This window comes from Balaenoptera musculus, chromosome 2 (assembly GCF_009873245.2).
Source record: "Balaenoptera musculus isolate JJ_BM4_2016_0621 chromosome 2, mBalMus1.pri.v3, whole genome shotgun sequence".
NCBI classification, from domain to species: domain Eukaryota; kingdom Metazoa; phylum Chordata; class Mammalia; order Artiodactyla; family Balaenopteridae; genus Balaenoptera; species Balaenoptera musculus.
In genome coordinates, this window is record NC_045786.1 from 113,724,351 (window position 1) to 113,796,439 (window position 72,089).

The 72,089-nt window shown below is 42.3% G+C and overlaps 1 protein-coding gene and 1 long non-coding RNA gene across 2 annotated transcripts; both read right to left on the reverse strand.

The window, feature by feature from the left end:
- Positions 1-6,742: 6,742 nt before the first annotated feature.
- On the reverse strand, positions 6,743-42,813 carry LOC118890756. The gene is made up of 4 exons (XR_005018822.1): positions 42,530-42,813; positions 21,153-21,250; positions 20,699-20,987; positions 6,743-7,064 (listed from the first exon to the last, which is right to left on the reverse strand). It is a non-coding gene; the product is annotated as an uncharacterized LOC118890756 (long non-coding RNA).
- A 2,994-nt stretch (positions 42,814-45,807) lies between these two features.
- On the reverse strand, positions 45,808-48,983 carry NKX2-1 (NK2 homeobox 1). The gene is made up of 3 exons (XM_036843470.1): positions 48,872-48,983; positions 48,388-48,773; positions 45,808-47,430 (listed from the first exon to the last, which is right to left on the reverse strand). The coding sequence occupies exons 2-3, from the start codon at positions 48,758-48,760 to the stop codon at positions 46,703-46,705; spliced, it is 1,101 nt and encodes a 366-aa protein (XP_036699365.1). The 5' UTR covers positions 48,761-48,773; positions 48,872-48,983; the 3' UTR covers positions 45,808-46,702.
- Between the last annotated feature and the right edge of the window lie 23,106 nt (positions 48,984-72,089).

The following is a 72,089-nucleotide window of genomic DNA, read 5'->3' on the forward strand; positions in this document are numbered from 1 at the left end:
CTGCACACTGCTTCCAGGCGCACATGAAATGATCAATGGGAAAGCAGGGTCAGTCCAGGCAGACTGTGAGTGAAATTAAAATAATAAAATGTCTAAACATTTAACTGCAAATAGGAAATCTTTATACCCACCCACACCCTATTCTGTAGCATAAAGCTAAGGCACAATTATTCATATACCTCAAGTAATTTGCAGGCTCCATACAAAATCTCATTTAAAATAAGAAATTGCTATTTCTGCACATTTATTCTACCAAATGCCAGCTAATTGCTGCAATGGCCATTATAAAGAATAATTTTCGCTTAGTGAAAAAAAAAAAGGAATGAAGAGAACATTTTCTGGTTTTGTTCCACTGCGAAGGCTCTATTCAGTGAATACTGAATGCACAGCGTTTCACTGCTACATTTATTATGCTGAGAGGTCAAGTATTACACAGCATCTTGTATTACGCTTTGCATGCTAAGTATTTCACTTCACAAATTGACCCTCCGGTGTACTTACTACATAATGCTTTAAAAACCCAGCTAAAACGCAGAACAATTAGCAATACTTTCACTCCCAGTTAACAATGGGAACACCAATGTAGGTGATTGCATTTACAGTGTAGCTTTCTTCACAAAACATTTTTGACACATTAAGGTACTTTGGAATTGTGCAGTACCAGTCCTCTCTTGTGAATGGCTTTCCACCATTTGCAGAGAGAAACCGTTACTGTATGTTAGCGCTTAATTGAAAAGAATTCAGCCACGGCCTATGAAGCACCAATTAGGGTGATATTATATCATAAAAAGCTGTAATATCCATTTTCAGACCTGTGCATCAGCCAATACAAAGTAGGACACAATTAAAAAGGTATACAGTTTAAACTCTTGAAACTGTTAAATTTAATTAGGAGTTCAGTATGGGGGGAAAAAAGTGGGAGCATGGTACAGAGAAAAGGAAGTTTGATGCAGAGCTGGAGGACCCGAACACCCTAGACACCCAGGAGGACCACAGAAGATGGTCTTTCCTGTTTAAAACACCTTTCGTTTATAAGTAGAAGGTCTTTGCTTTGCCCCAGCGACCAGTTTCTGAGGTCCGATGAATATTCATGCTGGTCATCAGGAAGTGCTGCTTTCCAGTAATTCTGGTGTCTGCCGATGCCTGCGAGGGAGAGAGGCAAAACCTGCTCTGGGCCAGGGAAGGGGGAACACGGTATTGATGGTCTCTTGCCCGCACAGATCAAACACAATTAAAAGGGAGTTAACTGCATTGCTTTTCACGAAGAAAGTCACAGGTAATTGTGAAATAAAACGGACATGGCCAGATCGGTATAAGTGTCTTGGCAGGCTGGGCTCCAAATGTAATGTTTAAATACAGGAACCTGCATGAAATCCCACTTTGAGGTGACAGCCGGCAGGTAATTATCAGTAAAACAACATTATCAAAGTTCTCGTGCATAGCATGTTTGACTGACTGGAGTGCTTCTCCTTACAAATCCCACTAATATCCATTTCAATCTGCTTTAATATGTTCACAAGCTGGGGCTTATTCTGAATTCCACTGGGTAAATGAGGACAGCACACTGAATTTGCATACTATACATATTTCTTTCATTTATAGAGGGTTTCCAGAGTAATTTTTAAAGGAGACTGCTAACATCCAGAATCCAAAAAAATTCCTCCCCTGTAACTAGAATGAAAATAGAAAGCAGGTCATTTATCTATTTATTCCATTTGAAGCTATACAACAGGTCTATGAAAATGGTCTTTATTATGTCTGAAAAAGAAAAAAGTTATTTTAATAATTTATCAGTGATAATGCAATTTTCTAAGGTTTCAAGGTGTTGAAATGAAAAGTTAATTTATTATTTTTTTTAAGTTTGTGTTTGAGAAATGCAGGTGAAAAAGTCCTCATCTCTGATTTGAGAAGGTCTCTCTTCAATCCACGAAGTTACTCCAGGCCTTTTTAAAGTTCCACCTCTTTCCCGTCAAACAAATAAGCAGACCTGAAGTGACATTTTATTGATGAGATAAGTTTGGGATGATCTAAAACCAGATATTCCATGTTCCCTTCTTTCTCAACCAACTCTTCATGACCTTTAAAAAATCAGCAAACAGAAAAGAGATGTCTCATTAGAAATCCAAGGGTGCCTCCCCCTCCCAAATCCACTGTTAGTCCCAGATAATTCAGAAGACACAGTATTGGATATTGGAGCAATATCTGATACTCACCTTGGTTTCTAATGCTTTGAATTAAATTAAGACATTAATAAAATAGTGATAGGTATTGTGGAAGTCTGCAGTAAGGTTACATTAAATTGTACAAGCTAGTTTTGTTTTATTGGTTGTACATGTAACAAGAGACATATTTTTACTAGAAGATACTGCCTTTGAAAGCTGGGTCAGTCAGCAGATTCTAAGGTAGTACTAGTATGAAGATGTTTTCTCCTTTAATGAAAATGGAACCAAAATGATGAATGTGATTAACATAAGAGAAATTTTAAGGGATATGATAATGCTCAAGCAATTGCATAGCAATTATACACTGAACAATCTAGATTCTAGACCTTTCTATCCAATCCATCTTCTGTGTTAGATCCCCCTTCCTAAGTGAACAAGATGGGGAGGTTCAGTTTGTATGTTTTACTGACAATTCAGTAGTTTGTTGTATTAAGATTCGTCTGAGATGACAAGAGATTTTACAAATGTTTTCCTAAGTTCATTTCTGACTAATGGTATTTCTGAAATTCTCACCCTCTGAGGGGGCTGAAAGAATTAATCATCCCATGTGGTCTGGAACTGATTTGATGATGAAAATTGCTGCTGAGGTATTGAAGATCTATTTTTATTTTTTTCTTCAGGAAGAGAAATATCTCTTCCTCCACTAATCAGTTCTATCAAAAAGATACCAAATGGTTTAGGCATCTGTACCTCACTTTTCCTTTCATTGTAGTGTTTTATCTTCTTTGTACCCAGAGTTCACTACGCCCTACTGCTCAAGAAATAATCAAATTTTCATTCACTATAAATACCCATCGATACTACAGAAGTAGTAGAAGAAGTAGAACTATACCAGTTGACTTGGAGACATCTTCCTGAGGCATTTCCCAGTGAAAGGGGTATATAATATGATCTATTTTTCAAAAAACATGGCCCCCAAAACCCATTCATGGGAATTTATATATATTATTGTGTACATACATATGCTTACACAGGATTATATGAACATAGATTAAAAATATGCAAAGATAGAAGCTAGTTTGATAACAAGGATTGTGGTACAGGTGGGGGTAGAAGGAAGAGAGATGAGGAGGGAGGAAGTTTGCAAAACGAGACTCAAGGAAGCTGCTGAACCTGGTTGCAGCCTAGAAATTTTAATAATAATACAGGAGTCTTGCTGTAGCTACTAAGTGACTGCTTTTCTTTAATTGCAGACTTTGTTACCACTGCAAACCATTTTCAGCCTCTTGTCAACCATATTGGAAACAGAGATACCTTAAAACAATTATTTTTAAAAATTGTTAAAAAACTATTTTCCAAAATTTGAAGCTTCCATTCTTAAGTGCAGATATTTAGGTGTCTCTCAAGGTTGCCCAACACTTCAAAGTAGTGGAGATGCCAGAAAAGGAACTCATAGATTTCTGATTTCCATCACTTAGCCCTTACTATTGGCCTAAACTTCCACAGCCAAAGTGGTGAGATGGAGGGAACACATGACTGAGACTAGTGTCAGCTCCTCAGTGCGCAGCTTAGAGACTTGAGGCCACTTTCTCTCCCTACAGCCTGGTGTTCTCATGTATTCTCTAATATATGATCTCAGAGAAGCATACTCTTGTACTTAATAGCACTTCTAAAAATTTGTAGTTATATTCTTATGTGTTTGATTATTTGTTTAATTGACTGTGTCCTCCACTAAAACATAATCTCTATACAGATAGGACAATATATATTACCCCAACACCCAGCATAGTAGCTGACACATTTCATAAAAATTTACTGATTTAATTGATGAGTGAACACATAAAATGAGGAAAGTGATCTCAAAGTACCCCCCCGACTTTTGTAGTATATGATCCTCTAAACGCAAGAGACTTTGATTTTTAAAATTAGGCCGTAACTCTGTCATTCTGTCCAAACATCACCTAGTAGATTAACTGCCTAAGTGAGCTTGGCTCTGTCCTGCATACTTGCTCTGAAAAAAGAAAAAATTAGACCTATTCACCATAGCCCCAATCTCTGTCGGGGTCTGCAAGATGCCATTTTATCCACAGCTTTGCATCTTAGCAGAACTACAATTCATACAAGATAGATATTTGTTGTGTGTCCTAAAAAATCTTCAACCTCCCTTGCTATTTTGTTTCTGGATCTTAAAATCCTAACAGTAATCAAAGAATTACTAGAAGGAAGGAATTCATAGAAGGAAGAGGACTTAGAATTGTCTAGTTTGGTGATTTTCAAACTACATTTTAGCAGTGGGACCCTATTTTTCAAAAAGAAATTGTCTACAGAAACTCAGTATTTCTATGTGTTAATTTATATCTATGTAAGTAGATATAAATTTTAGAATGAAGGAAGAGAGAGAGAGAGAAAGAAAGAGAGAGAGAGAGAAAAGAAAGAAGGAAAAGAGGAAGGAAGGGGAAAAAATGCTCTGTCCAGGTGGAAGTGAGAAAAGGAAGTGCAGAGCCCTCCCCTCCAGCTTCGCCTCCACCTTCACGTTTGGGCTCCCGCTCCACGACCCTCTCTGCCCTCTCCACCTGCCCTGCTGGTCCACAGTGACCCTTAGGTACCATTAAGACCAGACATTACAAATAGTTTGAAAGTCACCAGTTTGAACGAACATCTCCTTTTAACAAATAAGGAAACTAAGACTTGATGACCAAGTCACATTCCTCTTTAGTATTCCAAATCCTTCCTTCTAAAAGTAAACCCACATATACAGTGGAGAAAAGACAGCCTCTTCAATAAGTGGTGCTGGGAAAACTGGACAGCTACATGTAAAAGTATGAAATTAGAACACTCCCTAACACCATATACAAAAGTAAACTCAAAATGGATTAAAGACATAAATGTAAGGCCAGACACTATCAAACTCTTAGAGGAAAACATAGGCAGAACACTCTATGACATACATCACAGCAAGATCCTTTTTGACCCAGCTCCTAGAGATATGGAAATAAAAACAAAAATAAACAAATGGGACCTAACGAAACTTAAAAGCTTTTGCACAGCAAAGGAAACCATAAACAAGACCAAAAGACAACCCTCAGAATGGGAGAAAATATTTGCAAGTGAAGCAACTGACAAAGGATTAATCTCCAAGATTTACAAGCAGCTCATGCAGCTCAATAACAAAAAAACAAACAACCCAATCCAAAAATGGCCAGAAGACCTAAATAGACATTTCTCCAAAGAAGATATACAGATTGCCAACAAACACATGAAAGAATGCTCAACATCATTAATCATTAGAGAAATGCAAATCAAAACTACAATGAGATATCATCTCACACCAGTCAGAATGACCATCATCAAAAAATCTACAAACAATAAATGCTGGAGAGGGTGTGGAGAAAAGGGAACACTCTTGCACTGTTGGTGGGAATGTAAATTGATACAGCCACTATGGAAAACAGTATGGAGGTTCCTTAAAAAACTAAAAATAGAAATACCATACGACCCAGCAATCCCACTACTGGGAATATACCCTGAGAAAACCATAATTCAAAGAGTCATGTACCAAAATGTTCATTGCAGCTCTATTTACAATAGCCAGGACATGGAAGCAACCTAAATATCCATCATCGGATGAATGGATAAAGAAAATGTGGCACATATATACAATGGAATATTACTCAGCCATAAAAAAAACAAAATGGAGGTATTTGTAGTGAGGTGGATGGAGTTAGAGTCTGTCATACAGAGTGAAGTAAGTCAGAAAGAGAAAAACAAATACAGTATGCTAACACATATATATGGAATCTAAGGAAAAAAAAAAAAACGTCATGAAGAACCTAGTGGCAAGACGGGAATAAAGACACAGACCTACTAGAGAATGGACTTGAGGATATGGGGAGGGGAAAGGGTAAGATGTGACAGGGTGAGAGAGTGGCATGGACATATATACACTACCAAATGTAAAATAGATAGCTAGTGGGAAGCAGCGCATAGCACAGGGAGATCAGCTCGGTGCTTTGTGACCACCTAGAGGGGTGGGATAGGGAGGGTGGGAGGGAGGGAGACGCAAGAGGGAAGAGATATGGGAACATATGTATATGTATAACTGATTCACTTTGTTATAAAGCAGAAACTAACACACCATTGTATAGCAATTATACTCCAATAAAGATGTTAAAAAATAAATAAATAAATAAATAAAAGTAAACCCATTTTTTTGTTTCTTGTTAGTAGATTACTCTGTACGGTTTTCTCCAAGATAATTTTACATGACTCCAGATCATCATTGCTCAGCATATTCTTCCTTTACTTAAACCACCATAATTTAATTTTACTCATATAATTTTTATTTCAATGAAACAATTTTTGACAATATAAAAACCTCATAAGCACTGCTTTCCTGTTACAAAAATATAAAATTTGTTTTAAAATAAAAAACAATATTGACCATTATAATCACAAGTCTAAATTTTTCTCATGTTTATTATGAAGATACAGAGGAGAATTAAAAGAATTAACATTGTCAAATGAAACAAAGATCTCCTTATCCAAATGGAGAGGATGTAGATATGGTTACTTAACATAAAGCAAAAGCAATGTCTACCAAAGCACAGACGTGAAGTTATTGATCTGGAATTGGCACAATGACAAACTACTCTCAAATATTCCTCTTCCCAATTAAGGTGTCTCTCTTGAACTGATTGAAAGCTGTTTGATAAGTATACTTTTTTCAAGATGGTGTGCTCAGTTGGGGGTCTTTTTATTAAACTGAAATTCCATCATTAGCTTTGACTAGCACCAGCTGCTGTATAAATTCTGCATTGATGTAGACCTCCACTGGTATTCCAAATATTGCAGGTGAATCTCTGACTCCAAAATCCTCAGTCGTGCAGTATGAATAATTAACATCTGATAAATGCGGAATAGAAAGAGCTCTCATTAGAAGACACAGTAGTAGGTTCATAATCCCATCTCAGCTCCTCAGAACACTGAACCAAACAGGACTTTAGGTGTGGGGGAAAAAGGGCATTTCAACATCTCTCCACTTCCTAATATTTCCCTATGCCTGATCAGAAATTAGGACACAAGATGATATGTTTTAATTTTGCTGCAAAGTTAAAGACAGAATCCAAGATTTAGCATGGTCCAACTAATGTTTACTTGAGCATTCTAACTGCAGACAAATTCCCAAGGATTTTGGGCTCATACCAGCCATAATTGTTCACCCTTCTGAATAGTTTACAGTTCATCATTACTTTAACACAGAAGAGAAACTTTTGTATTCATGAATCTAATATTATATCTATGAGATCTATGGTAATAATGCAGCACAAAAGAGTTTTAGGAAAGTTCCTTGTAATGTTGAATTTTTAAAAATATCTACTTTATATACCAGGTGTGCCTAGTAAGACTTTTCCTAAAAATAGTTGGTATGTTCAGGAGATAAGTTTTAAATCATGATAAACTTGAATCCATGAAATAATAAAATATATTAAAATGAAACATGCCATCACAGTACAGTGGTTGAGAGCAGAATGTTCTGGAGTTCAATTTCTGAGCCTCAGTTTCCTCATCAATAAAATGGGAATAATATTAGTATCAGGCTCATGGGGTTACTTCAAGCACTGAGAGAGTACATGCATGGTAGTTAGCATAGCACAGTATATTCATGATTATGTGATTCATGCACAGGAAACATAATTAGTAAAATAAAGTTGAAAAAAGTTTAGATCTAATATGGATGGACAGAAGACTTACAAACAAAATAATTTTAAGTACCAATCCATAATTTGTGGGGTTTTTTGATGTCTAATTTCTTTTTTCTTTTTACTGAAATATACTTCATTTACAATATTAGTTTCAGATGTACTGCATAGGGATGCAGTATTTTTATAGATTATACTCTATTAAAAGTTATTACAAGATAACGGCTATAATTCCCTGTGCTGTACAATATATCCTTGTTGCTATAATTTGTGTTTTACTAGCTGATCATTCTGAGAGTGAACAGTAAAATAAATTGCATTACTATTATTCACCAAACACCTGCCATAACTTGTAGCTCCCCCTCAGCGGATGAATATTTGGTGATAATTACCTCTTAGTTAGTCAGTGGTAAGGACGACTGCACACCCAGATGAACAAAAAATTTATTTTCAGACCATAAGTTCGTATTAGCATGAAGCCAACATGGGGCGGGGGGAAGCTTTTCAAAGTTCTTTCTAATTTACTTCTACTATACTCGTAGCTGAAACACAGTAAAAACAGATACAGATTAGACTCAGGAAGAACAAGAAAACTAGGTAAAGGGATCACTTGATTCACAGGAAGAGGATCTGCCCAAGAATGAAGTCAGTGCCTTTCTTTTAGTGAATATTCTTCTTAACAACACGTTGGCTTCTGATGACCTCCTTCGTTGTGACTAGTCACTGGAAGCAGCAGTCAAGTCCATTCCTGGACTTGGCACAGAAGCAGTGAGACAGGTAGGGGTTTTCTCTCCCTTGGGCCTGTTCTGGGTAGACTGGCATATTAGCTTTGATGCCAGTGATACTGTGCTAATACATTTGTCCACATGTGTCACCAGATCTCTTCAGGAGTAACTTACAGCATGTCTCTTGTCATGGCCAGGAATGGAAGGACCAAAACAATTAAAGGAATAATAATAAGCACTCACTAAATGTTTTTTGTTGCTATTAGTGTTACTTTTATCTTCGGTGGGAATGAGGCAGACAAGGGAGGATTTGTTCTTAGAATCTAGAACGGGCTCTCTCGTGTCAGGGAGGGCGGCACTCACAGGACACGTGCAGCAGAGGGTGGTAAGAGGAGGCCCAGACCCGTGAGCACAGTACCTGAAGCTGATGATGACAGACAGGCAGCAGGTGGTGTCTGGGAGGGCTGACAGCCACGGTCAGGGCCTGTGCTTTCCAAACACAACTCCAGGCTGACAGGAGAACCGGTAAGCTCTTCAAACCAGTGCCACCCATCACCCCTGCTGATAAAGGGACCTGAGGCTGAGTCCTGAGGCTGGGACCTCAGGCTGGGAGAGAGAAAGGTGACATGGGAAAGGTAGGTCAAGAGGGAAAGGGGAGAGGAAGTTAAAGGCCAAGCAGGTGGTGGTTACAGTACATTTCTGAGAGCAGCCACTTGGTATTATGCACTGGAAGAGAGGAGGAAGTAGGTTACAACAGAGACTTTTAGAGGGAATGAGCAGGCTACACATGTGGTCCAGGTGAGCGCTGGGTGTCCCAGCCCATCCCCACTGATCTCTTCCCCCTAAGTCTATGTAATAAATGTCCTTTGGTCCTGGTCCTTTAAATGTGATTGTCCTAGACACACTTGGAGGTCCATCCATGATGTAGTTTTAACAGTTTCTGTCTGATTGTGGTGAATCTTAAGAATGCCTGCCTGCATGGGTATTTCTCGCTTAGACTGTCAACTTTTAGAATGTAGGGATCAAATCTATACAATTCCCTCTGAACAGTGTGTAACACTATAGACAAACAGATGATTAATATTTTTAAGATGAAGAAGATGATGCTACTAACAAAATATAAAAGATGAATGAGATTCATAAAGCCCCCTTTTTTTGTGATAATATCAACAGGACTTGCAAAGATAGTACTTTTCAAGTACTAAAAAGATAGTCCTGTGAGAAAACAGCAGTATCACTTCCAATCCTTAATATGAAACTAGCTTTCCATTCCCCTTAAAATGTTTACTGTTGTAATCCCACTTCTAGAAGCCTAGTGTAGAGAAATAGTCAGCAATATGAACAAAGATTTGTTTGTAAACACATGAGCACCTAGATGCTAACTATAGAAAAATGGCCAAGTGAAGCTTGGTACATCTGTAAGATGGGAATATCTAGCAGTCATCAAAATCATAGTTAATAATAATAACAGAAAAACGCTCACATTAAAATAGCAAGTGAAAAGAGTACATACAGTACGTTTTCAACTGTGTTTTTCTAAAGCATGGAAATATTGGAGAGAAATACACCAAAATGCTAAAAAAAAAAAAAAAAAAAGTAGAGAATTCCCTGGCAGTCCAGTGGTTAGGACATGGCACTTTCACTGCCGGGACCTGGGTTCAATCTCTGGTTGGGGAACTAAAATCCCACAAGCCACCTGGCGCAGCCAAAAAAAAAAAAGTAGGAGACTGAGAGGAGAGGAGGTGACAGCAGAGAAATGGCTTGAGGGCAAGCAGTGAGGAAACAGATACTAGGTAAAGGGAAACTAAGTTTTTTAACACCTACTCTGTGCTGATCCAGCTTTAGAGTCACATGTCTAGCCACTCAATGGACATCCCACAGCTTCTTTGAACCTCAAATTCAATATGTTCAAAGATGTACTCATCTTCCCCCAAAACTACTCTAGTTTCATGTGCTCTATGTTGGTAAACGGCACCACCACCAAAGCCAGAAACATTTGAACTTTAACCAGGTCTTTCCTCTCTCCCTCACCCCCAAAGCACTCTCCCTTGCCCCCTATAGCACTACATTCAGTTGAGATCCTACCCTCGCTCACCTGTATCTCCATCCCTCTGCTGCCCCACCACCATCTCTAATCTATCCTTTGGAATGCAGTCCAAGGAATCTTTCTAATATGCAAGTCTAGTTATGTCAGTCCTCCTTAAGACTTTTCCATGGATTTCTGCTGTCCCTAAAATAAAGTCTAAACTTCTTAATGTGGCTTGCAAGATCCTCTTCAAGCTTCATTTTCAACACGTCCCCTTCTGCACACCACAGCCCAGCCATACTTCCTGCTCTTCCTCTACTGTAGGTGCTCTCTTTTCTCTCTGGGTGTTCAGTGCTTGAAACACCATCTCCTAGCTTTCTGGTTAGATCATTCCAAACCTTTAGATCTCAGCTTATAATCACTTCCCCAAGTTCAGGTTAACATCCTTCTTACGGGCATCCATGTATTATAAATGCTCTCAGAACTGACCTCCACTTAACCAACTCACTTGATACACATCATTTCCCCTGTAAAACATAGTGACTATAGCCCTGGCCTCACCACTGATCAAACATGGTAAACTACTCTCTAGTACAACCCATCTAACTCTGCTGCCACTAGTTGAATTGAATTGTATGCCTAACAAGAGCCAGATGTGTTTGTTCCAAACTTATACCTGTTTTATTTGTTGTTATATTATTCAACAAAATATTATGTAAATTTATAAAATATGAGTACAGAAGGAAAGTTGTTTTTCTATGAAAAATAATGTAGGAAAGTTGTTTTTCTATGAAAAATAATGTAGAAAGACACAAATGTGAGATGCTAAAAAAATGCTGTCACTTTATATGTGTATGTAAAAGCTGTAAATGAGAAAAATCATAAATCTAAACAGACTCTCAGAGAGATTTTCAGGTATTTAAGTTCTTTTTTTATTTTTATTTTATATTGGAGTATAGTTGATTAACAATATTGTCAGGTATTTAAGTTCTTGTCCCAACTTAAAGAAACTAAAACTGGAAATCAAAATATATATGTTATGGGAGTAGTTTATGCCAGGAAGCTGACCTGGGACTTCAGTTATTGGACATATACCTAAAGAAAAGTCCTTAGCCCTATATCAAAAGGTTGGCAAAAATAAGGTACATTTATATGCTTTTTTTAAATTGAGGTGAAATTCACATAACATACAATTAACCATTTTAAAGTATACAATTCAGTGGCATTTAGTGCATTCACAATGTTGTACAACCACCACCTCTCTCTCGTTTCAAAACTTTCTCATCACCCCAGAAAAACCCTGTACCCTTTCAGTAATCACTCCCTGATCCCCTTCTCCTGTCCCCTGGCAACCCCTAATCTGCTTAAGTTGAAATAGAACATTTAATGCACGTAGATAATATTTTTTATAATTCTCTACTTTACTGACTTGTTGGATTAATCTATTAACTATTGATCCAACTCAAGTTGGACAAATGTGCTTTCCTTACAGTTCTGTATTATTATTTATCTAGCTGCCTGTCCCCACTCCCCAGGCACTGAGTGCTTGGCAGGCAGTATCCATGTTTGAGCTGTTCTCCATGGGTCTGCAGCACCTGGCACAATGTCTGGCACAAAACGTACTCCAGATTTGTGGGGCTAATTCACATTACCAAGAAGTTAAATAATTTGTCCAAGAACATATAGCTAGTAAATGGTGAGACACAATTTAAGCCTAAGTCTCTCACGGCGCACCAAGCAGAAAATGGGGCCTGTTTGGGAGGTGAATTTAGACAGCAATCATGCTAGAGTTGATACTGAGGAGGGCTTACCATGTGCGCAGTGCTGTTCTAAGCCCTTTCCAAGTATTACATTGTCTAATCCTCCAACAACCCTACAAGATAAATAGTACCATTAGCCCAGAAATTCTGGAGTGGGAGACAGAGAGGCCTAAGCCCAATCCAAGAATCACAGAAAACTAGAGGAAGGTTGTGAGTCCAGGAGTAGTTTAGTCAAATGCCAGGAAAGGACCATCATTTTATCACTTTAGTAACAAGTTTTAGGACTGGTTTTAGGGAAGAAGAAGTTAGGTAAGATGGCTGAGATGAAGCCTTCTCTAGAGTTTGCCCTCCTACACACATATACACTCACACACACACACATACATGCACAGGTCTTGGGTTGTGTCTCACATGTGCTTGGTTAAATAATTCTTGTGGAAGATGCCACTTTTATGCTTTTTGCTCTGTTGAGTACCACTGCATCTTGCAGGTATAATCATATCTACTGTACAGTGGAGGATAGAATTAGGGATGATTGTCTCCTTTTTGCTTATCCACATTCTCTAGTTTTCTGTAACACATATATATTGGTCATGTAGTTAAAAATGAAGTAAAATTAAGCAAGGGTAAATATTCTTCAATCAGAGTCGGTACCCACTGCCCTGATGGCTCAGTCCTCCTGAAATGTTCACCCTTCTTGAGCATAGGATGGAAGTGCTAAAAGGGAACCAGGGGACCTCTGGTCCCATCTGTTCTTTTGCTCTCTCTGCTTTATCTCTGAACAGATGGATACACTCAACACCTCATGAAAGATTCCTCTGTGCATCAAAGACTCCAACCTGTAATGTTAAATAGTAATAACAATAACAACAGCAACAACAACAATAATAATGTGCCTGAGGCTTGTACAAAATAAATAGGTTGGTTGTTGAATGAGTATTGACAAAAAATAGAAGGCTTTAAACAAAATGTTTCTTAGACTGCCGCTCCGTTATCCATTTTTCAATGTGACCCCACATAAATAAATTATACTCTAAAAATCCCACTTTTCACCATATACAAAAATAAACTAAAAATGAATTAAATACCTAAATGTAAGACCTGCAACCATAAAACTCCTAGAAGAGAACATAAGTGGAACACTCTTTGACATAAATCGTAGCAATATTTTTTTGGCTGTGTCTCCTCAGTCAAGGGACAGAAAAGCAAAAATAAACAAATGGGACCTAATTAAACCTAAAAGCTTTTGCACAGCAAAGGGAACCATTGACAGAACAAAAAGACAGCCTACAGAATGGGAGAAAACATTTGCAAATGATATGACTAACAAGGGGTTAATATCCAAAATACATAAACAGCTCATACAACTCAGTATTTAAAAAAAAACCCAATTAAAAAATGGGCAGAAGACCTGAATAGACATTTTTCCAAAGAAGATATACAGATGGCCAATAGGCACATGAAAAGATGCTCAACATTGCTAACTATTAGAGAAATGCAAATCAGAACAAAAATATCACCTCACACCTGTAAGAATGGCTATCATCAAAAAATCTACAGATAACAAATGTTAGAGAGGATGTGAAGAAAAGGGAACCCTCCTACACTGTTGGTGGGGATATAAATTGGTGCAGCTACTATGGAAAACAGTATGGAGGCTCCTCAAAAAACAAAAAAAAAGAGCTACCATATGATCCAGCAATTCTACTCCTGGATATATATCTGGAAAAAATGAAAACTCTAATTTGAAAAGATACATGCACCCCAATATTCATAGCAGCACTATTTACAATAGCCAAGATATAGAAGCAACCCAAATTCCCATCAACAGATGAATGGATAAAGAAGATGTGGTATATGTACTTGCAATAGACTATTACTCTGCCATAAAAAAAAAAAATGAAATTCTGCCATTTGCAACAACATGGATGGACCTAGAGAATATTATGCTTAGTGAAATAAGTTAGAGAAAAACAAATACTGTTTGATATCACATATATGTGGAATCTAAAAAATAATACAAATGAATGTATATGCAAAACAGAAACAGACTCACAGATACAGAAAACAAGCTAATGTTTACCAAAGAGGAGAGGGAAGGGGGAGGGACAGGTTAGAGGTATGGGATTAAGATATACAAACTAGTATGTATAAAATAGATAAGCAACGAGGATATATTGTATAGCACAGGGGATTACACCTATTATCTTGTAATAACTTTTAATGGAGTATAATTTTAAAAATACTGAATCACTATGCTATACACCTGAAACTAATATATATTTTAAATCGACTATACTTCAATTTTTTTAAATCCCGTTTTTTGACATGAAAGATTTTAGTAAGCTTTCTTCTAAAAGCATATGGAATTGGGTTGTTTTTTTTTTTCTTTCCCAAACCATATAAGAACAATACTCTTGTGCATATAAATCCTGTGAACCGAGTAGGTATTAAAATTTTTAGGGTCTGAATTAAAATATCTCTTTAATAAATGACTTCCTGTAATGTCTCTTTATGTCTTGGCCGTCATCTTCATCATCATCATCACTACAAACATCTAGATTGGACTTGAAGTTTACAAATCATTTCTATACACAGTATCTCTCTCCATAGTTCACCATCTCTCCTTCCATTCATCCATTTATTTAATTGCTCCCCTGCCCCCCGCCCCGACCCATATCATTTAGTCTCTCAGTTGGTCTCAAATCAGTCCTGTGGCAAAGGATCTGAAAAATCCTGGTGACTTGGGAACAACGATTATGGTCACTTCATCTCTCCACTATCCCCATTTTTATTGAGAAGGAAACTGAGGTTCATGGAGGCTGAAGGACTTGCTTAGGATCTCACAGCTGGTTCAGGTACAGAGCCAGGCCTCAATCTCAAATCTGACAGCTCTACATCTGTTGTTCTTTATTCTACCACACTGCTGTTCATTTCCTTAGTTGCTGGATTTTAATAGTGGTGGCACTTGGCTTGACCTAGAAATTTTAAAATTAAGCCTTTGAGTAGCTACCTTTACCACAAGCCCTAGAAACCCACCCAGGTGTACAAACTTAGTCTGAAAGGAACCCTCCTATCTTACTCCATATCTGCCCACCCTTTTAAATCTAGCACTAAAGCTTAAGGACATGCCTTTGAAAAATCAAAATTGGCAGAGAGAGAGAAAGGAAAGTAGGTTTTAGTGTTTTCTCTGTATTACAACTGGTGGGAAGGCAACTATGTCTCTCTCCAATCACTAATGTTTAAAAAATTCTTTGAAAATATGCAGTATGAACAAAATGCTCTATTAGGAAGAGGCAAGGTTAGGCAATAGAGGGTGAGGGCAGTACACAGTAAGAGAACCAAGACTATGGTGCTAGACTGAAGTTCTGGATTTGGGGGTTTCAAACCTGTGAGGCATCTTGCCTCAGAGAGTAAGCACATCAGAGCTACAGTATATGTCTGTCTAAGTATGTCGCGTGCAATGTTTGGGACATATTTATACTAAAAATTATTCATTGTTTACCTGAAATTAAATGTAACTGGGCATCTTGTATTTATCTAGCCACCCTACCCAGGCGCTGATCCCTAGGGCAGCCTTGGGCCAGGTGCAGAGAATGCTTGTTTGGAGACGTTCCTGAAAAGCCAAGAGCTAGAGCTGAGCTGATATGAGATGTCTGAATTAAGTCCTTGGTTGTATATGTACATCTATTTTGTGTGTTTCATCATCCTCTTGGGTCTTTTGTCTTTGATTGAAAGTCTCTATAAACTGTGCCTGAATACCGTGGCGTTAATCACAACCTCCTGAAGTATTTTCATATTGTGTGTAATAAATGCCCATATACTTAGGATTTCAAGTAAGAAATACTCACCACAATATTTAGTTAAAATTACAAAGGGAGTATAAATTAAGCATCGTTTTGTTAAAGTGTATATTGTAAGTCTTATTTAATTTCCCCATGTTCTTACATGTGTGTTTGTATAACTGTCGTGTCAAGACTTTCACTGATAAAGTATTTCAATTAGCTGCTAAAAGAAATACGTTTACGGAGTTACAACTGATGTACATTTGGGCTAAATACCTATAATCAGAGTTGTTTCTCACCTGAGTCCCTCTTACTGGTGCTATGTAACAAGTAGCCCTGATTGCTGGCAATAGCTGCTTAACGTGTTCACATTTGTGTGGTAATCGCATAAAAATGGTGAGTCACTAGTACTTTGAAAAAGAACCTGATACCAGGTTTAGGTTGAATAAGTTATATGGTCACTTTATCCTATCTGGAAGCCTTGTTCCCAAGTCACCAGGATTTTTCAGATCCTTTACCACAGGACTGATTTGAGACCAGCTGAGAGACTAAATGATATGGGTCGGGGCAGAGGGCGGGGGAGCAATTAAAAAAACTGGTGAATGGAAGGTGCTGAGTCACCTACCTTCATGCTCACCCACCTCCATGTTTCCAGCCTTGCCACTAGCTCCCTGGGTAACCAGGGGTTATCACTTGGGTGTAGTCTTATGGACAAAAATGGCTAAAATGAGCCGAAAAGGTAGGAGCAGCAGCTGTTAGTAGTAGCAGTAGCAGTAGTAGCAGTAGCAGTAGTAGCAGTAGTAGCAGTAGTAGTAGTAGTAGCAGTAGTAGTAGTAGTAGTAGTAGTAGTAGTAGTAGTAGTAGTAGTAGTAGTAGTAGTAGTAATAGTAGCAGTAGTAGTGAGGAGATTCAGTGCAGAAACGTACAAGGAAGTAAAATCCCCCTCATCATCCAGCAGTCTTTTCTGTCCCTGTGTGGTTTGTGTGATGCTTATATCACTCTTCAACAATCCCCTAACACTGTCTTTTATTATTATGAAATTATCATCAACATTTTTTTTCTCACAAGCTATTTATTCTCTACCTCCTTTTTTCATAACCTCATAATCTCAGTTCATGGACATGACCAAAGAATTCTCAAGATCTAATTCTATCCTACTATTTTTCCCCAAATCACCTTAATGTGGTGTTCTGGGAAATTTAGGGAACACATCCTTGTCAAAGAAAAGTAGCATTTCTGCATAAGACCTTTATTTAAAAGTTAAAGAAGAAAATTTCCACATTGCTCAATTTCATGACTTAAGCAGGTCAACTCAAGATATGGGCAAATCATGCCTTTCCTACAAAGCCATCACGGGAAACCTGAGGTGGCCACTCTGAACCGCCTGCCCTACGTTTAGTGAATGAAATCTACTCCACATCTTACATATGTCCTGTTTATAAGAAATTTCATCTCTGAGAGCTTTGCAGAGAACCTTCCTCCTAGCTCTGCTGAAAATAATTTCAGTGAGATAGTGGGTCTAAGAATATGGTATGAAAAACTCAGTGGTCTCTAAAAAGGTTTCTTTCTCTTGTTCAGTCTCCTTGTCCAGTCCCATGTAATGATCTTTATCCCAAATCAATGCAGCTAAGCACTCCCAAATACCTCAGAGAATACAGAGCTTTGAGAGGGGGGAGTTTTATCTTACAGTGTAAATTTACTTAATATAATTTTTGAATAGACAATACATTCACATTGTTCAAAAATTAAAATGACATAAAAAGGCATGCATTGAGGGACTTCCCTGGTGGCGCAGTGGTTAAGAATCCGCCTGCGAATGCGGGGCACACGGGTTCGGGCGCTGGTCTGGGAGGATCCCACATGCTGCGGAGCGGCTGGGCCCATGCGCCGCAACTGCTGAGCCCGAGAGACGCAGTACTGAAGCCCACACGCCTAGAGCCTGTGCTCTGCAACGGGAGAGGCCACTGCAGTGAGGAGCATGCGCACCGCGGCAGAGAGTGGCCCCCGCTCGCTGCAACTGTAGAGGGCCCACGCGCGGCACCGAAGACCCAACGCAGCCAAAAATAAGTAAATAAATAAATATATTAAAAAAAAAAAAAAAGGCATGCATTGAGAAGCTGTGCTTCACCCCCTTTTCCCATCCACCCCACTAATCCCTGATGCCCCCTAGAGGTGAGCACTTGCATTAGTTTCTTTTGGGGTCTTACAATGTTTTTATGCATATACAAGCAAACATTAATTTTCCTATATTTCCTATCTCATTTTCCTATATTTCATATACAAAAGGCAACATATGCTATACATGTTCTGCAGCTTGCTTCTTTCATAGAGAAATATATCCTGGAGATCACTTCCTATCAATACATAGAGAGCGTTTATTAAAACCACATAAAGTGTCCTTGTCGACAGACACTCAAAATGTTCCTTAACATCACAAACAACACTGCAGTGAACAATCGGTCTATGTGTCCTTTTGTACATATACAGATATATCTGCAGGATACATTTCCAGAAGTGGGACTTCATAGAACTTTTAGTAAATACCTCAGTCTTAACACTTATCAAAGAGTAGCCTGTACTTTAGTTTGTGCTGTCTCTTCACTATTTTATGAGCTTCTGGAAGGCATGACCGCTGTTTCATTCATCTTTGCATCCACAGCCCCTACATAGCACCTAGCATGTTAATGCTGAATACAAACTAAACTTCCTTGTGTGACTATAACCTTGAGAAGATTAAAGTAACCCTCAACTTAAAAGGCCGAAATCTAGGGTGGAAATTAAGAGGCACTTCCAAGTTTCTATTTAAGGATAAAAATGGGACTCATAAGATACCAGGCCAAATGAAATATTGAATAAGGAGTAGAAGTTTCAAGGATGAGGACGCCTCTTCAAATCCAGTGACTGGGACATGTCATGTAAAAGTTCTGGGTTTTTTGAACACGGAGAAGCTGAAGAGTAAAATGCAGAGGAAGCCTGGAGGACTCCTACCTGATGAGGATTAGCCACGAGTGACTGAGAACAGCACTTCCTTGAAGCCTGGCCCAAGTTGGGAAAAAATCGTTAACCACACACCTGGATAAGAATCTGAGCAGATAAAGAAACTATACTCCAATAAAAATTAATTAAAAAAAAAAAAAAGAATCTGAGCAGAAAGAGAGGTTGTGCGAGAATGTGTGTGTGTGTGCGTGTCTCACATGGTCCTAATTCTCCTCCATCTCTGTTCTCATAATAGCCTGTGGGAATGACTCCTGATTCTGTTTTGCAGCCCTCACATTTGCCAGGAAGACTGCTAGCAAGTCGTGGGGAAAACTCAGACCCGGTCCTAAACTGAGGGCAGCTGTACTTCCCAGCTCGTTCCCTCACCATCCCAGGGCTGCCCCCAACCAGCCATCGCTGCTACCCTAGCACATAGGCCACAGAAGGGTTCTCTTTCTCCACTAAGCCATCAGAAATCACCTCAGCTGCCACTGAACTATGTTAAGCCAAGCCTGAAGAGATAGAACGGCAGGCGGATGTGTCACACACAGAACTCACCTCAGCGCCTGTTGAAATACCTGCCTCTCAATAGTAAAGTAAATTGATACAACCTCTTTGGTTGTATCAATAATACGACAGTATCATTCAAAAATTGTAAATGTGTTTTTACCTAGCAATTTCACTTCAAGCAATTAATTCTACAAATACATTTATAAAAGTACACAAAATACATGTTTGTTGAAGTATTATTTGAAAAAGCAAAAAGTCTTAAAAAACTCTAAATATTCATCAATATGGGGATCATTATATCCATAATATCTTATTACCTGATACCCTGTGCAGCTGCTAGAAGAATGAAATAGACCCATGTATAAGGCAATATATAGCCAAAATATATTGCTAAGTGAATAAAAATAAGTTCAGAATAGTAAATATATTGTGTGATGTTATTTGAGATTTAAAAGAGGATGCACTTGCTTATGAATAAAAATGTCTGTTAAAATATATGAGAGGGAGTTCTCTAGTGGTCCAGTGGTTAGGAATCAGCGTTTTCACTCCTGGGGACGGGTTCAATCCCTGGTCGCGGAACTAAGATCCCACAAGACGCCAGCGTGGCCAAAAAATATTTATATATATATATGGGATTGAGGGGGCTAGGGGAAAAGAAAGGAAGGTTTTTTAACTTTATATCCTGTTTGTATTGCTTTTATAATTAAAAAGTTCACTCACAGCCAATCTATTATTTCTTAGGTTTCTATGGTGTATAGATTATATGGGGTTTAGTGATTATTTTTGACATTTTGGTTATAGTGAATAACCACCACTTTAAAGATCCTCCAAAAGAGTTCGTTATGGCTGAGGGAAGAGCTATGGTTGATCTTGTGGATCACAAACTCTACTGCAACTTTATGGACATACACTCAAAACCCAACTCATGCAGAGAGGTTAATAAAATTTCCTGTGATTACAAAAATCAGTGTGTTGAGCCTTCAGACTGTTGGTGAGGTTATTGATAATTTTAATATCACTCTTGATCACCCCCAAACTTAACACTTGACACTTACCTGCACACATCTTTCAAGGAATGAATTTTAGTTTTTATATTGTATTTGCAGCAAGATTTCCCATGAAGTAGACTTTAAAAATTATGAAAAAAGTTGTATCACATTTTACAAGATCAGGGAGAAGTGAAGAAGAAAAGATGCTCCCATATTACGCAAGTGTCCTGTTGCTAAAGAATAGATTGCTCAGGGCAGACTTAAACCAAGTGGTAGATTCTGATTTTAGGTTTTCAAATCCTGATGGGCAGAGCCACTCCATCAGTTACTGTGTCTGATCCTGAAGAAAGAAAACCTGAGACAAGAAGCAAGAAAAAGAGAAAATGTCAAAGCAAGAAAAAAACATTGGCAATATAATTGGCAGTAGACCCAAATATAGGTTCCCTTGAGGCAAGGCTTTAATCAAGAAGTTTGAAAGTAGCAAAATTTCATTTGGAACATCAATTTCTGAGTCACCTACCTTTTCCAAGATTTCCTGTTGCTAAGATGATGATATCTTTGGTTACTAATCTAACCAAGTTTTCCAGTGTCAAAAGTTTTAGCAATTAGCCTTTCTCTCTGCAACACAGAAAAAAAAAAGTTGTGGGGTGTACAACATTAATTTTAATGCCTTATATGATTCCTCTTCTCTCTGGAATAGTATTTTGTGTTTGCAAATGTAGAGAAACCTACATTCTCTTGGTACTAAGATGGTAGGTCTATACTAGAAGCTAATAGACAAACATACCAAGCAAATAGACAATTCATCTTGCTGTAATTATAACCGGGTCTTGTTTATGGAAGTAATCCAAGCCTGAAATTCATAAACAATCTTAAGAGATCTTCAGAACCAAAGCATACTTTTGAGGTTAGCCCCAAAACTTTTGAGAACTTCCATTTTACGACTGAATGCTAAAGCACAATAACCACTGAGATAAGGAAAAGAGAGGTTAAAAGATCAGCAATTGAGGAAGAAATAACAGAAATTAAGAGAAAAATAAAGAAAGCAGTAAATGTATGAATAATTGTACCTTTATTTGCCTAATTCACTTATTACCAAGCAATTAATCCTCAATTACAAAAATGAGTGTAACTGTTTAAGAAATGTTTGCTTCCACAAAGTAAATAGGTTCTAAGCATGTTTGGTAATTTTAAATATATGTTGTTGTATTTTGTGGTTTTAAGGCACTGGCCTCCAATATTTAGATCCAGGAATCTAGAAATGAATTATCTTGTCAACTGATATTAAGTCCAAATGCACATTGCCCCAATTTTTGGAATGATATGGGTGAAAGCATATTTTGGAACTCAATTAGCCAGATAACTTGCACATAAATATCCAACCAAAGTCCACAGAGTTGGGAATACCTCTCCAAATTCATTTTGGTATACAGTGTTTTCTCCTTTGAACCACTAATCACGTTTATTATGTGCAGTTTCTATAATACAAGTCTATTTGCCCCAAAGCCTTAGCATCATAGAACCCTCTCATCAGAATATTGGTTGGGTTCCCTAGTGTGAATCACTTATCCAGTTGCTTGCCTGATTATTCATATGTTTTTGAGATTTGTGAAATGTGGCAGATAAACAGGTTTATGCTGTGTGCAGCTTGGAGGGCAGCCAATGTCTGTCTGACTATACAGTGTATTGACTCTCCTGTCTCAAATCTCTCTCCCATACAGAGAAGCTGTATTTTAAGACTCAAATCAGTGTAAAATGCAATCCAGTAATGTCACTGCGGAAAACAGCAGGTGCTCATCCACTCATTTGTGGTGATTCTTGCAGCGAAGAAAGTTAATCAATGATTCACCCAATGGACAAAGAAACGTCACAGCGAATATTTGAAAAAGTCAAATGCAGGAAAGGAACAATCTCATCTCAAAATGTGCTCTTATTTTCGAAAGGAGAACCTTCCACAAGAAAATCAGGAATTTTGTTGAAGTGCTCTGATTGTACCTGCAGTAAGCAATAGCATGTTCCCTTCTCCCTGCTTTTCCTGTTTTATTGCTTTTGTGTTGTACTTCTAAAATAAATATCAATAAATCATTGCAGTTAGATACTCTAATATAGAGAGAAATGTACTTGACTCCCTACAGTCATTACAATTGGAGGGGACTCTGATTAGGATGCTTTACTTAATTAAGTGATATCGTCTAAAGAGAGTTCTTCCCTCCATTTTCTGTTTAACAGTCTTATAAAACACCAACACAGGAAATTCATTCTGTTGTTTGCTTTCCTTATTGTAAATGGTTTCTTCTCATTCATAGTTTACAGAAGATGTTGTGTTAATGAAATGGCTAATAAGCCAAAGACTGTGGTTCAGCTACACACAGAGCCTTGTTCAAATCAGCCCAAACCACACTCGACTTGAGAACGTTTTCTCTCTCGGCCCTAGAAATGTATTTTTAAATTTATTTTTACAACATCTGTAACCTAAAATTAAGACGATCCAAAAGGAATTTTTTTTCTGAGAAATCGTGCTTCATCTAGTTTATGTATGGTTCAGCAGAGACCTTAAAAATCTGTTTCTTTGGGAAAATAGAGAAAAATAGGCAAAGAATAAGCAATCCTTATGCATAAGATGCTATTTGTGAGGCACTTTAATTTTACTGAAAGAAGTCATTAAATTTGGATTGCCAATACAAATATGATTATATATGTTTTCTAAATAAAATGTTATTATGTTGCAACTGAACTCATCCATTTATTGTTTGTTTACCTAATGCTCAAACACATGTTTTATTCATAGATGTCTGGGAGAAAAAAATTTTGCTTGATAATCACACCAAGCATATTTAACAAAAGCGATTCTCCTTTTATTAGTGAACAAGTTTAAGCAGAATGATTTCATTTTTTTTTCCATTTGGTTAATTCAGACTTGCAGAATCCTCGGTATACAGCTTTTGTTTCTCCCCCTGCTGCCTTTTATGCCTTTAATGTATGCATGCCTATCCACTGATGGGAAAATATCATTTCCTGCAAGTCTTCCTTTTTCCTTCTTGACTATCCTCTCAGTTGATTTCTGGTTTTGGTTAGTTAGTTTTCACTAGTTAGTTCTGTCAAATCAGGTACATGACAGACAAACTGAAGCCAAGTAAATAGTTCACTATCCTGTTGGAGATTTTAAACTCTCTTTCATTAAAGTGAATTTGAATTCTAAATATATTTACTCATTCCTTTGAAGATAAATATTTTTATTTTAAAATAAATTAAAAATTGATAGAAAGTCAAGAAAGGGAAGATTTATTAATATCTATGGAATTGTTTTCATTAACAAATAAAACATTTTAACAAATGTTTTTACATTTAGCAACTTTCCATTAAAAAGCAACATAAATGTAAACACTCTCTTAAATGAACTCAATCAGTTTACAATAGATTTTTTTTGCCTTAACACAACATGCAGCTAAAATCATTTAATGATCTTAAATTTTTAAATTCATTTGAGTCTCAAAATATAAATATGAATACTAATGAGTCACATGTAAGGGGCTTTTAATTAACTGCTAACCTATCAAAAGAACTTTAAACCATTGCTAGGAACATGAAATTCCTGGCTTGTATAGCTTGGTCGTTTTTCAAGCAAAATAATAATAGCAGTAATAATAATCCATAATTGATAAATGAGTTAATTAATGTTATATGATTCTAAGGTTTTTGTTTCTGTTTTTAATTGCATAAAACTAGTCCTTCATAAAACCAGTCCAGCATAAAACCACTACCTGAAAACATTCTGAAGTTACATAGGTTTTCTTAACTCCCAAATTAAATCAGCTCTACCATAGAAAACCATAGAAAAACAGTAAATGTGCCCCCTGGACGTTACCCAAAATGCACTCCAGAAGTTGCTTGTAATTGCTTTTATTTTTTTTAAGGATGTTCTTTATTAAAGATTAACTTTATATTAGTTCTAAAGATCATTAGATATTAGTTATTTTCTAATCTGTAATGTAGATAATTTTTATAACCAAAAGCTTAGTTAGCCTACTTCTTATTAAACGAACTTCTTTATAGATTTTCTTTAAGCTCTTCATTTAAAAAGGTGTCTTTGTCCTGAAACTAAACATATAACATTCCTGTCCCCTAGGAAAATGTTTAAAGAATTGAATAACAGCAAGTAAAGAGATTTTATTCCATTCTCCTGCATTTGTTTACTTCTTTAAAAATAATTTTTAAAAATAAAGAACGTGGCTTTTTTCTTAAGACTTCAAGATGAATGAGAATTGCATCTAATGAAGTACCACTGAAGTTAGAGTAGCTGCTGAATCATTATCTGGCAGAAGAATGTGAGTCCCATTTTGCGCGAACCAATTATTTTTATCAAATGACTTTTCTATTTAAATTGTTTGCTTTAAAAAATAGTGATGTTAGAGATATGCAGAGTTATTTTAATATGAATTTTAGAGCATTATTACTCTAATTCTTATAAACCAAACTAACTGCAACACAGCCCATTTCAGGCTGTTATTTATTGAAACTGCTTTTCATGGAGCAGTGAACATTTGTAGCCACTGCTCCAATCCTGACAGGCAAATGGATCAGATTTTTAAAATGTTACAAATATTACTATGCATTTAATAGGCTCTATAGTCAGAAAAAAAATTTACATCCTAACATAGTCTTTTCTGTACTTGTAAGATGAGCGTTCTAAAGTATTTGCCATAAAAGCTATTTGTCTCCGTAAAGCAGTAGAAAGAGTAAATTTCCTAGAGAGAACCCAGCTAAGAGACACCCTCCTGCAATGAAGTAGATCAAATCTGTGACAAGAAGAGTACAAAGAAAAAAAAGTTTGGTTCTAAAGAGAAGATAGTTCTTTGAAACTATTATTTTTTTCTTTCTACAGAAATATACAATGAGTGCTCAAGAAATAAACTATTCAGCAGAAAGCTTTTTTGGGGAGCGGAGAGAGAAAAAAACATCTTGTGTGATGTGATAGGAGAAAACATAGAGATTAAAACAAAACAAACAAACAAAACCCAAAAATGGTCAAAAGCGGGCTGTATTTGTTTTCTTCTAAAGCACGTCTCCTTTCCGCAAGAGATGATTGCAGTCTGAAGGGTAAATTACTGCCGTCAGCGAGTTGTACTTTATAAATATAGGAGACCGGATCATCTACTCGTTTGGAAGACAATTCTCTTATTAATAGCACCAGTTTCAGAGCTATTTTTGCCTCTAAAAAAGGCACCTGCTAGACATTCACAAATTAACTTTTATAAGGGAGAAAAACTTATAAGCTATTGTCAAGATGTATATATTTCTGATTCAAGTTAACCATTTTTAACAAGCCGTCTTATGAATCTGTTTTGAAGCACCTCAGTGGCCCAGAGGGAGCTCTACCTTTAATGTGAGAAGACAACAAAGAATCTGTCTCACTCACACACACCCACACACACACACAATAAAATTATAAAATCAAATATAGGATGCAGGGGGCAAAGAAAAGGAAAACAAATGTTGTTCATAATGAACAAACTATGAACTTCATGGAAATATGGCAAAAGCCATATTTTTGTCCTCATAGAACAATTCCTGATGTATAAATAAATGAAACTAAAGTAAAACTTCTGAGTAGAACCAAGCATTGAATAAACTGTAGAAATATAATAGTGTTAAGTATTGTGTATTCTTTTAAGACATATATGATATAAATGTTAATGCAATTAACTTAGTTCAGTATCCTGTTAATGATGTAGTACTTCATTATTTGTAATTAATCACTCAGAATATAATGGCTCAACAGTCCAGGAAAAGCCCGGTTATCTTTCAAAAGTACAGTAATCATACCTAAATAATATAAAAACTCAAATTCATGCTTTAAGTTTTATTTTCAAAATTTGATATTTTTTTCTCATGTTCAAACACATATAAAATTACAACCAAAAAATTGTAACTAAGATTATCCCCCTAAAACACATACAGAAAAACATGTGGGGATTTTCAAAATCTTATTTTCATAACAATGACCTAAAAATAATTATTGAAAAAAGCAATTGAAATACATCATATATTTTAATGACTCAAATATTTATTTCCAGTCCTTTTTGCATCAAGGCTGTGGGAAATTTGTATTATGAAGATCAGATGGTGCACTGATGTGAGAAATGTTGCAAAGCATCCTGTTGATTGGTTCTAATTAACTGCAATGCTCTTGTATTCTCAGTTTTAGCCAGCACACACTACACAATGCCTTTTATTTTGCTTTGAATGGATTTTTACTTTAAAACAGCTGATCTCAATATCAAAAGCATTTTGGCTTTTTTTATCTCTTAAAATTTTCTTGCAATATTTTCTTTTCAATTTTAAAAGATAAGTTTGAAAATATTTCTAAAGCATAAAGTATAATCAGTTAAATTAACAGCACTCGTGTGGTCTTTCACATGTATTTTGCATGTTCTATAGTACGTGATTACATTCTCAAACCACATTTCAATTCCTCTTTAAAAGTTATACATCTGAGTGATGGTTTAAGCAGGAAATTCTGAAAAGCAATTTAGAGCATGCTGCTAATTTTTTGTTTTGTTTTGTTTTCGTAATCAGTCTACTAAATAGAACAGAACTAAAACGTGGGAGCACAAGGAATGGGAAGGATTCCAGAATTAAAAGTATTAAATAAAATTCTTTATACTCACCTTTCTCTGATGACTTAAGCTCAAGCAGTCCTGGCAGAGAGAATTCATGAATTTTCATCAACTGCACACATGTCATACATTTAAAAACATTTTGATTTGCCCTGGGACCCCTGCATGTCTCTGAAGCACAGAAACAGTGCTGTGCTGTTTTGTAGGTACAAACCCTATGAACTCCCAGAGCTCTGGAAGATATATTACTAATGTAAACAGGCCCTTAAGTGAAAAAAAAAAGAGCATTAAATAACAGAAAGTTTCCAAGGAAATGAGGAATTTAAAATAAGGAAATTATTATTAGAAGCAGTACATTTTCTATAATTTTAAGGGCCACGATTTTATCCATACATTAGCTTTCTGAGAATATACAATTATCTGACCTGAGAAACAAATCATTTTGGAAAGGAAAATCCACAACCTAAAAATTAGAGCTAAATTATCAACTTAACCTAATAGACTTTGAAAGTGATTAAATAGTCATCTTTTTGTTCATATGAGGATAAAAAGTGACTCATTTGAGCAGAAAGGCCACAGTTTCAAAACGGCTACCAATATCCTGCTACTTCCAGGAGGAAGGCTAATTGTGTTAAAAGTACTGCAATAAAAACAGAATTTTGCCCTAAATAACACATCTGGGATTATCTTCCAAACATTTCTGTCCCTCTTAAAATTGTGAAAAATCATTCAGATGAAGTAAGAAATAAACATTAGGAGAGGTTAGTAAGTGCAAACAAAGTCACAAGTCATAGAACAATACAAATAAAGTGGCATTACAAATAACTTATGCTGTGCCACTCACTTTATGACTAAGAAAACTGAGGCCCAAAGAGGTAAAGTGACACCCCCAAGGTCTTACAAAGACTAGGAGGTAAAGCTAAACTAGAGACACAATTGGTAGCACAATTTCTACAACCCCACCCAGTCTTCCAACACAGTAACAGAAATGGCAGCTCAGGTGGATGTCAATCATACAACTAAGTAAAACAATGAGCAACGCATCCTTGACCCTAAAAGGTATACGCAGGGCATACAAAATTAACCAACGACCTTTACTCAGTGTCAATAGTCATTTTTCTTTAAAAGATGCCTCTTTGGAAGCTATCTTTATGCCTTTATTCTTGCCAGGGTTTGAGAATTTGTATCTATTTAGTGAAAGGTAGTTCTCTTTAGCATTCTTATACCAAGCAGGCAGGTAGAAACAACCACCATATAGTCTCACTGTTGCCAATTTGTCCCCACTTCCAATCCATTGTCCAGTCTGCTGACAACATGGTCTTTCTAAAATGCACATCTGATTATGTTTGAATTTTTTCTATGGCTTTCCATGTGCTACAAGATAATTCTACAGTTCTTAGTCTGGCCTTCAAGGGTCTTCAAAACACTTAGCCAGTACCACCCCTTCAGTTTTACTCCTAACCCTCTCTTTACACTTTCTGCTTCGAGAATACAAACTGGGTATGACTCCCTAAACACAGTATGCTCCTCATTGCCTCCAGACCTTTGCACATGCTGTTTCCTCCACCTGGAATGCCTGACAAACTCTGCTCTTCCTTCAATAGTCAACACATTACTTTTTCTCCTCCTGCCAAATACACATGCTTCTTCCCATGGGATTCCGCTGCATTTTGCACAGAGCTCACATTACTCCACTCATTGCATTGAACTCTGCCTATATACATGACTGTTTCCCCAAACACATTGTTTCTGAAGTCAGAGGCACTGCTTTTTCTCCATGCCTAGTACTTTGCCTGGTGTAAGCGCTCAGTGACTGTTTACTGACTGAATGAAAAAAATCAATAAATAGACCACCATATTTTTTTCTTATCACAAAATCTTTAAGTCTTAGCGTGATATCCCCTAGTTCTTCTATATAATGTCTAAACTGGATGTACACTGACAACAGGATATTTGTGTCAACCTCTGTTTTTGGTTTCTCTCAACTGTTTGCGCTAAGCAAATTTATAATCACCCTCTCACCGTAGAAAGTTGACTTTGGCATGAAGGTGGTGACGAAATTCCAACTCCTATCTAACTGGGAATCAAGAGGAGAATTCTTGGGTAAAGAGTGGGTCACCATTATTCCAGACATGGTATAGAACAGTTGGTAAAGAACGGTTCCTTTTGTGACTCCATTTCTTATTAGAAACACAGGTTGAAGGATAACCTGTAACCCACTAAAAATGTAAATGCCTGTTTGGATATAAACTGGAAGTAATACCAGTATCTTCGTGCCAAGTGAGTGCTTTAAAAGAGGATTTTTAGTCTGAAACAAATGGAATTTAGATTTAAGGCTCAGCTTATTTGGGGTTCTATTATGGTTTAACTCCTTCCAGTTTTCCTCATCTTGCTGAGAAAATGCTGCCCACATGCAAATGTCTTCTAGGACAGCTCAGCTGAAGCGGGGGATGTCCTTGGTACATAAACACACATTTTCCTCTTGAAATAATACCCTCACAGTCATTGATGAAAGGCTCCATATTCAAAATAGAGAAGAATTTGCCAGTACAGTCTTCCCTTAACATGTATATCATCTTGAGCAGGCCCCAAATCAATGAAGAGAAGCTCTAGTAGCTGTTTGGGTCAATAAAAGGCACAGGGCATCCCAACTCTGAAGCTACTTCCAATCTTTTGATTATCTCTCCTCCAATGACATCACTCCAAGGTTCCATTTTGCCCCAAAGCTACAGTTCCTACACAAATGTGAGGGGTGCTCACTAAAGAAAGAAGTGGGGAATACAGCAAGAGTAGCCATTGCACCTGCATCATGGATTCCTCTTGGCCATCAACCACCTTCCACAGAGCAGCCCTCTGCGGCATTATTATTAACAATCAACACGATTTCTAGTAGGTGAGACCACACTGGCCATTTCCTATCCCCACCCTTTAATGAATGATGGGATTTGTGACCTTCTGGTCCCCTCACCACTTCAGAAGATGACTACCCTTTAGAATTTTAAAGGTCTTGATGGTGGGTGTGCCATAGAAAGTTTAAATCTGGAATGTAAAAAAGAGATTAACTCTGTGGATTTTCCAAGTCATTAATTTTTAGGGTTCATTTTGTGTTACATCTAAGCTTTGGGGGTTTTTGTTTGTTTTAAACATTACAGCATTACCTAAAACAGTTTTCATGTGAATAGGCAGAGAAATGTGAGTCAGATTCCTCTCTTGCTAACTGACATAGAATGGGGACACTTTTCTGTCATTCTGAGCATTCTGTCATTCAAACCCGCATAGAATTTTAACAATTTTTTGTTCACATTTTTTAAAAGAAAAGAAAAATGTTAATAATGCTCCTTTATCTTTACATTTTCATATATCAGAAAAAAATTACAGTCAGGGAAATAGTGAGTTTCATAAATTTATTCATTCAGCAAACTTACTAAACAACTATTATGTGCCAGTCACTACACAGGTATTGACTAACAGCAGATATACAAAAGGAAAAAAAAAAATATGGTTGTTTACAGCTCTAAATTTAAGAATGGGAAATGTGACTACTATCAAATCACAGAGGTTAGACATCTCCTTTTGTCCACTTGCTATCTGTTTTCTTGAGAGAAAAACTTCTCTGGCAGGAAGTGTTAGTCAAGATGGAAAATGTTCATCAGCATAAATTCCAACTTTTAACTTAAAAAGCAAGAAAAAAATATATCTACGTCTCCAACTTGGGTGGGACCAGTTGAAAGTTCCTCATAAACTTATAAAAAGACATAGTCTTTGGTTTTCTTGAGGGTCTGAAATGAATCCATTACATTAAAATGGCTCTTAGTAGCAAGAGCAAGTAATGATTTGCATTATAAGCGAATAAAATGGGGGATTAGGCATATCGGTACAATAAGATCTTTTTTATTCACTTTTATAGAGATTTTCTCCCTATTCCTGCTTAAATGAACTTGGAAGATTGTTCACCATTCAGTATTGTTTAAATTATAAGGCTGGTCTGTCATCTGGTTTTTAAATATTTTTCCCCTTTGGTAATGTAGATGAGTAATGTCTATCTCCATTCTTTAAGAATACGCTAATGTAATGATAGTCTAATTTTGAAAAAAATTAGTTTTTTTAATATCTTACATCTAGAGACCACCTGACATATTAGAAATATAATATTCTTCCAAAAATACACTTTTCTAGCCATCCTGAACACTCATACTTCAGTGAATTGTACTTTTCTTTCCTGTTCAAAAAGTGCTATAAGTCCTCTCACACAAACAAATCCCTTGGAGAAGACTTCATTAATGAAGTCAGTTTACTTCTCACGGTACCCACTAGTAAAAGTGATGGCTTTATCGTCAGTCATGATAGTTCATTCTAGATCCCAGAGCCACTTCCAACGTAAGAGCATGAGAAAAGGGCCTATCCTGCCGACAAAGGGAACTTAGAAAGTCTTGTTTCACACTTATGATTCTTTCATGTTATATACTCCTAGATTTTACATCTTCAAGGAAAGAATGCTAATACTAGCGAGAGATGTATTTTGCTTTTGCAATGTTCTTGTATGCCAAATACCTGCTTGTTTCAGTTTAAGATAGGAAAAACTTATTTTTATATATTTCAATTCCACATTTCCCTGAAAGTTGAGCACCTGAATCTTATCAAATTAGCACCGATTTCTCTATTAAAGCAAATGTGAAAAGCCAGAGGTTTGTTCTATGGACAGGAAGTGATAATCCTCCAAATTTCATTAAAAGCTCTTGGTTTTTCCCTACTCCTATCTGATAAGGGACACTTTTCCTGATTGTTGCTCCCTGTTAGCAATGAAAATCATATTTCTGTTTGTGGCAGTTTTCAAAACTGGAGCTGTCAAGTAATGCACTTACAACTTACTTTCCAAAGAAACTGCTTGAGAGTTCCCATACCTAAGTCACTTCTTATCATTCCCCTCCCTGACCTTCCTATGAGTGAAGTCCCCAGAGTAATTTATTACATATATGAAGTGAAGAATTTAGAAACAGGGCTGATTGGTGGATCCGCCTGCTGCCACTAAAGTTTTCCTGGTACCTTCTAGCTACTGCAGGCTTACAGGACTGATTCACCCCTCTCCTTGTCTCCTGGCAGCTAAATGGGAATATTGGAGAGCTGCCAGAAGGGTAGGTAGCCAACCTGCTTGCCCTTGATTGCGCCTGCCAGCTTTTTAATAACAGAAGTAGGGTCAAGTAAGTGAAATCACAAACTGAGGAGAGTATTCTGAGAGTGCAAAGGCAGTTAATGTCCTTCCTAAGCCTCAGATGGCGGGCAACCCTTGGCAGAGTAATCTATGATTTGTGGCACCTGACCCTTCCACTGTGACTGTTATCTGTGTATTCACTAGAAACATATTTACAGAATCTCTCCATTAGCAAAGATGCCTTGTGTGTGATTACCCAATTGTCATGGTTGCACTAGGATTTTGATACAGTCCCTATTCACAAATGAAAAACTGCACTAAACTGCACACAGGACTCATTTAGAGCAGCGATCCTCAATCAATAGATCAAGACTTCTCCTGGTAGATGTCAAAGAGATTATCACAGTCTTGGTTCCCCCCTTCCTCCCCACCCCCAAGACCACATTCCCACCTCCCCCCATCCAACAGCAAGACAGAATCTCCTTTATTCCTTTGAACCCTTAAGAATTCTTAATAAAGTTAAGAACAATTAGCTATAAGAATTATCCAAAGAGATAAGCCTCTTTAAAATAGACTCCACTGCAGAAAATGCTGGAAGAGAACACCCTTGCTTAAAGCAGCTAGCACTGCTCACATTTATATAAGTAGTGTCAGCAAAGTACTTTCTCCTCATTTAAAATGTTTTCGTTACAAAGGCAGAATTAGGTTGTAGGCTGGCTTTCCTTCCTTCCTGTGGAATCAAGTACAAAGAACATTGTAATTTTTTTTTTTTTCTGCCTGAGACAAGTGACAATGAGAGCACTTGCTATTAAAAAGTTTATTGGGAAGTTTCAAAAGTGGTATCTCCCTCTTCCCCCCGCAAATATACGGCATTGAGGTCCTCCATGCTAGAAAATTTTTGTTTACATCGTTGGCTCGCTCGATAGTGCTAAGAAAGGTGAAGCAGTCAGTTAGGGAACCGAATCAAACTCACTGGGAGCAAATAAGTGGTTGTGAATCAAAGTAGAAAAATCCCGATAATCCGGAGTCATTGTCATGTGTCTCCCAAATGAGATGTTCTGAGGAAATAAAGTGACAAAGTCGCATTGGATAAGTAAACGAAGGCGATAAAGTCACCACAGATCAAGATAATGCTACGAAGGTGACCTGATTTGACAGTTAGTAACCGTAGGTGACCCTTCGGGAACCGCGGCGGGGTGAAATGCCCTGAGAATCGCTGAGAGCCTGACGGCCCGGCGCGGGGACGCCCGGAGCCCCGCGCTCTGGGCCGGGGCCCGGCGAGGAGAGGCTGGAGGCCGCCCCGGGCGCTTCGGGCCTAGACGTTGGCCGCAGCCAGGCCGCGAGGCCCCACGCCCGCCGGGCCGGTAGAGGCGCGGAGAAGACCACCTTCCCTCTCCCTACGTCCTGGCGCCGAGGGGCCGCCGTGGGTCCCGGGGGCAGCTCCGGACCCACGCGGCGGTCGCAGTAACCGCGCCGCCTCGCAGTCGCCGTGCGGCCGAGCGGGCGGCGGGCGCCTTAGAAGCGTCTGCTCCGCCGCGGGAAGCCGGACCCCCGACCCGACCAGCGCCCGCTGCACGGAGCTCACGCGGGGACCAGCCCGCCAGCCAGCGAGGGCGGGCAAGCTCCGCGCTCCAGCGGGACGGAGGAGCCCAGTCGGGGACTTGGGGACGCCGGAGTTTGGGCGCCCCTGGAAGCAGGGAGTCATCTCCAAGCGGTTCTTCCCAGGCGACCTGAATTCAGCCCCTGAGAAGATGCTCCGGGCATTAGCGTGGCCACAGGGGAAGAAAGAAGAGTTATTTAAATGGGGGAGGGGCGGGCGGGAGGACTAGGAGGAAACCGTACCGAAAAGAAATCCCCATCACCACCAAAACCGTTTCTAAGAAGTCCTGAGGTTTTACGCCTGGAGATTTCACTTTAAAAGCTGGAGAAAAATATATATATATATATTCCACTGCTTTTAACTGAAGTAAACAATGTGCAACAAATCCTAACTCAAATATGATTGCAGTGAGATTAGGGTCTAATTGCTTAGAGTTCAGGTGGAATCTGCGGGCTAAATCCTACAGGGCCAATCTGAATTTCACAATCATTCTGTCAAAAGGAGAGCGATGAGAGCCCACACGCTTCCTAACAAGTCATTTTTAACAGTTACAAGCTTCGCACAAAGACCACACAGGGCGTCTAAGAGATGCAAATCTAATCCCTGGTCATTCTACAGGCCTTCAACAAAGATGTGCTAAACCCTAATAGAAAAGAAATCAGTTCTCTGTCACCAGCCCCTGGTAAAAATCTATTAGAGAATGGATAGAGCCGCATCTACAGCAGTTGCTGCAAAGGTTAAGGACAAGTACAAATAAGAGGAACCCAGTTTTGTTTTCCGTGTGAAATATCGGGAGAAGCTAACCCCAAATGAGTGACGGGACTCGATCCGTGGCTTCGCATTCATTTGAATGCTAGATAAAAACTAAACACATACATTAAGACTTTTGAAGACTCCGTTTCTGAATTTAGGAGAGATGAAACAAATTCCCCCCAAAGTTGGACATCTTTGCCTCCGAAATTAATGAAGAATATTAACGGGGGAGGGAGGCCGAGCGCGCGGGTCCAGGAGGGAGGACCTGGGAGTCTGGAGCCGGCTTGCCTGCCTTTGCTCTGCGGTGCCTCATCCTTCCCGGAAAAAGCCCCGACGGCGGAGTCGCCGAGGGGCCGGGGACCGAGATGCGGGACGCCTCTGGCCGCTGGGGCCGAGCGGTGGGCGCCGACGGCGGGAAGGCTGGGCGGCCGCCCTCTGCCCCGACGGGCCGCCTTTCGGCCTGGGTCCCTCTCCTCGGCCTCACGGGTGGGGAGGGGAGCCTATGCCTCAACGGCGGGGAAGAGGCTCAAATGTGCCCTTCCGCGGTCACCAACCACATGAGGTCCTCACTAACAGTGTCATGCTAGGGTATTAAAAGGGTTAATATGTTGCAGCTAAAACATATCACAGTGTGCGCGAGACCCTTAAAAAAGGAAGGGCCCCGGGGATTCAGACCCCTGGGAGAAGGCTGCAAGCAGGCTGGGCGAGGGTAGGAGGGGATCACTGGTCGGTCGTTGAAAGTTGGGGGGTGGGGATTTCCTCCCCCTCCTCCCAGGGGTAGAGAGCCCGGCGGCGGGGCAAGCCCTGGCCTCCTCGCGGGCCGCGGCTCAGAGGCTGCGAGCGCCCCACAGAGCCGGGCGCGCCCGGGGAGGGCGTGGGGAGCGCGCCCGGCCCTGGGGAGGGATCTCCAGCACCGACGCGGTTCTGCCCGCAGCGCGCCCTCCAGGGTCGCGGGGAACCGGTCGCCCCCTGGGGACCCGCCTTCCACCGGAGGAAGCGGCTCAGGACCCGAAGGTGAGGGCTGCGGGGCGGGCTCGGCTCCGAGTCCCAGCGGAATCGCCCTGCCTTTTTCGCAGGCGGCTGGGACTCCCTCCACGTGGCGCCTCCTTCGAGGCCGCGCCGACCGGGACGAAAGGGGGCGCTGTCCAACAGTCAGGGTCGGCAAAGACCAATTTTTCTAAAGTCCCTTCTCCAATTGCAGAGAGGAGGGTTGGGGCACTTGTGTGAAGGAAAGGGGTTTTGTATGTTTCCACGGAAGTTTCCAGAAGCCACTATTTCCTCACCGGATGGTTCCGCCCTCGACCACCATCCTCTTCCCCCGCCCCCACCCGCTGCCATCAGGTTCCCAGGAATTCGCTCCTCCCCGGGGTAAAGAGCCCGGAGCTGGCCAGGCTGGAATTTGGGAGGCGAACTCCAGTCCCTAGTCCTTCAGCTCCATAGCCCTTTAATTGGCTCTGGCATAAAGTCCCTATTCTTAAGGTCTGGCAGGAGGGAAGGAAGGGGTTGCTAGATTCGCCCCTCAGCTCAAAGACGGACCACCATACACAGACATGTTTCCTCTTCAGCCGGTTCTCGGCCTGCCCAGGCCAGGCGTACGCCTTAGGTCGGGGCTGTTTTCCTTCCTTCCCATCTACTGACATTAATTGAATTTCTCTGCACTGCTGCTTCTCTTTGCTTTCCTCATTTTTCTCGCTAGTCCTCTGATAGGCTGACCTTGGCGGTTCTCTGGTCTTCTTACCCCCCAACTGGCCTCCCATATGGGCCTTGCTGGCTTTCATTCTCTATGGCTTAGCGCATCCACTTTATCTCCTTTTCTTTTTAGTACTGACATTAGGAAAATGATACCGAATTGCCTACGAAGTAATACTGCAGCTATGAGGCTGGAATTGCACAAGTAAGCAAGTGAAATGTAGGCATTGAAATGAAAAAATAGAAAACGAGGAGGATGAGGAAACAAACGAAAAGTAGATAATGAAGTCACTTCGGGCTATAAATACAAGAATACGATGCTTCTGCAGGTGATCTTTGGGTCCTAATGAGGGTCTCCCACATCAGCCTTGGGAGTCGGGGACAGAACTTCCTGAGTAAGGCAGGTTGAAGTTTCTTCCCCCAGACTAGGATTGCTGCTGAAGACGGGCCAGCAATCCTAAGCCTGTGTATGCTTGGTCCCCAGGGAGGTCCACGAGGGTGGGAAGGAATCAGCACAATTCAACCGGCACTCCTAGAAATGGTTATGTAGTCACCATATCGCTATGGGGCTGTCAGGTGGCTGAAACTTCCTGCCTGGGAGCCTGCTCTGGCTCTCTGATTCTTTGCGGGACGCATTCCTGTGCACCCCCTCTGACTACCCAGACCAGCCTAGGCTGGGGCCCTGCCCTCAGGTGGACGAGCTAGCTCCCCTACACCATAGCAGATTGGGTCCTACTGGTCCAGCCTCACCCTCACCTCCTGTCAGCTGTTGGAATTCTGTCCTCCCGCTTTGCAGAAATAGGGAGTGTGGAGGCTCCCCGTTGTAGGAGGCCTGACCTGCTCCCACCCCTTGGCTCAGGGTGGACCTGTGCCTCAGGACCACTCTTGCTTATCCACAAAATGGGTCCTAGAGAGGAAAACAAACAAACAAACAAACTAGAGAGTTTACAGCTGGTGTGTGTGTATGTGTGAAGGATGTCTTTAGATCTTTGTGGTCCCTGTAATTTGACATCTGTTAAAAAGAACACCAGGGCTTTTAGGATGAGTTTTGCAGGAAACTGAGTAAGCCAGTAGGAGCTGTGCAGAATCTCCCCCACTTGCCCCCGCTCCGTCTACTGGTTCTCCTGAGATCTTCCCAGAGGCGAAAATGCTTTGCAAGGACGTCTAAAAACACAACACCTGCCTAAGAGGCACCAACTTGAGGAGGTTAATAAATTATCTCCTTTCGAAATAAAAATGGAATCGACATTAAGCACATGCTATTATTAGATTGAGTTTCAGTCTACTAGAAAGTTCGTTAGATGTTGGTATCTGGGCAGAGAGGGAATCTCTCTTTTCCTTAGGAACACTCATCAGGGAAAACAGCAGCAGTTCGCTGGCTTTGTTTGATTTTATTTGTTCAAAGAAAGGTTGTGTTTTAAGATCGTTTTAAAAATCCCTTCAGATTAGAGTTTGGATCATCGTGGTGACCCAGTGAACTAATATATTCACTATATAATCTGGGGTCAAAATTCACGGGAAATTTCTACTCAGCCGCACACCAGACTTCTTGGGGAGGTTTCCAGAAGGGGCTGGGGGCCGGGTGGGCAGGCAGCGCGGAGCGGAGTTGCTCCTGTCCCCAGCTAGGAACCGGCTGGAGAGTCACCGCTGGTTTTGGGGGGTGGGCGAGGCTGGGTGGGAGGAGAAACTGAGGCCTCGGGCTGGGCGCCGGGGGGTGGGGAGGCCGCAGGTGGGCGGGGGGAGGCCTCGGACCCGGGTTGGAGGGGAGGCCGAGGGGGTGGGGAGAGCTGAGGCCGCCGGCGGGAATGGGGAGGTCGCGGACAGTTGCTTCTCTTGATCCTGGAAACCAAAACTCTCTACGAGAGACCTTAAAATAGATCGAGATTTTAAGTGCCCACACTTCTAGCTGAGACCCCTGGCAACCAATATGAAACCGCGAGGCCGGGGGGGGGGGTGTCTCAGGCCTCTGGCGGTGAGGCTGGAGGCCGCGGAGCAGCCCCCTGGGCTTCGGTGACAGCTCACCGCCCCCGCCCCGCAGACGCCCTGTGGCCCTCGCCGCACCCGCGCAGGGCTTCGCGGCTCTAACCCTCGAATTTTAGCCCCAGACAACCTCTTCTGGCGACCCTTCCTTTCAAAACAAGCTTGAATTTTTCATCAAATCTTTTATCCGTGTACTCTTCACTAAATAACTGTTAACCAGCACCTGGGAAAAGAACTAACGTGGTTTCTCTCACCTTTCTTGCCGGCTTTTTCCCCCTCCAATCATTGAGTCTCGATTTTCTAAGCAATTAAGTTATATATTCAACAGGAATATTCGATTTAAAATACATCGGGACCGAAGGCTGATGCATAAGGTCTGAGGCTAGAAGAAAATATTTAGTGCTTGCCTGCAGATTCTGTCACCCATCATCTGCTCGGAAAGCGCTCTGAATCTTTCAGCGTGTCCAGCTTTTATGATTGCAAATGGCCCTGTTTTCAAATGGAAATAAGACTTGCAAACTGATTATGTGTATTGAATCGGAATCACTTGCTAGATCCTCTTGTTTAAAATGTATTGAAAAAAGGATGATGGCTGCAGACCTCTGTAACCAGCTCCCTCTCTTCTCAGGGAGGTCATCTATTTTGCAACTTTTTGCCATTTGAGCATGTTTAAGCGGGATAATTACGTTGCCACTGTGTTACTGGCCCAACGCAAAGACATGGTACACACGCTTCCTCCCATTCTGCCCCCCAGCCCTCCTTACTAGCGTCACCCCTAAACACCAGACACCATACACTCACTCATCCACCCTGCCCCAATGCTCTAACCCGGGAGACTCAGCTGTCACAAACAACAACAGAACCTCGCACACTTTCACTGGGCACAGTTGTTCCTCTCCCCTCCCCTCTCCTCCTTTCCACTCTCCTCTCTTTCCCTCTCTCGTCTTACCAGTGAACAGAACCACAAACACACAAACCCCCAGCTTCCCCAGACACCCAACCAACAGAATCTAAGTATTTAGCCATGTCGAGAATTTTCAGCAACTAATTTTGGGTTGGCGTGGCATTGTAGTTGTTAGAAAACAGTTCACACCGGAAGGTTAGTGTCAACTGTTACGGATGCATGATGGTCCTTGTATGGCACCATCTTTGTCAAAGATTTTCTCTTTACCCCCCATCCTGTGCTAGATTATGGCTGTGGGTAAGCTGGCTTTTGTTAAATATTTCCAACAGCTCTCCCATTTGATTTCAACATGAAGCCTAAGTGACATGCAGACAGCTATCTGAGTTTTACCAGCTGCGTGAGTTGTAGGTATGATACACTGCAGCACTTCCAAAATTTACTACACTCTGGCGCCAGCCTCAGCAGTCCTGCCAGGGAGCAGTAACCAACATTTCAGTGACTATTGCAGGTTGGTGAGTAGTAATGAACTGGCTACAACTTCTGTTTGCCCTGGCCAGAGGCAGGGATGTATGTTCTGTGCACACCCGTGGTGCAAGAGTTGCAATTCTATCTGAAGCACACCCACAAGGGAAGGAAAACGCCATCACTGGCCAGAACCACCGATCCCCTTAGACTCCACCCAGAAAACAGTGCCTTGCAGACCTCAAGGCACCATTGAGTGGCCAGGAGGGGAGAGAGAGGTTTAATCCTCTAGGCTTCAGAGTCTCCTCTGAAAAAGCCTGTCTGAAAAAGTCTGTTTAGAAACCTGGTGCTCTGCGGGCACCTGAAGGGACCCTAACTTGCGGTGTTCCCTCTATACACATAGCCAGATTTGTTAAACAGTTGACCTGGCCTCCTAGGTTAGAGGAGCCAGCTTAGTCCTCTTCGCGTCATTAAGGTAATTCCCAGGTTTACATCTGCGAGGCCCGCACTCAGCCTTGTGTGTGCCTGGGAGATCAGGTAAATCGGTCACGCTCAGACCAAATAAACCCTTGTTTTCCTAGAGCTTTGGACACCTTCACACAGCAACCTTGGGAGGGAGAATGCTAGGTAAGGTGGAGGCCAGGCCGTTCTGGGTGATTTTCCACAGAATTGCTCCAGGACGTAGCAACTGGAAAAGGGTATCCAAGTACACTTTTCAGGCCCCGACATCTTTTGTAGAAATGACATTGTCAACAATCACCAGAAACCCTAGAAATGCAATGTTTAACACTCCACCAACAGCTTGGTGTTACTGACAGTTTCATGTAGCAATCAAAGAGAGGATTCCGGGAAATGTACAAAATGGGGGGAAGGAAGAGGGAAAGTTTGTCTTTTTCTTGTTGTCAGACTACACTCAGACCTGCCCTTTTATTTCCACTACTCTGTGAAGGCCAGACTAGGGGGGACACTTGCTACAAACAAGGGGCGGCAACACTTCCATTTGTTTTTGTTAGCTGGAAACAGTGTTCATACTAACGATTACTACTAGTGGGTAATGTAGGTGCAGCACATGACAACAATTTTTGTTGTAGATTGCTTCAAGAAGTCTCATCTACAGCTGTGTGTCTCAGGCAACAAGTTCATTTTCTTTAAGGACAAATTTTAATATTTTCCCCAAACATAATTAGTTCTCTAGAGTTTCATATGAAAATAAATTAATATTCCAATTTAAAGTGGGAAAAACTAAAGAAGGTTTTCGTTCACTTGATTTTCTTAAGGAAAACTCAGTTTCATGTGACATCTTACTTGAGGTAGTAAATGCATTCAACTTTCTTGCATCTAACAGGTTCTGTAAGATCCCCTACTAAGAGAATCCTATATTAATTTTTTCTTTTTGAATATCTTAATAAAATAGATATATTAGATACATACGTGTATATATTTCTACAATACACACACAGACAGGTGTCTGTATGCAACCACTTACACCTACATACAGAGTGGGCAGAATCAGATGTGAATATTGTATTGGAAAAAAGAGCCCTCTTTAACAAAGCCTGTTATTGCCTGTGATTTTTTTTTATGTTTGTTCTCATTTCAAGCAGAACATTAACGGTGACCAATTTACATTGCAGTGTCCTGCAAATAACTAAAAAAGAAAGAAAACAGGAAAGTCAATTTAAATCTCACCCTTTCCAAAACTTCGTTACAACTCAACTAATAACAAACACAATACGTGTTTAGGAAGCAGAGACAAAATGGGAAACATTATCAAATGAGGATCCTGGGGCTGTGCCTAGATGCCCTCCAAGTAGGGCATTAGGTCACTATCAGAGAGAAGTACAGCCAGCCACTTCAGCTGTGGCTTCAGATGAGGCAGAAGCTGCGCTCTCGAGATGCTGAACCTGTCCCTCCTCCGTGTCTTTGAGGACCATCAAGGAAAGTTTAGAAATACAACTACATGGAGGGGAGATGGCATTCAGACCTTGGCTCTCCCCTTCAATAAAAACATTCTTTCCTCTACTCCCATCAACACCCAATTCCTTCCGCCACTTGGATGGACAAGCTTGCCACAGAGGGTGATTGGGGGATAGGACGCTTTTTCCTGAAGCTACTGGCCAAAGAGGCACCAGGAAACTTTCTGTGCTCCCAGTTGAGGCAGAAGCCCAAACTGGGCCCCACAGAGGGTGGCCTGAAGTCACAGAACACAATTGCACAACCACAAGCACACCAGTCAGGAAGGCAGGGAGGGCCAGAGGAAGGTGGTACCCAGCATCTCCTAATAGGGAACCGATCAAGGAACCCATTCAGGCTCATCCCTCCCAATACTCAAGTCTGTTGCTTTCCATCCATTCTAAAAGACAGCAGCATTTGAAACAAACAAGCCAGCAAACCATGCCTAAGAGCCATATCATCTTAGATTCACATTTCCCAACAGGCTTTCTAGTTCTCCGCAAACAATATCCTCGATCACTTGGCTCCCCACTCCACATACACACCAATAATTGGGGGGAGGGGAGAGCGATGTCTAGAGAGACTGGGGACATTAGATCAGAATTCAAGGCAGCTTCTCACAGCTCTCTTGTTTAAAGAAAATGAATGTCTGCCTGGCTTGCTTTTAGTTCAGGAAAGGGGTCAGTCTTTATCAGCACGGTTCACACAGATCCTGGATTCCGCCCCCCCCCTTATCTTAAATTGACCCTCTTTTAAGATAAAGCCATAATAGAGAAAGCATTGACCTTACCTGGTCCCTAATGAGTTGGAAGTCAGAAAACCCCGCTCTCCTGTCCTCTTATCCCGGGTCGCCTGAGAAGAGACTCGCGCTACCTTTCGTGCACTCGCGCCCGGAGAAAGCCCCTCATCGGCGCCCAAACGCCCGCGAGCGCGCTCGGAGAGGGTGCGGCCTCTAAAGTATGAGAATTCTTCCCTGAGGTCTCAGAATCGGGGACCTCAAGGCCAGACCTAGGCCTACCCCTGCCCCAGGACGATTAAAATCCCCTGGAAGCCTCCCGAGCCAGTCTTGCCCTTAGAAAGGCCAAGCCCTAAGCAGTGGGAAGAAGAGCTGCCTCCTGCGAGGCCCTTGGACTGGAGCGCGCGGGGCCGCCCCCGCCTCCAGGAGTAAGTGCCCTGAGCGGTTCTCGCCGAGCCGGCTCCGGCCTGCCTCTGATTTCACTCGTGGGCCCCGAGCTACTTCCCACCGTGCCGGCCCGGTCCCAGAGCCGGTGCCCTGGCTGGTGACGCATCCCCTGCCCCCACCCACCTCCTGGGCTTGAGGACTCCAGCTGTACCCGCTTCTGTTCCTGTTGGGGGCGGCGGCAGCCCGGGCTCCCTTCTTTCCGGCTCGGAGCATCTCTTTCCCGATCTTGTCGCCTCCCCTAAGCCCGGCCCAGTCCCTGGCCCGGCCAGCTGAGAGGGCAGCTTTCCTGCCTCTCCGACCCACAGCTCCGGGTTCCCAGGCTGGGGCGGGGGTGGAGAGCCGCTTTGGGATGCTAAACATCAAACAAGCCAAGCCTGGGGTTTCAGGCCCTGAAGCCACTAGAGCCGCTCTCCAAGGCTCTCGAGAAAGTCCTCGTGTTTACATGGCGGGGCTGGGGGTGGGGAAGAGGAGGAAGGGGGGGGATGCTGTCTGCAAAATCTCCCCCACTTCCCGAAGCCATCGGGGCCTAGGGATGGATGGGGTGCTTAGGTGGCGGCATTCAGCTTCTCCTGGACCTCGGGGCGAACTGTGCTGCCCCCACGCGTGGAGAAGCTTCTGGCTCTTCCAGGCACTTCAGCGTCAGGGACATCACCAGAAGTCTTTCTCCACCAGAGGAGACCAGAACCTCCCCGGGCCAGAGATGCTGGAGACTTAGGGGAGGTCCACTGCTGGAGAAGGCAAAGATCACAGAGGCTGACTGGGATGTGGGGATGAAGTGTGTCTCCGTCTTTGGTCTTTCGCTGCACCCAGAGCGCACCCTTTTCCCTACCAGGACGCTTCAGATTGCCTTCCAGGGCCGCTTCCTGCAGCTACAGCGATGCACGGCCAGGGACCGGAGCTGGTGGACCCCGTGTGATGGATGGAGAGAAGGGGCCAAGGCCCTGTTTGTCTCGGCCCCATCTGCAGACCTGGCTGAATTCACCTTTTCTCGGGACCAGTAAACAGACTTCAAAATTAAGCCAACTCTAGACGGCGGGGAGAAGAATGTATTTGGTAGAAACTCCAACCAGTGCAAGGGTGATAAGACTGAGGGTACCACAGCTCACTAAAATTGTTACTCTCCGGGGCCGGGGCCGCTCCGGGCAAGAAGGGTTGGGGGGACAGACCCCCTGGCCATTGTCGGGCACCGCCCGCCCAGCCCCTCCCTTGAGTTGGGCTCGGGGGCAGGTGGAGCGGAAGCTCCCACCCCGCAGAATTCAGACCTTAACGTTTACATCTCCCCTGCCAAGCCGGGCCTGAGCTGGGTGACTTAACTACCTACACACACTGTCCCAGGACCACTGCTGCCCAATCCAATACAAGTGTTCAGACTTCCCGGGTTTTTCCTTGTTTTCCAAAACGTGAGGCCTGCTGAGACTTCCCCCAACTAGCACACTCTCTAGATCCAACCAACCGCCCTCTCGAAATCTCCGAGTCTCTTCTAGATACTGAAAACAGTATCTCAGCAGCCAGACCCGAGGGAGGAAGTCCGTCCTAGTCCCCAGTCAGGGCGCCACGGAGAAGAGCCCCAAGGAAGTCAACAGAGAGGACTGCTGGTGCCAGCATAGCCCCCCTCTGCCCCCCCTCATTTTCCTTACACATTTCTGGGGGGTGAGGGTGGAGGTCTGGGAAGAGAGAGATGGAGTCAGAATGAGCTGCAAAGAAGAGGAAGAAAAGGTGGTGACAGGCAAGAATGGAAAAAAGAAAGTTGAAATTCCAGGCGATAAATGAGTACATGCCAAATATGAATCAATCCTCCACAATCAAACACTTTCAGGCCTAGAGAAAAGTTCTGGGAGGGGCATCTGTCCACAGCCCACCCGGCCACTTTTCCTGTAGGTTTGTCAGAAGTGACACGGAAGGGGCAACAGCCCATCTAGGGACTACGTATTTCTCTCTGTCCACAACCACTCCTTCTTCCTCGCCTCCCCGGGGCAATTAAGACTTCCCCAACAGCTATATCTGGGTACCAAAGAGACCAAGAAATTAGAGGTAGCGAGAGAGGTCAGTTTTTTGTTTGTTTGTTTGTTTTGTTTTCTGTTTTTGCTGGGATGGGGGCGGGGGAGTGCGGGGAGAGGTGGAGAGTTGGAGACAGGAGAAAGATTCCTTACTACAAAGATTTAGGAGACCAGGAGCCCAGAGACGGAAACCTTGGAACAAAGAGCAGAAAGGCCAGCTCCCAAAGTCCTGCCAGGGGTGTCCCCAAGGCCAGCAGCCCAGTCGGACACCGCCCAAGGCCGGAGAAGCCATGAGAAGCCGTCGGCCAGCCTGTGCGGGGATAACTGTTTTAGAGCAGAAACGAAACCCCTAACAACTTCCTCGCTTTCGAAAACAGCCTCACACCGAATTCTAGTCCCAAGGAGGCTCCGCCAAAGATTCGAAATAAAGAATTAATGTTGAAATCTACAGGCATGATCCGTCTAGTAAAAATAATCGTTCATTCAGGGTTATTTAAAACGAATGTCCGAGGCCGGCTGCTTTAAAACACTGGCTCAGCTGTACAAGATCACGGTAGATACTTCTGAGGTTTAAAGAAACAGAAGCCTGGCTTTGAAAACTAGTCCTTTGGTCTCTTTCTCTTCGTTTCTCCCTTTTCCTCCTGGTGGAAGGAGTTTAGCTTTTCTACTCTCTATTGCCAAGTCCCAGGACTGCTCAAGGTTTGGTTCTACTTAATTCAGAGGCAGAACAAAACTCCCTCTTCCCGTGGGGCAAAGACTCTGGGCCCGGCCTCCTTAGCTGGTTCAGGATCCTTTGAGCCCCCAAACAATTCGAATCTCATCAGGCCAATGTTGAGCCACACCCCCTACCACCGAAAAAGCCAAATCAAAACCAAACAAAAGATGGGTTTTTTAATCAGAAAAAGAATCTTTTTAATTTGTATAATTTATTAGAAGCTTCTTAGGAACTATACTTAAGCCAGATATCTACATAAGTTACAACAGAAAAAGACTGACGCTGCAAATACCAAACTGCCAAATAATATACACAGATTTGTCAAGGCCCATAAAAAATATGATGGGCTGGGGACGGGGACTGGTTTTTTGTTTTTGTTTTTTACAACAAAATGTACAGATTACTAAAACTAAGCATTTAGTCCAACTTTTGACAGCGTTTTACAGCTACAAGTTCACATCAAACATAAAACAATTTTAACCAGGGCCGGTCTCAGCTGAGCCTGGGTGGCCAGAGGGGGCCAGGAGGGGGCATTTCCTTTGTGTCAGTGGCAAGCGGGATCTGTCGAGGAGTCTTTTCCTCTCCCCAGCCCCCGTCGCCCCTTCAAAGAAATCCTGGTATTTACAGGCAAGTCCACTTTGCTGGCACGGTGTACCCAGAGTGAAGTTTTCGATCTCTAGAGTCCAGAGGCATGTCAGCGTAGAGCCCTCTCCAAACTGCACCCCACCCGAGCGTGGGAAACCCATCGGAATCACCCAAAAGACACCCCCAAAGCGGTTCTTGTTATGTCCTTCTCTGTTTAAGACTCCTTAAAGAATTGGATCACTTGGTTGTTTTATTTTCTTTTTTTTAAAAAAAATCCTGCACGTTTTAGAAAAAGAAAAGAAAAGAAAAGAAAAAAGAAATACGTCCAGCAGTTTGGTCGTTGTGTTTTCTCCCTTGGTCTTATCGGGACAGGTTCTTTAGAAAAGTCGAAGCGCACGGTGTAGTGGGTGGTTGGTGGTGTGTGGCGGGCAGTAGGGGAAGCGATGAGGCAGAGCGCTGGGCTAGGCCCGGCCCGGCGTCCTCTCACCAGGTCCGACCATATAGCAAGGTGGAGCAGGACATGGTGCCGTAGTCCGAGCCCGAGGAGTTCAGGTGGGACAGGCTGGAGACCTGGCCCTGCAGCGCCGCGGGGCTGGTGGCGTGGTGCGCCAGGTCCGGAGACTGGCCCGCGCTGCCCGGCTGGTGGCCCGGGTGCGCGCCGAGGCCGGGGCCGCCGCTGCCCACTGAGATAGCTGCTGCCGCCGCCTGAGCGGCCTGCGCCTGCTGCTGCGCCTGCTGCTGCGCGTGGCCTTGCAGGCTGGCGGCGCCCGGCGCAGGGGCGCCCGCCTGGCAGGGTTTGCCGTCTTTCACCAGGACCGGCACAGCCACGCGGCGCGGTGACTGCTGCTGCGCTTGCTGCTGCTGGCACCCGGCGCCCCCGCCGCCGCTATCCTGCTGCAGTTGCTGCTGTGCTGCCTTGTCCTTGGCTTGGCGCTTCATCTTGTAGCGGTGGTTCTGGAACCAGATCTTGACCTGCGTGGGTGTCAGGTGGATCATGCTGGCGAGGTGCTCGCGCTCGGGCGCGGACAGGTACTTCTGTTGTTTGAAGCGTCGCTCCAGCTCGTACACCTGCGCCTGGGAGAAGAGCACCCGGCGCTTCCGGCGCGGTGCGCTTGGTAGTGGGGCCATGTTCTTGCTCACGTCCCCCAGAGAGCCCAGGCCGCCCATGCCGCTCATGTTCATGCCGCTCGCCGGGCCCATGAAGCGGGAGACTGTAAGCGACAAACGCACAGCGTCGGCAGGGGCCGGGCCGGGCCAGACCACCTCTGCCTTCTGCGCGCTTGGCCGGCCCGGCCCCTGCCCCGACGGCGCACTCCTCACCTAGGCCGCCTCCACCCTGAGAGGCCCAGCCGCGGGGATCGCCAGCGCCTGCCCCAGGCCGTGCCGTCGAGGGGTTTACTGCAGAGCTCCCCGCCTCAACCCCGGCTACCTCCCTCAGTCTCGGTGCTTCACCCAAAAAGCAGAGTGGAGAAAGACTGCTCCTCCTGTTCCTTTCGTGCCCAGCCCACCGGATTCGTGCGGTTAGTGGGCCACGGGCAGCAAACTGGGCCCAGGCCAGGAACTGGGGTCTAGCTGTAGGCTCCAGCTTTGGGAGCTTAGGAGAGGGAGGTGTGCGCTTTCGAAAAGCTAGAGACCCCGAGACCCCAGACTCTTTGCCTCTTGGCCGCTCTCTCCTGTCAGCCCCAATGAGGGCACTTGTTCGGCCCATTTAGAACCCCCTCTGGAGCCACAAGCCCTCCCACCAGCCTAGACTGGAGAGTGGGCCAGGCCAGGGGCCTGAGCGCATCATCCCAGCAGGGCAACCTCCCTCCCGGCCAGGCCGCGCCTCTCCGCGCCCTGCTCGTCCCGGCTCTCTTAGTTAGGGGCCACCTCCCTCCGCATTCCGAGGTCTCCCGCGCGGAGCAGAGCGGCCACTTGGCCGCATCTGGCAGACGCCAAATACCAGGCTCCTGCCCTCAGGACCCCAGAGCTACCAAGTGCCTCTTCTTGGACCCCTCAGCTCAACAAGGGAAGACTCCCCAGCTCCTGCGCCCGACTCGTTGGCGCCACTGCCCGGCCGCCCACCCTGATGCCCAGCGCGCAGCCGGCAGGCGCCGCGCCTTCCCGGCGGCTCTCCCCGCGCCTCCTGCGCTCAACCCGCGGCCCTGCAGTGGGGCGGCCTCACTTACTGGCGGGGAAGCGCGGGTCCGGGTTGGCGCCGTACCATCCGGGGCCCGAGGTGCTGTTCCGCATGGTGTCCTGGTACGGCGGCAGCTCGCTCATGTTGCCCAGGTTGCCGTTGCAGTAGCCCCCCACGGCGGAGTGCGAGAGCTGGGGCACCCCCGCAGCCGTCATGTGGTAGGCGGCGGTGACGGCGCCGTGGTGCCCCACGGCGTGCTGCTGCATGGCGGCGGCCGGCGGTGCCGCCTGGCCCTGCCTGTAAGCCGCCAGCGGAGCCCCGAGGCCGCCGCCCTCCATGCCCACTTTCTTGTAGCTTTCCTCCAGGGGACTCAAGATGTCAGACACTGAGAACGGAGTCGTGTGCTTTGGACTCATCGACATGATTCGGCGGCGGCTGGAGGAGGAAGGAAGAGGAGGAAAAAAAAGGGAGAGGGGGAAGGCGAAGCCTCGCTGCTTTTTTTTTTCTCCCTTTGCCAAATATTCTGGTGTTACCTTAACGCCGATCTTGTTGGATGTACACGTAACCGAGTGGACCGAGTCCGCCTTAATTGGCTTGAGTGGAGGCTCGGGGGCTGCCTCGCGTTTGTTTTAGCCCGGCGCCAGGTTTTAGGCAGCCACCAGAGGCGGGGCGTAAGCGCTAAAGCAACAAGACAATAGAAGCCTACATCTTGCCCGAGATAATTAGCTTACATGCTGATGACAAGGTAAACACCTTTAAGTTTCACTTGTCAGGATTTTTAGGTCTCAAAGAGGGAGAGAGAGAGAGACAGAGAGAGAGGCAGAGACGCGACCCAAAGCATTTCTTTCCCCCTCCCCCGGAACCCCTACCCCCATTTTTGTGGGGTGCGGTGGCGCGCGGGGTGGGGGAGGCGGGGGGGAGGGAAAGGAGGAGGGAACCGAGAGAGGGGAGGGCAAGAGGTGGGATGGGGAGTAGCCGAGGAGGAGGGCTGTTGGGGAGGAAGGAAGGTGAACGCCGCTTTGCAACCAACTTCGGAGTTACAAAGTGAACCACTTTCCAGTTCGGTCTGGGTTCCCCGGGCGGGGACGGGGAGTGGGCCGAGGGGCGGGTGGGTTTTCACCTGAGCCTGCCGGGGCTGCTCCTCCCTCCCGCCGCGGCCTCCCAGCCCCGCGCCTTCCCACCGCCTCCGGACCACATCTGGCTTCGCAGCGCCGAGCCCCAGTCGCCACCAAAGGAGCTCGGGAGTCAGGGGACGAACCCTGGGGCTCCACTGTTGGTCTGCGTGTCTGTCAGTCTGTCTGCCTCTTCTGCCGCCGTCAGAAGGACACCTCTGCTCCCCGCCCCCTTTCCCCCTACCCGAGAGAGAATCCCAGCGGGCGGAGGAGGCGCTGAGCAGGGGATCGGCTGCCGCCGAGAGAGGCTGTCCCAGATCCCCGCGCCGCCCTCCCCCCAGCTCAGGGTCTTCCCAGAGGGCTAGGGCCCCCTGCTTCACGCCGCCCCCCCACAACCCACACTCGGCTACCCTTCCCCACCCCCATCCCCTGCTAAGGCAAGGACACCAGTGGCCGCCCGAGCTGAGAAGCTGGGGGGATTAACGCGAAGGGCCATCGCTGAAGTTGCTCCACCTCGAACAAACCTGGTGTCCCCGACCCTCGCCCATCGCCCGGACACGCGGGGTTCTGGGACTGGAGCTGACTTTCCGAGGACATCACAGCCCCAGCACCCGAGCCCAGGGTCATGCTGTTTTCCCCCCTGATGCTTCAGGGAGGGCTCGGGCAGGGAGCGTCGTGAGTGCCCGTCCTCCTGTTGCCGGGTGGAACTGAGCCTGAACCCCGGCGGGACAAGCTGGCCGGGAGGGGGCGAATCCCCGGGCGTGAGCAGCCGAGCGGGCGGGAGGCTGGGTTGAGGCTTGCCTCCTCCACCCGGAGCTCAGCCATGCAAAAGTGCACTTGCTTCCCCGGCAGTAACCAAATATCTTTGTTTAAAGTGCCGGCATAAATGGCCAGTCGCTTTGTGGCCACTCTGGATATTAGTAGATGAGGATCATTCTGCTTCAATTGGGCGCCTCTCATCCGGCTAGCAAGAAACTGCTTAGGAGGAAGTGGGTTTCCTGTCTGCGCGTTCCCAGGCTTCAAGTGTGAGCCCCGCGCCTTGAGGGTCCTTGGGCGCCTGGAGAGGAGAAACTGGGGGCTGCTCTCCCCAGCCCGGCCGGAGGCATCCGCCGCGCCGCTCCGGCCAGGCCCGGGCCTCCAGCAGAGTGGACTACGGAGCCGAGCCCTGTGCGGTGCAGATCCGGAGACCCACTCCGACTTTTCCCCTTGGATGTTAAACGTTTTGTTGTTGTTTTGTTTTCTCTTTGGCTGTTTCAGCCTCCTCTCCGCGCCGGGGGCTGGGAGGGCGGAGGGCTCTTAGGTCGAGCAGGGGCCTCCAAGACACTGCGGGGGCCGGTTAAGGAGGCTTCTCGATTTTGGTTTTGTTTTCACATTTTCCTTCCCCTCCTTGTAGAGGAGCTCCCGATGATGAACAGGCTCTTTTTGAACGATTTAATTCAGCAGGTTAGACGCCTTTTCCATTAATAGCAATCGTTGTAGGGAAAGTTGTTTTGTTTATTGGCTTTTTATTTCAAGATTTCAATCCTCCCCTTGAGGAGTGCTCTGCACTCCCTCAATACAAAGCCAACTTACATACTACATTCAGTTTCCTCACCACCTATGCCCCTTAAGAGGGGAGAGAAAGCTCAGGGCACGCCCATCTCCTGCCTACCGCAAGGGCCCGTGTTTCTGGGCCCGCTTGTTGGCTTTGGGGCAGGCAAACCTGTGTATGGGCGCCGAGACGCACGCGTCGGTTGTGCTTCGAAAGACGGGCGCCAGGTCGCTCATTGCCCTTCCTTCCAAGGGACTTCTCTTGGGGGCGCTCTCAGTAAGGACTCAGACCCCCATCAACTGCGCCTTGGTCAATGCGATGCCTAAGTCCTGGAGCGAGGAGGGAAGAGGACGACGCTGGGCTCAAGTGAACGGACAAAGGACAAAACTGAGGAGAGCGGACAAAACTGAATACAGATCTTGTTTGCAGTTGGGCCCCCAGCCCTGGGCCTGCGTCTCATCTGGGGTCTTAATGCCAAGGCGGGATGGGTCTCCCAGTCTCCCGTCTTCTTTCTCTCTCTCCCTCTCCATTATTTTATATTATCAGTAAACGTAAGAAACACTCAGTGTAGAACGTTGTATGTCTCTCCCAGTCTCAGTGCCATTTAGAAATAGAGGTAATTCTTCACAAGGTTTTTGTAAGATTCAAATAAAATCGGGCACATGAAAGTGCTCTGAAAGCTTTGGAAATACTTAAAGTTCGGTGCCAGCGCTCGAGATTTCTGTATTGTTATTATTAGCATACCCCTCTTCCTCGCGTTAAAGCCCTGAATCTGAGTGCAGGGAAGAGTTGGGTGAATCTTCCGCAGTCCTTGAGCCATGCCTCCTCGGCCTTGGTCCCTCGGAAGCTTTCAGCTCCGAAGCAGGCACGTGGCTGGCAGCTCCCCGCCCCCAGCCCAGGCTTGCGAACGGGACCAGGACCCGGAGCCACGCAGGCAGCTGGCAGGCGTTGGGTTGGGGCCCTGAGCAGGAGCGGGAGCTCCAAGTAGGGCGGTGGAGGGCAAGGGCTCCTGCTCCACGCCCCCTCCCCTCCGCAACCGAGACTGTGCTCCATGCTCCCCCAGCACGGCACGCGCCAGCACCTGCTCTCCTCTGGACCTCGTCTGGGCCACTGTTGCACCTTGAGGCACCTGCCTCTGCGCCTCTTCTGCTTCTGTCCCTTCACACACGCACCGCTCCGCACCTTTTCCCAGATGCGCTGCACTGCCAAGAATAAGCCCGAGGACCAAGGCGCCTTGTGGGGAAAAGGTGGCTACCCATATCTCCGGGCTGGTCCAAGCAAGGGCCTTGAGAGTCCCTCTCCTGGCCCCAACACCTCTTCCTGACCAGAGTGTCCTTTCTTCTAGCCCCCCCTCCCCACCCACCGACTCATCTTAAATGGGGCGGACCCCAGTTAAACCAGTAGTTTCTCCATGATTGCAGGGGATACTTGGGAAGCCCGAGTTCACTTTATAGAGCCCCGCACATCTTCCCTTAGCCTTCAGCCAGCTCGCTCCCGGGCGAGGTGGCCCGGTGGGGCGGACGCAGAGCGAGGCCCAGCTCAGGCCTCTCAAGGAGTTTTCCCGGGCGCGGTCTCCCACACCCTCCTCAATCTCGGCCACGCTCTGCTTCGCTGGCTGCGGCTTGGCACGGAATCTAGGAGCCCGGGAGGTGCAGGCCCAGGCCGAGTCCGAGACACGCGGAGCTGCCATCAGCCTTTGCTCACCACCCTCCTGGCCAAAGGGAAATGCCCTTCTTTCCCTTCTGGACCACTTCTTTGAGAACTTAGAAGGCTCATACAGAAGGCTAATTCGGGGCTATAGCTCGGACCAGGTGGGGGAGGATGAGATGGGAAAGCCTATCTTCTCCCCTCCCCCATTCTTCTAATTCCCTTTATGGTCCTTCACACTCCCTAGGGAAGGGAGCGACCTGTTTCCTGGTGGTGTTATTTTGCTCTGAGTTATTGCAATTTGTGATTCATTCAACAAATATTTATTAAGTGTGGGATCTGTGCCAGGCTCCGAGCTAGGTTTGAAAATTCAGCCTTAAATAAGATAGATGAGGCTCCTACCTACATGGAGCTTACAAATCAACAACAAATCCCTCAAATAATATGTAGCTTGTGACAAATGTTAACTTCAGGCTTCAACCGAGATAGAGAGGGTCGTGATGAAGGTTTGTGTGTGTGTGTGTGTGTGTGTGTGTTTATGCACCATTTCCTGACCTTCAAGCGGTCAGGGGCTGTGGGCAAGGCTCTTGAATATAAGTCAGAAGTCCCGGTTCCAGCCCCAGCTTTGCCACTTTTCAGCCATGTGGTATAGCTCTTGTGGACGCCTGTCACAGTCTGGAGCCACTACCCTTACGGCCAGAGTAAACTAGGGTGTTATTTTCAGCCCCCCACCCCCTCCTCCAAGAGCTAGTCCTTGCTTTATTTATCCTCGAATCCTCCATTGCCTCAAGAAATGTTGAATTAAGGAAACAAAGTCTCTTAGCACCTGTTTCCTGAGCTGCAAAAATGATCCTAACCTGTCCGGTGTACCTCCCAGGTTGTGCTAGGGATGTACATGAGTTTGTAAATCATAAAATTTGCTAGCACATGGAAGGGGTTATTACTTCTGGTTCTGTATCTTGGGTTTATAGAAACTGTGAATCTAGGCCTCTTACTCTGCGTGAACCTCTCTGCCCCCTCGGCTGCTCCCGCGCCCAGGCCAGAGGCAGGCGAGTCTTCCTCAGCCAGGCGCAGACTCCAGAGCCAGGCTGAGCTGGGTTTCCGGGTGCCTTCGAGGCAACCCCGCCCAGGGAGCAGAAAGCAGGAACGCAGCTGGGCGCTGGGGGTCGCTGGTCTCCAATCCCGAGATGCAAGGAACTGAGAGAGTATCCGGAGCCCCCTCTGGAGGGCGTCTTCCTCTCCCTGAAGGATCTCACAGGAACCCCCTGTGCCCTTTTCCCAGGCACCAAAATTGAGAACCTCTCGAGAAGCGAAGCCCCAGGGAGTACAGTCTGGCAGCTTTCCGGAGGAGGATTTCGCAGACGCGGGGCGAAGAAGAGATCTGGAGATTCCTCTAACTGCTCTCCATCTCACCTTGACCATCTAGGGTCTTTGAGGGTGGCCTTTCTTTGGGGGATGCTCTCCTCAAACCGTGGCCTCTGGGCAGGTCCTGAGAGCAGGACCGAGGAGGGGGATGACAGACACTAGGACGTCCCAGCGCGGCTCCCGTGCAGCCCTCTCCCTGCACTCCACTCGGGACTCTGGGGTTGGAATGAGAGGCGAGATTGCGCATGTGAAGGCCAGCATCCTCCAGGAAAAGAGGAGACGCCCACCCTCAGCTCTTTGGTGTCAAAGAAACGTGTCTTGTCAGGTCAAGCCCTCCAGAAGTCGATACCTGTGGTCTTGAAACCCTCCTATTTTCATGTCACACAGTTCAAGCCTAGATTCAACTCAACCCAAGTTATAGTCAGAGCCCTTACCCTCTCCACTAACTCCAGAGGCGCCCCCTGGCAGGAAGGGGTTTGGGGTAAGGGGAGAATTTGGGGACTGGGTTACAGAGCAGAGAGAAGGGGCACTCAGCGCTAGCAGCCTTTGAAATGGGGAAAACCGAGATTTGGTGGGTGGGAAGCGGGGGACGCGGGCCTGCAGCTGCTCGGCCGATGTGGGGCGACGCAGGAGACAGATGCAGGATCCGAGCCTGAGCTTCACAGCGAATCGGCTTCTGTTTCTTCCCAGTTCTTCATTACTGTTAAAATTAAGAGCCTCTAAACAGGCGAGAGAGTGGATAGTGGTGATTCCACCATACTCAGGATACGGGAAGCCCCCATGCTAAGGAGCAGGGGCACCCGCGGAGGCGCTCTGGGGCGCGGGCAGCTCGAAGGAAAGTTTTGTAGCTGCTGCTGAGACCTGAGGCCTAAAAGACAGATGCGGGAAGGATCCTTGTGGCAGCACCGCTATTTCGCCCCAGGGTCCGTATGCGGCCGCATTCAGCTTTAGACCGCCGAAACCCGCTGCTCTTTCTACCTTCTGTCTCTCATCAAACCACAGCCCCAGCGGTGTGCTCCCATGGGTTTTCAGCGTTCGCGTTTCCCGCGGAGTCAGCAACAGCGCTGGGCTTTCTTCCTCTGCTCCTTTCTCCTCTCCAACCTCCCACCATTCCCCCTCCCCCAACACTTGGCCCGGGCAGTTTCAGGTAGCCGCAGTACCAACCCCAGGAGCTCTCTGGGAGATGTCTGCAGCTCTGGGTTTTCCGGGACGTGACCACGGCTAGCTTCCCCTTCGCGGCCCAGGACTCTGTCGCTGACAGCTGCAGATCGAGACTATCCGCAGCGCCCTCTTCCGGCCATCAGGAGAACTGCATCCTCAGGGCGGTCCTGGAGAAGCTTTGTTAATTAGTTCCCTGGTAGTGGTTCGTCCGCCACGAATTCGTCCATCTAACTATTCACCGTATTAGCCATCCGGCCACATATCTACTTGCCAAACCCATTGCAATATAGGTTACAATGGACTCTTGGGATCACCCAGCCTCACGCACCCACTATTTGAAAGAGCCACGGAAGGTGCTGTGATACCTAAAGACCTAATTATGCTTTGCCTTGGAATCTCGTTATGAAAGTTCTCCCTCCATGCATGACGGCAATTGTACACGTATTTGGTAGCCAGTGAAGCAGCTTGTACTTTCTGCATATCCGAAACCTGCAGAAAGCAGTGGCCCTACTTGCTCGACATGAGAAGGCTCTATTCGCTGTTGAAGCTGTAGGTGCTTAGTGCCTAGAAAATACTGGAGCAAGAATACTTCCGAGACTAGCTATACTAGGGTGGGCACCCCACAGTCTTCTAATCTCTGGCACCAACTCACCCATCCAGGCTTTCTCCCCAATTATTCTCCCCTCCTTGGACTCCTGTCAAGACTGGATCCTCTCCATCTCGTCCCATATACCTAAATTACTCTGCTTTTGTTCTTTTCCACTTCACCAGAATATCATTATTCGCATCCCCGTAATTCAGTCATACCCTTCTTTTTTAAAAGCCCAAGTGCCTCATCCAACAACTAAACATCAGACACACAGTAGGAGCTCAACACATTTGTAGAATAAATGGACAAATCTTTACTGCTCTTCTCTGTCACACTAATAAGACAATTTACCCTACTTGAATGATTTTGTAATTGTTTCATATGCATATGTATTCTCTTTTCAGCTAGATTGTAGCGTCCTTGATGCCAAACACTTAACATGTCCCTAGAAACATGTCCCCGTGTGCTGCAGCATTTGATACTGTTAATCAACTCTTTTCAAAATTCTCTCATTGGCTTCAGAATCACCACTCAGTAATGGCTCTTCTCCTCTGTCTCTGGCCATTTCTTATCCATTGCTGGACTTTCCTCCCCAACTGTATACCCATCTCCATGGTTTCAACTGCCACTGATTGCTGATGGTTCCCAAATATGTGCCTCCAGCCAATCTCTCTCCAGAGCTTCAGACCTATGTTTTCAATTGTTTACGTCCTCATGTGAATGTCCACCAAACATAACATATCACAGTCTTGAACTCATAACACTGCTGCAACTTGCTTCACCTTCTGTGTTCTTGATCTAGGTGAGCGGCATGAACATATCTGCAACCCCCCCCAACCCAACTACCCCCCAAAAGCTTGTGTTAGTCTTCTTAGGCTGCCATAACAAATACCATAGACTGAGTGGCTTAAACAACAGAAATTAATTTTCTCACAGTTCTGGAAGCTGGAAAGTCCAAGATCAAGGTCCTACAGGGTTCAGTTTCAGGGGAAGATGCTTTCTGGCTTGCACACAGTTCCTTCTCACCATGTCTTCACATGATAAAGAGAGATTTCTATTTCTTCCTCATCTCATAAGGCTACAGTCCTATTGGGTTACGGCCCACCTGTACAATCTCATTAACATATTTAACATTAATTACCTCCTAAATACCCTATCTCCAGATACAGTCACATTGAAGGTTAGGGGTTCAACATATGAATTTGGGGGAGCAAAATTCAGTCTAAAGCAGCTTCCAACCCAGATATCTGAGTATCAGATATCTGATAAGACCAACTGGTCATAAAGCTATATCAATTCCACATCTTAGATGTCTCCCAGATCCAGCCCCACTTCTTCATAACCAGTTCTTCTCTCCTTTCACTGCCTTCGTCAATGCGGTATATCATCTATTGCCTAATCACTTAGTTCTTTTTTCTACCATTAGGCTTTCTCTAGTCTAGTCCATGATCCTGTCCACAGGACAGACTCCCACCTATCTCTGCAAACTAATTTCTCCCTGCCTTCCTACCTACCCCTTCACACTCTAGTCTCCCTAAACTTCTCACAATTTTATTCATTTTATATAGATTTATTGAAGTATAACTGACATACAATAAACTGCACATGTATTCAGCGTTAAATTAGATGTTCTGATGTATGTATACACCCATGAAACAATAATCACAATCAAGATAATAAACATGTATAACACCCCAAAAGTTTCTCATGACGCTTAGAGTAAGCCCTCTCTCTTATTCCTCTCTGTACTCATCCTGATTACTAGGCAATCAGACTAGTGGCTTTCAGTCCCTATAGATTAGTTATCATTCTCTAGAATTACACATAAATGGACTCAAACAGTATGCACTCTATTTTATCTGGCTTTTTGTACTTAGCATAATTATTTTGAGATTCATCAATGTTGTCACATGCATGTATAGGTTGGTTTATTATTATTGTTGTTGTTATCATTGCTGAATAGTACTCAATCGTATGGATATACCAAATGTGCTTTATCCATTCACCTGTGGATGAACATTTGGGTTATTTCCAGTTTGGGGCTATTACAAATAAAGATGCTATAAACATTTACGTTATACATAATGCTTTCATTTGTCTTGGGTAAATACCTAGGAGCAGAATAGCTGGGTGAGATGTTACGTGTATGGCTATCAAAGCATTCAGTCTTTTGTCTTAAGCATGACGTTAGCCATAGGCTTTATGTAGATGGCCATTTAACAGTCTGAAGGAGTTCCCTTCTATTCCTGTTTACTGGAGAGCTTATGTCAGGAATGGATGTTGGATTTTGTCCAGTGCTTTTACTGCATCTCTTGAGATATGACCACTTGATTTTTCAGTTTTGGTCTGTTAATTTGTTGAATTACATTAATTGATTTTTGAATGTTAAACCAATCTGGCCTTTCTGAGATAAACTCTACTTGGTCATCATTTGTTACTCATTTTATACATTGTTGTATTTAATTGGTTAAAGGTTACTTAAGAACTTTTGCGTCTATGTTCATGAGCATGTTAATCTGTAATTTTCTTTTCTTGTAATGGCTTTGTCTATTTCTGGTATCAGAGGCTGGCTATACAGAATGAGTTGAGAAATATTCCTACCTCTTCAGTTTTCTGGAAGAGTTTGTGAAAAATGTGTATGTCTTAGGCAAATGCTTGAATGTCTGGTAGACTTTGCCAGTGAAGCCATCTGGCCTGGAGTTTTGTTTGTGGAAAGGTTATATATGTATATTATGAAAATATTCAGATTACCTATTTCTTCCTGAGTGAGCTTTGGTAGTTTGTGTCTTTCAATGAGTTCATCCATTTCATCTAAGTTGTTGAAATAAAATTATTCATATAAGCTATTTCCTTATTATCCTTTTAATACCTGTAGGGTCTAGAGTTATGTCATCACCTCTTCTATTGTTGATATCAGTAACTTGTGTCTTCCCTCTGTCTCTCTTTTTTGAAAAGTCTAGCTAGAGATTTATCAATTTTATTGATCTCTTCAAAGACTCCACTTTTGGTTTCACTGATTTTCTTGTATTGATTTTATGTTTTCCACTTCAATGATTTCTGTTCCCATCTTTATTATTTCTTTTATTCTGCTAACAGTGTGCTTAATTTGCACATCTTTTTCTAGTTTCTTAACATGGAAAATGAGGTCACTGATTTGAGACTATATGAGTTTCCTGTGGTTGCTGTAACAAATCACCACAAACTTGGAGGCTTAACACAGAAATTTATACTCTCACAGTTCTGGAGGCCTGAAGTTGGAAATCAAGGTGTCAGCAGGTTTGCATTCTTTCCGGGTCTCTAGGGGAGATTCTGTTCCTTGCCTTTTCCAGCTTCTGACAGCTGTTGGCATTCCTTGGCTTGTGAATACATTACTCCAATCTCTGTCTCCGTTTCACATGGTCTTTCCTTCCGTGTGTGTTTCTCTTTGCCACTCTCTTATAAAGATGCTTGTGATGGCATGTACAGCCTACCTGGATAATGACAATCTCTTCATCTCAAGATCCTTAATTATTTCTGCAAAGACTCTTTTTCCAAATAAGGTAACATTCACAGGTTCTCGGGACTAGGATGTGGACATATCTTTTTGAAAGTCACAATTCAGCCCACTATAGAGAACTTCTGTTCTAAATAGGCATTTAGTGCTACAAATTTCCCTTATAAGCACTGCTTTAGCTGTATCCTGTACATTTTGATAGGTTGTGTTTTCACTTTCATTTGCAAATCAGTTAAAATATTTTCTAATTTGTTTTGAATTCTTCTTTGACTCTTGGGTTACATAGATTTATGTTTTTTAATTTCTAAAAGTTTGGGGATTTCCCAGACATCTTGCTGTTATTGATTTCTCTTGTGATCTATTGTGATTCTGTTGTACTCTTGATTCTACTGTGATCAGAGTACTTACTGTACTTACTTTGTGCAACTCAAATATTTTTATTGAGACTTGTTTAATAGCTCAGAATATGGTTTCTCTTGGTAAATCTATGAGTACATTTGAAAAGAATTTTTACTCTGCTAAAGCTGAGTGGAGTGTTCTATAAATGTCAATTAGGGCAACTTTCTTCATAGTGTTATTCAAGTCTTCTGTGCTCTTATTGTTATTCTGTCTACTTGTTCTATCAATTGTTAAGAGAGAGATATTGAAATCTTCAACTATAATTGTAGGTTTCTCTATTTCTTCTTACAGGTCTATCAGCTTTTGCTTCATGTATTTTGAAGCCCTGTTACTAGGTTCATAAACATTTTGGATTGTTATGTCCTCTTGAATTCAACACTTTACCCTTATGAAATGACTCCTTTTATTTCTGGTATTATTCCATGTTCTGATCTCTTCTTTTTCTGATATTAATATGGCTTTGCTTTGATTAGTATTAGCATCATATGTCTATTTTCTTTCTTTTACTTTTAGCCTATTTGTGTCTTTATAGTTAATGTGGTTTCTTGTAAGCAGCATATAGTTGGGTCTTGCTTTTAGTCCAACTCTACAATTTTTGCCTTTAATTGGGATATTTAGAGCAGTTGCATTTAATGTGATTATTGCTATTGTTAGGGCAAAATTGACCATCTTACTATTTGTATTCTATTTGAGACTGTTCCTTTGTTCCCCTTTCCCTCTTTTTTGGTCTTCTTTTGTATTAAATGAGTATTCTCTATGATTCCATTTTATCTCCTTCTTTTGGCTTATTAGCTATATTGTTTTGTTGTGTTATTTCAGTAGCTGCTTTAAGATTTAATTTAACTTATTGCAGTTTACCTTCAAATGACGTACCACTTTATGTGTAGTATAAGAACCTCACAAATGCATACTTCCAACTCTTTGCCTTCTGTCCTTTGTGCTATTGTTGTCATACATTTTATTTCTAAATATATTATAACCTCCACAGTAAATGTTTATTACCTTTGTTTTACACAATCAGTTATCTTTAAATGAGATTTAAATACTAAGGGAAAAAGACTTTTCTATTTCACACATAGTTACTATTTCCAGTGCTCTTCAGTAGATCCATATTTCCACCTGGTATTACTTTCCTTCTGCCTAAAGAATTTATTTTAAATATTTTTTTGTAGTGCAGATCTGATGGTGATAAATTCTTTCAGCTTTTGCATATCTGAAAGTGTCTTTATTTTAATCTCCATTTTCCAAAGATAGTTTCATTGGGTACAGAATTATAAGTGTTCAGTATTTTTTTTTCTTGCACTATTTTAAAGATGTTGTTCCACTGTCTTCTGGCTTACATCGTTTCCAGGGACAGCACAAAGTGAGAAGCATTGGGAGGATTTCACCTCTTCCCCAACAAACTCTAAAAATTCCCTCCAGCCTCCGATATGGAAAGTTTATTTTTATTACCTTGTGTAAGTACAGTTTCATGGCCCTGCCTACCATCTGCCTGAAGGCACACAAGATTGTCACCTCTCACTGTATCCTATATGAAAATTATAGAACTACCACTGATTGCTCCCAGAACAGCAGGCAGTATATTTATAAATGGAGATATCAGAGTTAGACATTCTATAATCATTAGTTTAAGCCCTTTCTGGGATGTAATCGTCATTATCATGGTTATTCTTCTCTTGACTAAGCCTCTTATAAATTATCCATCAAGTTGCATTCATTTGGGAAAATGAGCAGGAAACTATAAGTTTTCAAAAGGTTCCCTTGTGTTTAAGTTGAAGTTGTTCATTGAAACCTTGCCCCCTTTAAAAACAAGGTATTGGGAGAATATAGATTGAATCCAAACCAATCATCAGAAATGAATTTGCCTGGGTCTTTTGAGAACAAAGCTCGGGGAATACTCTTAGATAAAGGGAAAGTCCGGGACCCTCCCTTCTGACATGTCCTAGGAAATGTTCCAGGCATTTTGGCATTCATATTACAAAAGAAGGGTTCCCAATTTTTATAGATGAGGAAACCAAGATTCAGAAAGGTTAAGCAAATTGCTGAAGATTACATAGCTAGTAAGTAGTAGAGCTAAGTTTTGATTGTGAGCATGTCATATTCCAAAACACAAGAGAAGTCATAGCCTAGACAAACAGGGAGGTTTTTTTTTTTTTTAACACCTTTATTGGAGTATAATTGCTTTACAATGGTGTGTTAGTTTCTGCTTTATAACAAAGTGAATCAGCTATACAAATATATACATATATCCCCATATCTCCTCCCTCTTGCGTCTCCCTCCCACCCTCGCTATCCCACCCCTCTGGTCACAAAGCACTGAGCTGTTCTCCCTGTGTTATGTGGCTGCTTCCCAGTAGCTATCTATTTTACATTTGGTAGTGTATATATGTCCATGCCACTCTCTCACTTCGTCCCAGCTTACCCTTCCCCCTCCCCATGTCCTCAAGTCCATTCTCTATGTTTGCGTCTTTATTCCTGTCCTGCCCCTAAGTTCATCAGAACCATTTTTTTTTTTTAGATTCCATATATATGCGTTAGCATATGGTATTTGTTTTTCTCTTTCTGACTTACTTCACTCTGTATGACAGACTCTAGGTCCATCCACCTCACTACAAATAACTCAATTTCGTTCCTTTTTATGGCTGAGTAATATTCCATTGTATATATGTGCCACATCTTCTTTATCCATTCATCTGTCGATGGACACTTAGGTTGCTTCCATGTCCTGGCTATTGTAAATAGAGCTGCAATGAACATTGTGGTACATGACTCTTTGAATTATGGTTTTCTCAGGGTATACGCCCAGTAGTGGGATTGCTGGGTCGTATGGTAGTTCTATCTTTAGTTTTTTAAGGAACCTCCATACTGTTCTCCATAGTGGCTGTATCAACTTACATTCCCACCAACAGTGCAAGAGGGTTCCCTTTTCTCCACACCCTCTCCAGCATTTATTGTTTGTAGACCTTTTGATGATGGCCATTCTGACCTGTGTGAGGTGATATCTCACTGTAGTGCTGATTTGCATTTCTCTAATGATTAGTGATGTTGAGCATCCTTTCATGTGTTTGTTGGCAATCTGTATATCTTCTTTGCAGAAAGGTCTATTTAGGTCTTCTGCCCATTTTTGGATTGGGTTGACAAACAGGGAGTTTTAAGAATTCTCTACCTGCTCCCCATTCACACCTTCTAATTTTGTAGTTATTTTGACAGCAGGATAGTTTGAATGTCCACTCACTGCTTAGAGAGTTTCTTTGTATTACCATTTTTGTCTAGTTCAGTAGTTCTCAAATTTTAACGCACATAAAAATTACTGTATCAAATTATATACACAAATTTTTGTCACCATTTTATAAGATTTTCTAGGGTAATTTTGGTATTATTGGATCTTTACTTTAGGCATTATCACATTTAAAACCTAACAACCGAGTACCACACTGTATTCTTTCCACTCTACTACAACGTTCTCTGATTTTTAACAAAGAGGTTCCAGTCCCTTTAGGAAACTGTAGTAACAAGGAACACATTGTGGGGAAGAGTATAGTTATCATGTTTTGCAGGACTTTACTTTCACGGTTAAAAGGAGTGTGACTAATGTACCTAAAGAGTTTAAATTCTTTTTTGCAGTGAAGATGACTTTTAAAGGATAAAGTTAAGAACAACAGTTTATCTAAGACAGCAGCTCCTAAACTTTAGAGTATAAAAGAATCACCTTAAAAGCTTGTTTAAGTGTGTATTCTTGAATGGGAGTTCTGATTCTGGTAATGGAAAGTAGCTCATATCAGACTAAGTCTTTCTCAGACAACAGTAAACTCTGGACAATGCACACACACACAGACACACACACACACACAATTATTTGAAGGCTTTGGAAAATGATCAAAAACAGGCAGAAACTGAAGGGGGTTCTAGTCTTTAATGGAACCATTCACTGGGTGAGAAGCAAGTTTACCGGGCTATTTCACTGAGGGCACTACTCAGACCACACAAAGGTCAGATAGAAGATGAACAGAAAAGACTAGTGTTTTCAGCTGGAGGTATCAGAGCATGAAGTTAGAGGCTGCAAAAATATCTGAAAAATTACGTTAGGGAAATCCCAGAACAGAGGAATCCTGTAGAGGGTTTGGGGTGGAGAGAGGGAAGAATTTGCATTTAAATGCTATTCAAATCACAATCCAACTCTCAAAATGCTTATGCACAGGAGAGATTCCAAGGAGCTCAGCAGAAAACAGTACCTGGAAGAATGTAAAAGCAGGAGAGTTTGGAGTTTGATTCTCACCAAGTTAAATGGATTCAGTGAACACCTCTGGCTTTCCATCAAAAGAAAGTTTGCCTTGGAAAAACAGGCAATGTCACAGGACTAAAAGATTGGCCTCCAAGGTAAGGGGCAAATATTTCAATAAATATGCCTAGTAATGTGTAAAACCAATGCTCTGCAAGTTCAAGGGGGATCAGCTAGTAATTTAACTTCCTGGTAGAACAAAAACGAGTACTCTTCAAAGAAGATTAGCAGAAGATAAAGGAATCCAGAATCCCAAGACCCTAAAATGTATTATTCATAATGGCCAGATTATAATAAAAAATTGCTAGGCATGTGAAGACATAGGAGATAGTTCCCAAGGTCAAAAGAGAAAGCAGTTAATAGAAACAGAATTCTACATGACCAAAATGTTGGAATTAGCAGAAAAGTACATTTAAAGAGGTAAATATATATAATAATATATATGTATATATTCAAAGACAAATTAAAATATTATATTGATAATAGCTAAACAAAATGGGGAACTTTAGGGAAATAAATGCTATTTTATAAATCAAATGGAAATTCTGAAACTAAAGAGCTACAACATGTGAAATGGGAAAAACAGTCACTGGATGAGCTGAAGAGAAGATTGGAGACAGAAGAAGAAAGGGACAAAGAACTTGAACACAGATTGATAGAAATTATCCAATCTGAAAAGCAGAGGAAAAAAGATTTTTTAAAAAAGCAGAGCTTCAGTGACCTGTGAGACAATATCAAGTGATCAAAAAACATAAAGCACAGATTCATTTTCATGCTCTATTAGATCATTAAACAAGCAGAGGTCAATTTTCCATTTTAAAAGTATTCTATCGTTCAGTGAAGATTATTATTGCTATTGGCATGATCATCAAATTTTTTACTCTTGAATAAAGATATTTCTTACCATTAGATTGGTTATAGCATTCAAGAGGTCCAATAACTCTGCCAACAGTGTGGCAAGTACCTCACCAGCATAATCAGTCCATTAATTTATGGATGCCTTGATTAAGGCAACAACACACTTCTGAACAAAGTGTCTCAACAGAGTTTCTTCTACCTGCCTCACCAGCTAACCAAACACAGGTCATTATTGCTTGGCTTGACTTCTCCCTCCAGCAGAATATTTATCAGAGCCTTTGTTAAATAGCTGTATGTTCCTCTTTTTTCCAGGGGATTGGAGAGAGTGTTGTAAAAGAAAACCATATATCTTTTTTTTCAACTTCCTTTAGTTCAATCTCATATTTTTGAAATTAATGAAATGCTTCTTTTACTAGTTTGTCTAGATCTACTTTTTGTCTTGAAAGTCTGGCTGAAGATTTCTTTCGAGTACGATGGGTACAGCCATTAATAACTCCACAATGATCTCTCTGTTCTTCGGCTAGTTGCTCTTTTCCAATATGTCTTCAAGAAGGAGAAAGAAATTCCTCTCATACATGATCATGTCTGACAGATTGGTTGCTATGGTAAATGCCTCTTAGGTGCAATGATACCATTCAGTGTTTTTTGCAGGGTCTGCAATGCTTGGTCAGAGAACCCACTTGAAGTTCTATTCAAAGACTCATTGATCTGATGCCTGCTTAGTCAATGTCTTCCATGCTGCTGAGGCTGCAAAACATCCAACAGAAGTCGCTTAACTTCACTAGGCATGGGTTGAGTCTTGTTTAAACTGCTGAACTTTATCATCATGGTGCATGTAGCAGTAGAAAATACCTCTCATACATTTTATAGCCAAGCTCATAGATCTTTCTTTTGTCACAATCAGTGTGACTACATGTAAGGGTTAAAGGCCCAAGCTTTAGAAGCACAGTGTAGGCTATACCAGATCTTGGTATTCTAGTCATCATTACACCTTTTAGTGAAAAAGAGACCCATTGTTGGATCTTGAAACAGCAGCAACGTTAACTTGACAATTCTGTAATAATGATTTGATTTATCCCACAGGGTTTAATTATCAGATCTTAGAATAGTAATACTTTTAAGAGGTTCATAAACTGAGAGGGACCTTAAGAAATTGGATGAAGAGGACAGGACTGCATCAGGTGAACTTGCAATTGCAAATTATTGATTCTAATTATAAGCATCACAAGCCAAACTTAATACTTGGCCTGGACTCTCTCTGCTCCAGTGCTTTCCAGCTCACTTTGTCCATGAGCCTGCAACCTTACCATGTGCTCAAGCTGCTGCCTTGTCATTTGGCTCTTATTTATAGTTTCTATTTGTTCATTTATTATTAGCATATTCATTTATTACAAGCATATGTCCTTGAGTATAGCTATAATAGTTGCTTTAAAATCCTTGCCTGCTAATTTCAACATTTGGGTCATCCTAGGGCTGGTATCCACTGATTATCTTTTGTGTATGAGTCTCATTTTCTTTTTTCTTCATAGTAATGTTGGATTTCATCCACTGTGAATGATTCATTGTAGAGGCTCTGTGGGCTTCTAACTGAGTTTTATTTTCCACTGTGGCCTCTCTCTAAGAAAAAAGCCATAAAAGTCTGAAACTCCTCCAATGATGTCCTCTTCATCCAAATGTTGACTCCCTTCTAGATTCTGCCTGCTTTTGTTACTCTCTGGGACTTTTAGGTAGTTGTTTTTATATTTTGTCTAGAATTTATAGTTATCTGTTGAACATTCGGTTAAATAGAAGCTACGTTGCCATTACAAGAAGCAGAGCCCCATTTTTTTTTACTTTTGATCTATTTCTGACTTTATATAATTCTTTTTCTTGTAGACAGCATGTAGTTGGATCTTGCTTTTTTATCCAGACTGATGACTTCTGCCTTTTTATTGGGATGTTTAGACCATATCTAGCTGAAGTAATTTTTAATATGTTTGGTTTAATTTTACCATACTGCTATTAGTCTAATACTTGTTCTCTCTATTCTTTGTTCTTTTTCCCCCCTCTTTTTTCAGCCTTCTTTTGGTAGTTGAGTATGTTTTAGTATTTCATTTTAAAATCACAATTGTTTTATCTATTTTAATTCTTTAAAAAATGGTTTCCCTAGAGTTCATAACTTATAAATAAGTTATAATGCATCTTTAATTTACCATAGTTTACTTTCAAATATTACAACATGTCATACAGAGTGTAAAGAACTTACAGCAACATAATTAATTTTTTCTTTATGTTATTTCTGCTATTGTCATACATTTTACTTCCATATATTGTAAACAGTCTATTATTTAAAATATAAAATTTAAAACCAGGGAAATTATCTTTTATATATATTCATATGATTACCATTTCTGGAACTCTCTATTCTTTTGTGTAGCTCCTATTTTCCAGCTAGTATTATTTTCCTTCAATGTGAAGAACTTCCTTTAACATTTTTTTGTAGTGTAAGTCTGCTGGCAATGAGTCTGTCATTTTTTTATTGGTCTGAAAATGTTTTATTTTGCTTTCTTTTTTGAAGAATTTTTTGATATGGAATTATAGGTTGATAATCTCTTTTTAAACCATTTTATTGAGTTATAATTGTCATTACAAAAAAACTGTACATATTTAATGTATATCATTTAATGAGACAATTTCTTTCCTTTCAGCATTTAAAAGATGTTATTCCATTGTCTTTTGCCTTGCATTAATTTTAATGAGAAGTCTCCTACTTGAGTGAGTTTATCTGATACATAGTCTTTTTTTTCCTTTGTTTAAAAAAGGTGACCACAATTCCATCATCACACCTAATAAGACTAATACCTCCTTAGTACATCTAACACCCAGATCATATTCAGATTTCCTCAATTGTCTCAATAATTATTTCTTCAAGTACTTGTCTTATCTAATCAGAAACCAAACCAGATCCACACATTGCCTTTAAGTAATATGTCCATAATGAACTGAACCAACCCCAAAGGAAACCAAATTAGTAATATGGAGAAAATATTTGCGAAGCTTGCTAAAATTACAAAGAAAAGGATTTAGAGATGAAAATGACAAGCAAGAAGCTAGTAATAGTGGAAGACAGAGCAGAGAGAGCCTACATATGGATGGTGCACTTGGAATGGAGGCAATAAAGCTATAACAATGAAAAATAATTTTAATAAGCTAAATAAAGAACTGTATATGCAGATAGAGAGGGTAAACTGAAAATTAATGAAAATATACCAATACTCAAGCCAGGGATTCTTAACTTGACATTCTCCATGGATGAGTTTCTGGTTGTTAATGAAATTTTTAAATTAGAGCAAAAAAATGTGTGATCATATTTAATCTACCACATCTTAACACTAAAAATTTTATTGGGATATATTAAGATCAGGGGTTCTTAATCTTTTTTGTAGGCCTTATATCCTTATAAGGATTTAATTAAAATTATTCATTCTCTCCCCAGGAAACTGTACATATATTTACTATTTACCAAATGCCATATGATTTTGTTACAACAGCACCCCACTTCCAGGTATCAATTTTTCTTTTAGTTAAATATTACTGTATAAGAACTGAACAAAATTTTTTAAGATTTATATGGAAACACAAAAGACCCTGAATAGCCAAAACAATCTTGAGAAAGAAGAATGGAGCTGGAGGAATCACGCTCCCTGATCTCAGACTATACTACAAACCTACAGTAATTAAAACAGAATGGGGGGCTTCCCTGGTGGCGCAGTGGTTGAGAATATGCCTGCCAATGCAGGGGACACGGGTTTGAGCCCTGGTCTGGGAGGATCCCACATGCCGTGGAGCAACTGGGCCCGTGAGCCACAATTACTGAGCCTGCGCGTCTGGAGCCTGTGCTCCACAACAAGACAGGCCGCGATAATGAGAGGCCCGCGCACCATGATGAAGAGTGGTCCCCACTTGCCACAACTAGAGAAAGCCCTCGCACAGAAACGAAGACCCAACACAGCCATAAATAAAATAAATAAATAAATAAATATTTTAAAAAAAACAATAACAAAAACAGAATGGTACTGGCACAAAAACAGACACATAGATCAATGGAACAGGATAGAAAGTCCAGAAATAAACCTATGCACTTATGGTCAATTAAACTACAACAAAGGAGGCAAGAATATACAATGGAGAAAAGACAGTCTCTTCAATAAGTGGTACTGGGAAAACTGGACAGCTACATGTAAACAAATGAAATTAGAACATTCTCTAACACCATATACAAAACTAAATTCAAAATGGATTAAAGATCTAAATAGTAAGACTGGATACTATAAAACTCCTAGAGGAAAACTTAGGCAAAACACTCTTTGACATAAATCACAGCAATATTTTCTTGGCTCCGTCTCCTAAAGTAATGCAAACAAAAGCAAAAAGAAACAAATGGGACCTAATTAAACTTAAAAGCTTTTGCACAGCAAAGGAAACCATAAACAAAACAAAAAGACAACCTACAGAATGGGAGAAAATATTTGCAAACGATGTGACCTACCAGGGATTAATTTCCCAAAATATACAAACAGTTTATACAGCTCAATATCAAAAAACCAAACAACCCAATCAAAAAATGGGCAGAAGACCTAAATAGACATTTCTCCAAGGAAGACATCCAGATGGCCAACAGGCACATGAAAAGATGCTCAACATCGTGAATTATTAGAGAAATGCAAACCAAAACTACAAGGAGGTATCACTTCATACCAACCAGAATGGCCATCATCAAAAAGTCTAGTCTACAAATAACAAATGCTGGAGAGGAGGTGGAGAAAAAGGAACCCTCTTACCCTGTTGGTGGGAATGTAAATTGGTGCAGCCACTATGGAGACAGTATGGAGGTTACTTACAAAACTAAAAATAGAACTACCATATGACCCAGCAATCCCACTCCTGGGCATATAACCAGAAAAGACAAAAACTATAATTCAAAAGGATACATGCACCCCAATATTCATAGCAGCACTATTTACAATAGCCAAGATATGGAAGCAAATGCCCATCAACATATGAATAAATAAAGAAGATGTGATATATATATATATGAATATTACTCAGCCATAAAAAAGAATGAAATAATGCCATTTGCAGCAACACGAATGGACCTAGAGATTATCATACTACATGAAGTAAGTCAGACAGAGAAAGAAAAATATCATATGATATCATTTATATGTGGAATCTAAAAAAATGATACAAAGGAACTTATTTACAAAACAGAAATAGACTCACAGACGTAGAAAACAAACTTATAGTTACCAAAGGGTAAAGGAGGGGGAGGGATAAATTAGGGATTTGGAATTAACACATACACACTATTATATATAAAATAGATAAACAACAAGGACCTACTGCAGATCACAGGGCACTATATTCAATACCTTGTAATAATCTATAATAGAAAAGAATCTGAAAAAGTATATATATATATATATATATATATATATATATATATATATATATATATATATATATATATATATTCCAGCTTTATTGGAATGTAAAAAAAAATACTGCTGTGTAATGAAATGCCCAAAACTTAGTGGATTAAAAAAACAGCAATTAATTATTTATCATGATTTTGTGGGTTGGCTGGGAAGTTCCTCGCTGGTTTCACATGGGCTAAGTCAGTAAGAGGGCTGGCTGGACTGAAAGGGCACAAATCATCTCACTCTTATGTCAGACAGTTGGTTTAGATTGTTGGCTGGGGTACCTCAGTTTTCCTCTGTGGGGCCTCTCATCCTCTATTCAGGGGTGGGCAAACTGTGACCCATGGGCTAAAGCCATTCCATAGCCTGTTTCTGTAAATACCACACTTATTGGAACACAGCCACACTCATCGTATACATGTTATCTACGGCTGCTTTCACACTACAACGACAGAATTGAATAGTTACAACAGAGGCTAAATGGCCCACAAAGCCAAAAATATTTACTAAGGGGATCTTTACAGAAATCGTTTTTGGATTTCTGTTTTAGTTCACTAATCTTTAGATCATGGGTCGCCATATGGGAGGAACCTTATCCATATCTGAACTAGATGCAGATAATGAAATATTGCATCTGATGATATAGTTCTATCAAATTTTCGGAGGTCTTAGGAGGAGATAAGTGTCTTATGCATGGGGGAGGAATGTAAATAATTATGTGGCTAGAGGGTAAATATAGACACAAATTCTTGGAAGCATCTTCCATCAAGAAGTGTAGTCTATTTCCCTACCCCTTCAATCTGGGTGTGTCTTATAATGACCAAGAGAACATGATGGAAGTGATGTTCTGTGAGTTCTGGAGCCTAGGCCTTAAGAGGGAACCGAGCCATGAAAAGAATCCAGTCTAATCTAATGGGGGAATGAGAGGCCACATGGAGGAAAACTGAGACTCCACAACTGACAGCCAAGACCAACTGCCAGACACAGGAGTAATGTCATTGTGCATCTTTCAGTCCAGCTGACCATCCAGATGAATGCAGTTGTACAACAGTGCCACATGAAACCAGCAGAGAAACTGCCTAGCTCCCCTTATAGAATCATGACAAATAATAATTGGTTGCATCTTTAAGCTACTATATTTTAGGGTGTTTTGCTAAATATAAAGTATTTGCTAAATATAAAACATAAGCAAAAATTCTAGAAGTATCTAGATAGAAGAATTAAGTTGTCTTCAAAGAAATAAAAATCATGTTATTCCCAGATATAAAATATCAGAGTGACAGCTCCACAATTTAGTGGAAAATAGTAAATGTTAAAATATAAAATGTAAAAAATTTTAAGAATGTATCTTAGAATCAATGAAATACAGCAAGTCTGTGAAAAGCAGGATCCACTCAGCTCTGAGAATATAAGAAGTAAATGTTTAAGGACTTTCTCTGAGGTCTTGTAATTTGAATATCAGGATATTCTTGTTGTCTAAGAGAAACATACATGCCCTTGTTAACTTAGGGACATATAAGATAAAAAATAAAAATGTATTCTTTAAGGATGATGAACAGCTTCAAAGCAGTATTGTGCATGCTGGCAAGACTTGAAGTTAAAGAAAATAAAAAAGGAAGTTTCATTGTGAATATATTCTTCCTACATGCTCTATACAGTATATAATATTCTAAAAGCTAGTGATATTTTTAAAAGATGGCAACGAAATCTAACAGTTCTAATGGTTTTAATATTTTGCTTTTCTTTTCTGGACATTTAAGAATGTTTCTGTTTTCATTTTTTAAATGCCTCCAACACATCAAACAGATTATAAGTGATAAAGTAATAGTTAATATCAAGATTAATAAAGTTAAGAAAA

Bases quoted from the DNA above. Each gene is read 5' to 3' on its own strand.
- NKX2-1 (XM_036843470.1), bottom strand. From the start codon at position 48,760: ATGTCGATGAGTCCAAAGCACACGACTCCGTTCTCAGTGTCTGACATC. The intron at 47,431-48,387 runs GTAAGTGAGGCC...TGTCGCTTACAG, and splicing joins GGACCCGCGCTTCCCCGCCA to TCTCCCGCTTCATGGGCCCG.